This window comes from Malaclemys terrapin, chromosome 24, assembly GCF_027887155.1.
Source record: "Malaclemys terrapin pileata isolate rMalTer1 chromosome 24, rMalTer1.hap1, whole genome shotgun sequence".
Classification (NCBI taxonomy): domain Eukaryota; kingdom Metazoa; phylum Chordata; order Testudines; family Emydidae; genus Malaclemys; species Malaclemys terrapin.
This window is the reverse complement of record NC_071528.1, coordinates 11,816,023-11,885,095: the sequence shown is the minus strand read 5'-3', so window position 1 is coordinate 11,885,095 and position 69,073 is coordinate 11,816,023. Positions and strand designations below refer to the sequence as shown.

Below are 69,073 nucleotides of genomic sequence, written 5' to 3'. Positions count from 1 at the left end.
TGCCAAAGCCTGGCTTATTTACAGTCATATTGCTAGCCATGCCCACCGTCTCACTAGTGCACAGCTTTAACATGGCGACCAGACAGGCATTCCACATTATAAACACCTAAGAGATATATATGGCAGAATTGTTGCTCCATTAGCAGATTACCAAGTGAAGCCCCATGTACACATTTACAGGGTTTTAAAGTCTAAAGATCAGTTATTACTGAAAAACCTTTTGAGTTGATGAACTTATGCTCTGACAGTAACTAGACTGGCAGCAAGGAACCAGCTTAATTTTCTCTCTTTATTTTTTGCTTTATTTCAAAATGAACACAGAGAAATGAGAGAGCATCAAACCAGCTTCACATTAAAAACAGAAAATGCTCATTACAGATTAACCTTTTAAGGGAGAGTTTCCATCAGCAAGCACACTCATGCTCCCAAGGGGAGATGATGGGCTGAGAAATGGCAGCTCACAGTACTTCTGGAGTGAATGGAATGGTCCTACACATAACCACTCATCCCATCCACCATTTCCTTGACAACCTTACACTGGGGACCATCCCCAGGTGGAGAGCTCACCCTGGGGAGACTATGAACACCTGCCTCCCAACACTCCCTCAGATCAGATACTATCCTGGGACAGCGGTCCCTGCCACACCCCTAATCCCACCCCCACCCTCTTATCATGGGAAATGGTGGTACATGTCCCTAGGGAAGGGGAGTAATCATCCCAGATCTCCCTGTGTTTGGGCACATCCTACCTTGGGGTGAAAGTAAGGAACAGCCCCATATACATCTCCTGCCTGCCCCCCCCCCACCCCCGTGGGATATGCCCTAGACACACACAACAGTCCCAGCTGCAGCTCCCCCATTCTCCTCCCCCAAGATGCCAGGACCCTCACCCAAGGACCATATGTGCCATGCCCCAGGGGGGACTCCCCCTGTTCACATGTGCCCCAGACAAGCTCCCACTCCTTCAGGGTTCCTCTATTCATGCTCAGGAAGTTCCCACCTCATCTTAGCAAGGGTGGGGGGATTCCCTTAAGCTAGTGTGACTCTCATACCTGAATTCCTCACCACAGTCATTCTGTTCCCAGCCCCCGCCCCCCATACCTGCCACCACCCACAAGAGCTCCCACCACAGGAGTCCCAGTCTCCCCTCACCAGTGGGGGGCGCCCTCATCAGAGCCCTGGCCTCCTCCCCCACAAGTCTTCTTCCCCCCCACCCCAAGCAAGGTCCCCCACAAGCCTCCCTTTCCCCTGGATCCCCCCCTGCCCTTTGGGGTCTCAGTCTCCCCCCCCTTCCCTCCTACTGCAAGGTCCCCCAGGAGCCTCCCACCAGGGGGTCCCAGTCTGAGCTCCCCCTACAGGGGGTCCCCCCTCCCACTGCAGGGTCCGCCATGGGCTCCAACCAGGGGGTCCCAGTCTCCCCCCTCCACTCCCACCGTGGGGCCCCCCCTCCTACTGCGGGGTCCTACATGGGCGCCCACTATGGGGTCCCCCACAGATCTCCCCCTCCCCCAGGCGGGGTCCCAGTCTCCCCTCCACTGCGGGGTCCCCCCCCCAGCTTCAGGGTCCCCTACAGGCTCTCCCCACAGGCTCCCAGGCTCCCCCCCTCCCGGGGGTCCCAGCCCCCCCCCTCCTACGGGTCCCCCCCAGCTCTCCCCTCCCCCCGCGGGGTCCCAGCCCCCCCCCAGCTCTCCCCTCCCCCCGCGGGGTCCCAGCCCCCCCCCAGCTCTCCCCTCCCCCCGCGGGGTCCCAGCCCCCCCCCGGCTCCTACCTGCCCCGGAGGCGCCTCTCCCGGCGCACAGCAGCGCTCCCAGCAGCACCAGCCCCGTGGCCCCGGCCGCCCCCATCGCCGACGCCGCTCGCTGCTCCACCGGCCCCGCCAAGAGCCGCCCCGCGCGCGCGCCGCCGCGCCAAGTCACCTCACACCCCAGCCACGCCCCTCCGACGCCCACGGCGGCCAATCACAACGCCGAAGGGGGGGGGGAACGCCCCGCCCACTCTCCCAGGGGCGCTCCGCCCTCTGACCTTCGACAACAGCGAAGGACGGAATCCGGGAGGGGACATGTGACCGTCCGGGCAGTGTCCTGAAGGAGCAGGGAGGGGCGGGGCTGAATGAGGAGAGTCACGTGCGCCTGTAGGGACGAGGGAGAGGGCGCGGTGCAAATGGGGGGGAGGAAGGGCTGCTGCGGGGGAGGGGTCGAAGCAGGCGGGCGTGGGGGAAGGGCAAAGGGGATGGGGGAAGGGCAAAGGGGATGGGGGCAGGGGGATGAGACATGCAGGGGGTGGGGGAAGGGCAAAGGGAATGGGGGCAGGGGATGGGGGAAGGGCAAAGGGAATGGGGGCAGGGGGATGAGACATGCAGGGGATGGGGGAAGGGCAAAGGGAATGGGGGCAGGGGATGGGGGAAGGGCAAAGGGAATGGGGGCAGGGGGATGAGACATGCAGGGGATGGGGGAAGGGCAAAGGGAATGGGGGCAGGGGGTGGGGGAAGGGCAAAGGGAATGGGGGCAGGGGATGGGGGAAGGGCAAAGGGAATGGGGGCAGGGGGATGAGACATGCAGGGGATGGGGGAAGGGCAAAGGGAATGGGGGCAGGGGATGGGGGAAGGGCAAAGGGAATGGGGGCAGGGGGATGAGACATGCAGGGGGTGGGGGAAGGGCAAAGGGAATGGGGGCAGGGGATGGGGGAAGGGCAAAGGGAATGGGGGCAGGGGGATGGGGGAAGGGCAAAGGGGATGGGGGCAGGGGGATGAGACATGCAGGGGATGGGGGAAGGGCAAAGGGAATGGGGGCAGGGGGTGGGGGAAGGGCAAAGGGAATGGGGGCAGGGGATGGGGGAAGGGCAAAGGGAATGGGGGCAGGGGGATGAGACATGCAGGGGATGGGGGAAGGGCAAAGGGAATGGGGGCAGGGGATGGGGGAAGGGCAAAGGGAATGGGGGCAGGGGGATGAGACATGCAGGGGGTGGGGGAAGGGCAAAGGGAATGGGGGCAGGGGATGGGGGAAGGGCAAAGGGAATGGGGGAAGGGCAAAGGGAATGGGGGCAGGGGGATGAGACATGCAGGGGATGGGGGAAGGGCAAAGGGAATGGGGGCAGGGGATGGGGGCAGGGCAAAGGGAATGGGGGCAGGGGGATGAGACATGCAGGGGGTGGGGGAAGGGCAAAGGGAATGGGGGCAGGGGATGGGGGAAGGGCAAAGGGAATGGGGGCAGGGGGATGAGACATGCAGGGGGTGGGGGAAGGACAAAGGGAATGGGGGCAAGGGGATGGGGGAAGGGCAAAGGGAATGGGGGCAGGGGGATGAGACAGGCGGGGTGGGGGAAGGGCAAAGGGAATGGGCAGGGGATGGGGGAAGGGCAAAGGGAATGGGGTTCAGGGGGTAGGGGGTGGGGGAAGGACAAAGGGAATGGGGGCAAGGGGAGGAGACAGGCAGAGGGACCACACACTTATGTCTGGGCCTGTCTCCATCACTGCCAAGTGGCTGGTTACTTGCCCCAGGGACGGGGGGGTTAGGGTTGCCACTTTCCAATCTCACAAAACCGAATATCCTAGCCCCACCCCCTTCCCCAAGGCCCCGCCTCCACTTTCTGCATCCCCCCTCCATCACTTTCACTGGGCTGGAGGATGCGGGAGGGGACAAGGGCTCTAACTGGGGGTGCGGGGGTGCTGGTTCCTGGCCAAAGGAAGTGCAGAGCCAGTGCCCCATGGCCCCCCTGTCTAGGAGCCAGACGTGCTGTCCCCTTCTGGGACACAGCGCAGTGTCAGAACAGGTAGGGCCCAGCCTGCCCTAGCCGGGCAGCACCACTGACTGGACTTTTAACAGCCTGGTCAAAAACTGGACACCTAGTCACCCTACAGGGGCTAGTCCCTGCCCCAAGACACTTCAGCTATGTCTACACTGGCACTTGAACAACAAAACGGTTGTCTTTCAGAGGTGTCAGTCCCCTCCACCCCCGAAAGACAAAAGTTTTGCTGCAACAAGCGCCAGTGTGAACAGTGCGTTGTCGGCAGGAAAACGCAAACGCCGTTCGTTGGGGGTGAATGTTTTTTGTTGGCAGGAGCCGACAGCCACTGCACTGCAGGAGTTTTAACGGCACAGCTGTAGCTACACAGCTGTGTCACTAAAAGCTGTGTAGTGTAGACAGCCTTACAGACAGTTCAAGTCACAGCAGCAAAGCCCCCTCACCCCCATGCTTTAGAATGAGGCTGACTCAGAGCTCCCAAGGGGATAGGCCTCCAAGCAGCACAACATCTATCCCTTGCCTTGGATGAGTCCAGAGGGAACATGTGGGGAGAGGGAGAGAGTGGGGGGAAAGCAGAGACTGGGCCTTCACAGTTAGTTTCTCCCGTAGCTCACCCAGCCCACTGAGGTATCGGACTAATGGAGCAGTCCTCGAACCCATGGGAGAATCTCCCTGCCAAAGGAGCAGCTCTATGCTCCCCCGTTCTTGCAGCTCTTGGCATAGGGGGCATGAGAGGGGTGCGGCTGAGGCCGGCAGGAGTGGCCTGGATATACATTTTGTGCTTTGGCGATGGGGAGGAAGCCCATAGCTTGACCTACTAAGGCTGCCGTGAGTTAGAGCACCACTGGGAGCTATTCTAAACTTAGAGAATTTCTCACTTGACCACAGCTCAAAGAGCCGGGAAGCGATCCTGCTGCAGGTTGAATACTAGCAGCACAAACATGGCCAAAAGTCATGTTCACCACCCTCTTCTCCTCTCGGACAGCATCTTCTGTGCTGACCAGCTAACATGAGAAAGCACAGAATCTGTCCCATTGTTTTTAACATCATGTCAGAGGCAAGATTAGGCACTCAACATAGCAGATAACTGTTTCCCCTTCCAGCTGGCAATCTCATGCCACTTTGCTCACATTAAATGAACAAGGTATCCAAAACCTTCTGTGATGCTTCTGAGGCATCATGTCCCTATGTTATAGATAGGGAAACTGAGGCACGGAGCAGTTAAAAAGTTGCCTGAAGTCACACAGTAAGTCATCGGCAGAGCTGGGAGCAGACAAGAGCAAACTGCAGTTGTCCTACCTCTCCTCCTACACCTACAAAAATTGCTTAAGGCTGCAATAAAACTCAGACCCAGTACAGCACTTCGCTCCAAACCTGCTTATGGCCTGGATTGTTGGGCAGTGATTCATTTATCCAGCATATACCGCAAGTGGGCTTAAAATCCAGGATCTGTTCTCAACTCCGCCACTTACTCTCTGATCATTTCATTTTTGTACCTCCTCTTCTACAGCCCTGTTTTAATCATGGGAATGGAGACTCCCACCCACTCTTCAACATAGTTGGTTTCGAAACTCTCCACCACCAGGGTTTGAATTGTCAATGACACCAGCACTACATGAAGAAGCAAGGCCGGGTCTCTCTCCAGGAACACCCAGAGAGGCACTCCCTCTGCACCGCCTTTATATCCAGGTTGCCGCTAATTGGACCTGTTTGTCACTATGACTCAGCAGTACTTACCCTGCCTCTTTTAGCATACGAGCTTTGGCTGATTTAACAGAAGAGCTGTACATTCCTATACAGGGCCAGAGTCTGCTCGCCTTTTACGGGGGGGAACATTGCCCACCTTCATAAACTGCTTTGATACCTAGCTCGTTTCATCCAAAGGGAAGTGCAGAAAGTTCTACCAGCTGGAACATCCTCTGCACCAATGCAGTCAGGGCCGGCCTTAGGCACCAGCAAAACAAGCTGGTGCTTGGGGCGGCACATTTTTAGGGGTGGCATGGCTGGCGCCAGAATGCCGCCCCTAAAAATGTGCCCCGGCCGCCCTAGCTCACCTCCGCTGCTGCCACTCGCACGCCACGGCACGCGAAACAGCTGATTCGCGTGCCACTACTCGCCCTCCCTCCCAGGCTCTCATGGCGGCTCGGGGTCTCCCCCTCCCTCCCAGGCTCTCAAACCTGGGAGGGAGGGAGGGGGAGACTCCGAGTGGCCGCGGCACGGCGCCGCTTCTCTCCCTCCTAGACTTGAGAGCCTGGGGGGAGGAGGCAGGGCTGGGGATTTGGGGAGGGGGCGGAGTTGAGGCGGGGCCGGGGGTGGGGTAATTAAATGGGGGGGGGGTGGCCAAAATTGTTTTTGATTTGGGCGGCACAAATCCTAGAGCCGGCCCTGATGGCAGTACCTAGGGCAATAGTACCGGGTGCTATTACAGAGTCACAGAAATGTGGGGCTGGAAAAGGCCACCTAGTCGAGCCCCCCAGGTATACTTAACCCCCCAGGTATACTTAACCTGGCAGGTTTTTATTAAGCTGTTCTTAAAAGCCTTCACTGATGGGGATTCCACAGCCGCTCTTGGTAACCCATTCCAGTGCTTAACTATCCGTATAGTTAGAAAGTTTTTCCGAATATCTAACCTAAAACTCCCTTACTGCAGCTTTCATGGATTACTTCTTGTCCAACCTTCAGTGGACATGGAGAACAATTGATCGCTGTCCTCTTTGTAACAGTCCTTAACATATTTGCCGACTGTTATCGGATCCCCTCTTGGTCTTCTTTTCTCAAGAGTAAACATGCCCAGTTTTTTAACCTATCTTCACAGGTCAGGCTTTCTAAACCTTTGATCATTTTTGTCGCTCTCCTCTGGACTCTCTCCAATTTGTCCACATCTTTCCTGAAGTGGGGCAGCCAAGGCTGCCCAGCAAAGGCTGAACAATTACGTCCCGTCTCACATCCAAGACTCCTGTTAATGCTCCCCAGAACATTAGCCTTTTTTGCAACGGCATCACATTGTTGACTCGTATTCAATTTGTGAGCCACTTTAACTCCCAGGTCCTTTAGAGCAGTCTTACCACTTTGCCAGTTATTCCCCATTTTGTAGTTATGCATCTGATTTTTCCTTCCTAAGCAAAGTACTTTGCACTTGTCTTCATTGAGGCCATGTCTATCCATACAGCCATGCAGCTTAAGTGGGATTGCAAATGGGCATAAGAATCCATCCAGCTACATCCCTTTCCAGGATTGGGCCCCAATTCTGCCCTCACTTAAGGCTTGGGGTACATCTACACTACAGGGGGGAGTCGATTTAAGATACGCAAATTCAGCTACGTGAATAGCGTAGCTGAATTCGACGTATCGCAGCCGACTTACCCCGCTGTGAGGACGGCGGCAAAATCGACTTCTGCGGCTTTCTGTCGGCGGCGCTTACTCCCACCTCCGCTGGTGGAGTAAGAGCGCCGATTCGGGGATCGATTGTCAGTCCCAACGGGAAGCGATAAATCGATCCCCGAGAGGTTGATTTCTACCCGCCGATTCAGGCGGGTAGTGTAGACGTAGCCTTGGTCTACCCTGAAAACTTAAATCGGTGTAGCTACGTTTGTGTCTCTGGGTGTGAAAAGTCCACACCCCTGAGAGACGCAGCTGTACCAGTCTAACCCCCAGTGTGGACAGCACTAAGTCGACAAAAAGAATTTTTCCATTGACCCACTCCTGCCTCGTGGGGAGGTGGATTACCTATGCCCACAGGAGCACCCCTGCTGTTGGCGTAGATAGTGTCTACACTGAAGCGCTATAGCAGTGTAGCTACAGCTGTGTCATTTCAAATGTAGACAAGCACGTAGGCACCTGGAAGGCTCTGTGCATGTGGATGAGTTATCCCATAATGTTTAACGGGATGACTCATGCAGGCACAGATTCCCTCACGAGTTTAACAGCTGGCAGGATCGGGATCTGAGACTGTACATTCTTCTGGGCAAACCATTTGCTGTCAAGCTCCCAGCACATTCTTGGTGCTATGTAACAGGCAATAATCAGAGAGTGAAAACAGCGAAATCGACCAGCCTCGTCTAGTTTCAGTTGAACAAGGACAGTTGAAATGGGGCACTCGCGATTTTCAGTTTGTTCCAACCCAAGAAGTCAGCTTTGAATTAAAAGACACACAGAAGGACTTGTAAAAAGAACAGGAGTACTTGTGGCACCTTAGAGACTAACGAATTTATTTGAGCATAAGCTTTCGTGGGCTACAGCCCACTTCATCGGATGCATGCAGTGGCTTTAGCCCATGAACGCTTATGTTAGTCTCTAAGGTGCCACAAGTTCTTTATGCTGATACAGACTAACACGGCTACCACTCAGAAACCTGTCACCAAGAAGGACTTGTGTGTGGTTAAAGATTTCCAGCCCCTACGCATGTCACTTTCTAAACCGCACTAACAGCATCCACACTATTCATTGTTGCCAGTGTACTTGGAGCTGTACAAGACATGACAGACGAGACAGTCCATCGGTAGGGAGGCTTAACGTATAAGCAGATGGATAAAACAGTGAGAGCTCCAGAGACAGAATCTGCCTGATACTAACCTCATCTACTCCAGTGGACTCAGTGCCAAAAATTCCAAACGTCTTAAGCTTAGTGACAAAGCATTTCAGATGCCCCAAAGTAGCCCCACAGATTGTACATCTTGCCAGTTAGATACAAACGCCTAGGAGCAGATATATTCCCTTTGTATCCTGGATACACTAGGGATCCCTCTATCACCATTATTTTGTTCTGTTTGTAAAGATCACATGCCAACTGTCAGAGAGACCTGCCTACAGAAGTCTGGAACGCCGGGCCGCTTTAATTGCCGGCTGCTGCAGGAAAAAGCCACGTGATCCACAGGTAGTATGTTGCTTGTGGCAGGCCAGGGTGGGTTCTTATTGGGGGTTGCCTCAGCAGTGCCTGTTACCATAGAAGTCACATGGGCAGCCGCATAGCTTCTCTGGGGCTTTATGTACAAGCTTAGAGAGATATGACCTCCACTTAGGGTGACCAGATGTCCCGATTTTATAGGGACAGTCCCAATTTTGGGGTCTTTTTCTTATACAGGATCCTATTACTCCCCACCCCCTGTCCCGATTTTTCACATTTGCTGTCAGGTCCCCCTACACTGTGACAGTATCTTCTCTGCAGCAGCCAAGGCCCTCACGTGCCAGGGCTGGTTGGTGAGAGGCTGCTGTAGAAACAGCCTTAAAAACAACCCCCCCGCCCCACACACACGTAAAGCTAGATAGAGGAGATGATGCTCCATGTCACTGCACTTTGACCAGATCTGTATTTGCAGATCACTACTCTCTTCCTAAGGGCCCCCTACAGATTAGCATCCAGGCCAAATTCCAGCTCAGATCGTTACATTCTGCCCATGTAAAAATTTTCCACCGCCTCCCAGTTTTTCCATTCGTCACTGTCAGCTGAAACTGTCCTCCCCATATTGATGCTGAACATTAATTGGATAAAAAACAGCCAAAAAGGCAGAACAAAAATTATGGAAACAGCATGATGGCTCCTCTAGCATGTTGCTTTTCATCCCATCTAACCTGTGTCTGTAAGCCCCTCCGAATAGTCACACTTGTCTTTAAACACGCGGTTGTTAAGACAGGCTTGGTCTTGCTGTGAGCACTTCAATAGCTGCGGTGTTCCACCCCAGAAGTGGCTGCATTTTAGTGGGGGAAGGGAGAGATGAGATTCCTGTATATAGAAGTCTGGATCCTGCAGGTTCTAATGTTGTCAATGGGAGTGGCCCGTGCAGGACCAGGACCAGTCATGCAGGATTAAAGGCAACACTGTTGGAATACAAGTTCTGGGGAAGGCTGGTTTGCTTCTGTAGCAAAAGCCTCCCGTTAATGATTATCCCCCATTCTCCCCCCAAGTCTCATGCCTGGGGACTTTGTATCCCAGGTCAACAACAAGCCTGACTCCTTCATAGGCCACCTCCAGCCGTTTCTCTTATAGACACACATGTTAAACTTTAATTTTTATGGAAGGAACCTAGGTCAGCACCTCTTCTTGTAAAGGTTTTAAGAGATGGGTGTGACCCTGGGCAAGTTTCTCACCCACACTAAATGCTGTATCCTTTCACCTGGGGCACTTCTCTAGGTATCAGCGCCTTGCCCTTTAACCGCACTAGGCCATTTCCTCAGTGAATGGCAGCACTGAACTTTCCAATGGCGTTCGAGCACAGCCTGAACGGTGACCGCACAGGACGGGATTCAGACAGCAGAGACGGCCAGCCCTTCTCGAGAACTCTAGCCCTTCCCCTAATGCCCCGCACAGTGGAGCGTTGTTTACAGAAAGCAATTTGCAACATTCGATGTAATTGGAAGAAAGGGGAATGGAAGAAACAAGCTTAGATGAGCTAATTATACCAGTGTGATGATGTGCTCGTTAGCCAGAGGATCTAGGGGCTTCCAGCTGCAGAGAAGGATGCTTGCTTCTCAGATAGTGCCTCTCATTCCTCTACTTCCCCCATCTGCCCTTTCATTGGTCCTCCGAGCTGCTTTGGTCTTGGGCATCATCTGTCAGCCCAGGAGAGAATATTTAAACAGGAGGGGAAGCACTGGGGGGTCAGGGAAGAGAACAATGCACTGGCAGCATAACAAAGTCAAAGCCAGGGTTAAGTTGACTTCAAAGGCTAAGGCCATCCCTTGGGTTTAGGTCAACTGACATCAACCGCAGTGTTTCTCGAGCCACTAGGATCATGCCTCAAGACGAAGATGATTCGGAGGCAGAGGGCAGGATCAGGAAGGATGTGTCCACCCCTTTCAGTATGGTTATCACACCAAGCAAACGGCCAGGGGCATTATGTGAGGAGAGGCGTTGACTTTCCGCTGAAGCAGACCCCTGTTGGGGGAAGGATACATGAAGCATTGGTCTGTTCCATGGTTGCATTTCCTGAGACTCAACTCGTTGGATTTGAAAGGAGCAAGCTACAGCGTCTGCCCTATCGCCAAGTCCCACATGTTTGACCATCATGAGTCAAGACCCAATAAAATCATGAGATTTTAAAAGATAATAGAAGCTGGGTTCTTTTACTTTGCCTTCAGGCTTTGGAGTGTACTCGGGTTCTGTTTTCAGGCTTTTCTCTGCTACCATGAGGCTTAGAAACTGAAGCTGGTTTTAAAAGAAAAGAAAAGGTTGCATCCCCTGTGAAATTCTGAGATTTTGCAATATAATTTCACGCCGCATGGGGCCAGAGTAGAAGTTCTGAATTTTTCATGAAACAAAGCATTCCAGAACATTTCGCTGAGGTCAAAACATTTGTTTTGACTTATATATTTAAATTAGAAAACTAAAGGAAACATTTCAAGCTCATCAAAAGTAATGCTTTGATCATTTCCTACCAGGACTTTCAGCCACAAAAAAAATCCCAATACGTCCCCACCATGTTTTGATTTCATCCAATCAGCTTTTGCCAACAGAAACATGGTCCGCTGAAAAATCTGACCAGCTCTGTTAGAAACATACTTTCAAAAAAAAGAAAGCCAAGATTCTCACTGAGTCACATGACTCCAGGAGCTGGAACTTTAAGAAAAAACCCACCACACATCTAGTGAGACCCATGGTAAAATCATGGGAGTGAGCAACCCAGTGTCTGCAGAACTGTGTCTGAACAAGATGTGAAGAGAGAGGGAAAAAAGTAGAAATATGTCTAGAAACCTGGATATTTCCAAAGATACAGGAAAGACGTTTTAAAAAATTCCTAAGATAGTGTCTGTAAAAATAAAGCAAGAAAAAAACACCTCAGAAGAGAAAGGCATCCCAGCTTTGCTCCACAGCCCATATGATGGGCTAAGAAAGACTGACCAAGGAAGAGAAAAATAAGATAATTTTAGAGCATTTCATGGGCAGATCTCCAAGCATTTTACATCCAAACTGTTTAAGTACTTCAGTTTACCATTTATTTGCTGCTATTTTTAGTATGCTGGCTTGCTCGAAGCCCTTGTATTTCCTGCACGTTATGCTTTTGTTGCATGGCTTTCTGAACATCCCACTCGAGCATTTAGGAATAGTATTATCCATTTCTCTCCAGCCTAAAGACTCTCTGGACATGCCAGTGTCCGTCGGTCCCTATGGAATGATTCTAAAATGCTTCACAAACAATACACATGTAGCACAATGCTGAAATGCAGCCACCTCTGGGGTGGCACGCAGGAGCCAGTTGTAGAGTAGAGTCCTAGTCAAGCCCCCAGCCCTTATGAGAGGAACTGTAGGGTCTGGTGCTCCTTCAGAGCAGACAGGACCTTGCGTTTTTTAAAGGATCTTCTCTGAAAAACTAAGAGCAGGGACTGTCTTTGTGTTCTGTGCAGCCCCTAGCACAGTGGGGTGGTGGTCCATGAGCCAGGGCTCCTAGGCACTAAGATAATAGAAGCAAGCAGTCACCTTCTTGAGACGCATTTTATCTAGGGAGGCAGGCGTGGCTGAGCCGACCCAGCTGAGATTGGATCTCAGCCATGTTCCCAGGACGTCTGTTTATCCCAGAGCTGGTAGAACGCTCAGCCTAAACAACCCTCTTGGCTCAAAACACCAGAAGAGTCCAGGGTGGCAACATCTCCTTGATCTTTGTTTCTTCTATTTCTCTCTCAGCCACACACCCCTCTCAGGGCCGCTCCGTGTTGGGCCAGACGACCTAGCAGAACAGGCAAGAGGCCAGAACTGTCCCCACTGATGCAGCAACAAGTGACAATGAACAGGCCCCTTTGTGCAGGGCCATAGATGGGTTTGCTTGTGTTCTCCCTGGGAAGCATGGCTCACCCACAGCTTGCTGGCTCTCCCTCTCCATGATTAACTTGGAGGAGGTATTTTAGTTCCAGCATCAGGTTACCGACTGGGTGGAGTCCGGGACAGAGGGAGGGGAGTTTTCAGTGAGAGGATCCAGAGAAGGGAAACTCCAGACACTTCTGGTTAAGGGCCAGGACCCGACTGTGTCACTCACACACACACAGACCACACGATTAGGGCATCTAGTTTGCAGAGGAAGGGTGGGAGTTTTGTGGTTAAGGCACCGGACTGAGAGCCAGGAGACCTAGCTCCAATTCCCAGCTCTGCCAGAGCCTCCCTGTGTGAACCTTGGCAAATCACTCACTGTGCCTCAGTTTCTCCATTTGGAAAATGGCGATAATCCTGCCTTCCTCCCAGCATTTAACTGCCTTCTCTATTTAGTGTGTAAGCTATTTGTGGCATGGCCTGTCGAATGCATGTACTGGGCCTTCTACAGCAATCCCACTGCCTCCCCCCGCCCACGCTCAGTAGCTCAACGGGGCAGAGCCTGCACACATCTCAAGGCAGGCATGGGTCAGGGTAAGTGACACCTGAGCACTAGAGACAAAAATCAATTGGACCAAACTTGGAAGGAAAACCAAGCAGTGTAGACAGTGGTGAGCTGGAGCTGGTTCGCACCGGTTCGCGCAAACCGCTTTTTAAATTTTGAAGCAATTTTAGAACCAGTTGTTAACCCGCTTCCCTGTGAGGAGGTGACGCTGCGGCTTTGATGGGCTCTGGCCGGGAAGTGTGTAATTCCTCCTCCGGCCACCGGGGGCGCTGTGCTGCGGGAGCTATGTGGGCCGCCGCCTGCCCCTGGGCACGGGCCCTGTTGCTGCTGCTGCTCCCGGGAAATTACAGACGTATTGTAGCCCTATTGGTACAAAAAATACATACGATGGCACATCCCTTAAATCAGAACCTTTTATAAGAAACCCGTGGTTAAGAGTTTGGCAGCTCATCAGTGAGTGTAGACGCATTAGCCAGAGCCAAGGGGGATGGATTAGCCTAGCAAAAGGACCAAGAGCCGACAGGTTCTGCACCGTTGTTGTGCAGTTTTTGGCTGTGCTTGGGCAGGTTTCTGTTCTTGTTGAGAGACATGAAACGCTACCCTGCAGGGCAAGACATGCATGCCCTTGAGTTCTTCCTTATGCCTTGGAGGGAGAAGGAGGCAGAATCCATAACTGTGCCCACTGAGGAGGGCAGCGTGGGAGACAAGACACTGCTACAGACTTGCCACATAACCCTGGGCAAGCTACTTTCCCTCCCTGTGCCTTAGCTTAGCTCTCCGAGAGAGGGATACTAGCACATACTGTCCCAGCCGGGAGTGGGGCTGGGAGGTGTTCATTAGGGTTTGTAAAGTGTTATGAGATCCTCAGGTGGAAGGCACTAAGGCGCGGGCGGGGAGGGGGAAGGAGAGCTGCGGGTGCGATGCCTGTGGGCAGGGCAGCACGCAGCGCCACCTGGCCACACCTCCGCGTACTACATAGGAGCTGGAGGGGGGTCATGCTGGCTGCTTCCTGGGAGCCGCGCGGAGCGGGGCAAGCCCCCGACCCTGCTCCCCAGCTGGAGCGCCGGAGCGGGACAAACCCCCGACCCCACTGCCTGGCAGGAGCTGAGGGCGGGATTAAATGGTCTGACAGGCCGGATGTGGCCTGCGGGCCGTAGTTTGCCCACCCCTGCACTAAGGGATAATGCAGGAGGGCCCCATCCATTTCTAGAGCCAGCTCACTGCTAAAACAAGCACTGCCATTACCCCAAGGGGTGTCACCCTTTTGTTCAGCCAACACACTCTGGACCACACACCAAGATAGATCATAATGGCCGAGAGGAAGAAACTTCCTCCCAGCACAAGCTGATCTATCCTTCCAGCCCTTTGAGTCTCAACAGCTCAGATGCTAGAGACTGGCAACGCCTGCCACCTGCAGGACAGCACCGGATGGTTTGAGTTCTGAACTCCTGCCCCACGCTGAAGGGATGGCTGGTGCCTCTGCCATCGGAGACATGACGCTGAACCCAAACATTAAGCCAGGACTCGCATTTAATTCTCAATTCCAGCGCCTACATTTTCACGTCCAGACACTTCCCCAGCGGCTCGTGCTGCAAACACAGCCTGGGAGCCGAGAGATGTTGAAATCTTTCGGCCGATCATCTCCAGCATTGACGGGGCTGCATTCAGACCAGAGGAGGCAGTTTTGCTGGGAACTCAGCGGGCACTGTAGAATCCAGTTTGCTCCATAATCAAGCCCAGGACTCAGTTGTTTTCAGCACCCAGCAGAAGACAGTCCCAGCACCGAAGAATCCGTAACCTAAGGCCCTGCTCAGCAAATACTTCTGCACTTGCCTGGTCCCGCTGGCTAGAATTACTCAGATACAGACACGTTCATGGAATTGGAACCAAGCGAAGTTGAGGAAAGCACAGTTGAGTTCAAGTTGTTGCAGGACTCCTAGCTAGGATGATCCTTTCTTAACAGGAGGTGAAGTTTGTTTAGGTCACGGCAATCAGCGGATCTGACCCAGCCATACCGAAAACAGGGCTGAGCAGGAACAAACATATATACACCGCCTAGCCCCAATACTCCCCGTTTTAAGTTCCACAATGTAGACAGAGTCTACACTGTATCCTTCGGGTTTCATCCTGCTACCCATCAGAGCACTTTGCATGTCAAATTAATAGCAGGAGTGAAGTGGTAAAAACTATGCGTAGGGAAAGATTTCTGGGTTCTTAGGATGTATTGGCCACATGGCGAGTGGTGTGTATTCACCACAAGCGCATCATACAACCACGCGTTTGAGAGAAGCTGCTATAGAAGTGACTCAGTGCTTAGCGAATAAGCCTCACACACCCGTGCTGGAACATCTCTGATTCCTGTTTACACATAGGGAAGCAGTGGGTAGTCATGCAGAAACTTGGCAGTCAGTAATCGAACTCCAGTGACTCAACTCCCAGCCCTGTGTTTTCCAGCCAAGAACCCATCATTACAGTCACGTCAGAGCCCCAAAGCTACAAAGCAAAGATCTTAAAACCAAAAAAGGGAAGTTAAAAGAGGAACAGCAGGGCAGGGACAGCGGCAAGACCCAGAGACCTCGCTGCAAGCATCAGCGGCTGCCCTCTCAAGCCAATAATGTTGATTGTAGCTCATGGCTTGTGCTGATCGGTGTTAAGTGGGGTGTGGGGTCCCAGAAGTGGGAAGAGAAAGTGAGGAAGTGAAATGGAGGAGAGATTGAAAGGGGGAGGAGGAAGGATGGCCCAGTGGTTAGGGCACTAGATGAGGACTTGGGAGACCCAGCTTCAACTCCCTGCTCTGCCCAGTGACCGTGGGTGAGTCACTTGGCCCTTCTGTGCCTCAGTTCCCCCTCTGTACAGTGGGGACAGTCACACTGCCCTGCCTCACAGGGTAGTCGTGAGGAGAAATGTTAAAGATTTTGAGGTGCTCAGATACTAGTGTTGGGGGCCAGGTAAGTACCTAAGAGTAGAGTGACCAGATGTCCCATTTTTATAGGACATCTGGTCACTTTTATATTTTATATAGTCCTGTTTTGGGGGATTTTTTCTTATATAGGCACCTATTAACCCCCCCACCCCCTGTTCCGTTTTTCACAGTTGCTATCTGGTCACCCTACCTAAGAGAGAGTCTGAAGTGAATTTAGTCCTGGCAAAACATACCAGGCAGCCCTTCAGACACACTGCCTCCTATTTACCCGCTCAGTCCCACCAGCATTGCATCCCCCTCCTGTCGGTGGGAGGTCAGTCTAGGGCTGACTTTGTCCTTGGGCTCAGACTCCCACCCCAGGGAACCAGATGGTCCAGCTCCATTAGCCACAACTGGCACAGAGACCCAAGCCCATTCTACACCTCCCTCCCGTCTGGCTATCGCACAGCAGTGTTTAGTCACCAGTGGCATGAGCTGGATCTGAACTAGCACCACCACCAACAAAAGGACTGGCACACAGAGCCTTCACACAACTCCCTGAGCCAGATCTCAAGCCCCTTCTCCCCCTCTGTGGATTAACAGCTAGGGGCAATCAGAGAGCACATCACAGTCCCCCATGCAATGAGCTTTATCAGGCCTGTCACTCCCCCTTCTTCCCCCCTCCCTCCTCAGCACATGGAGGCCCCCAAGAATCTCCCCACACCCAGGCTGCAAATGGGAGGGGCCCCTGCCAGCCGCTCTGCTCCGTCACCGCCAGTGGGACCATCTGGAGGAGGGGGAGATGACACGCCACCTTAGAGCTTGAGGGCCCCATGCCCCTAGCGGCTAAGGCTACCCGGAGTGGTTCCCGTGGTTACCCCCTCAGCTCCTGGAAGCGTTAGTTGGTGGGAAGACAGAGGGTAGCTCGTGAATGGAACAGGACTGGCCTGACGAAGCACAGCCCTGCAGGTTCTTACCCTGGGAGCAGGCCCCCAAATCCAGATCAGCAGGTGGTGCATCTCAAGAACCATCTCCTTCTCCAGTGTAGAAATTCGACATTGACAGACTCCCCCAGCAGGAAGGTGAGATCGGCCCTGCTCCCCCGATGGCCCCAGCCACCCCCAGGCTATCCCTGATCTGAGCAGTGGCAGTGCAGGCTTCCGGCCTTCTCCCCCAGGGTACCACCTGTAGGCTGTGGGGAGAGAGGGGAAGCTCTCTGCCTCTTCTCATGAGGGCAGCAGTTGTGTCAGGCGGCCGTGGATTTTCCACAAGTGCCACGCACCGTTGGATTCAGCCGCGGAAAGTTAGCGGGTGACAAGTGAACAGCAAAGTGCAATGCAGGGAACGCTCAGTGCCTGCAGGTTCCCCGGCAGCCCAAGAGACACTTGCACACCCGTTATCTAGCCTCACTCCCCCGATGCCATAATACAGCAACCCCTCAACGGACGGACGTGGGTCCAGAAGCTGCTCCCCTGCCCAGACTATTCGTTATGTTCTAACCTGACAGAAGCAAGGATCCTCCATGGTCCCTTTCCTGCAGACCATGGCCTTCAATTGTTCTCACAGCCTGAGCCCACCAGCCATCACTTCCATGAAGAGTACGGGAGCTTTAGCCAAGCTACGGTTTCTAAGGAGTTGCTCCCAGGCCCCTGGGGAGTTAAATGAACTATCCCTTTACTCACGGCCCCCCTGTCCAGCTGCAGGTAGGAGGGAGCAGAGTCAGGTGGAGAGGCAGCAACCCCAAAAGGTGCAGGGCAGCTCAAACTCTGGCCCCAAGTATCGCGGGGAAACAAGGCAGCAGCCACCAAGCGGTTGCAGCCAGGGCTTAATTTGTAATGAAAGAGGTGCTGAGGCTCAATTTTTTTTTTTTACTTTCATAACTGACATGGCAAGTCCAGAGGTGCTGGGGCTGCGAACTGCCAAACTTAAAGGTGCCAGGGATCAACCCTGCCACAAATTAAGCACTGGTTGTATCCTTGACCATCCTGGCTGACAGCCACTGATGGACCGATCCTCCATTAACTCATTGAATTCTTTTTATACTTTTGACCTTCACAATATCCTGGCAACAAATTCCACAGGTTGACCGTGCATTGTGTGAAGGAGTGCTTCCTTGGGTTGGTTTTAAACCTGCTGACTGTTAATGTCATTCGGTGACCCCTGGCTCTTGTGTTACGTGAAGGATAAACACTTCCCTAGTCACTTTCTCAACACCACTCATGATTTTATAGATGGTATGCCCCCCCCCCCCACCCGAGTCATCTTTTTTTCTAAGCTGAACAGTCCCTGTCTTCAAATCTCTTCTCACAGGGAAGCTGTTCCATTCCCCTAAGCATTTTTGCTGCCCTTCTCTGTACCTTTTCCAATTCTAATAGATCTTTTTGGAGACCGGGCAACCAGAACTGGATGCAGTATTCAAGGCGTGGGCATACGATGAATTTATAAAGTGGCATTATCATATTCTATCCCTTTCCTAATGGCTCAGAACATTGTTAGTGTTTATGACTGTTGTTGCCTATGGAGCAGATATTTTCAGAGAACCATCCACACCAACTCCAAGATCCCTTTCTTGCACGGTAACACTAATTTAAAACTCATCGTTTTGGATATATAATTAGGATTATGTTTTCCAGCGTGCATTACTTTGCACTTATCAATAGTGAATGTTGTCTGCCATTTTGTTGCCTAATCACCCTGTTTCGTGAGATCCCTTTGTAACTCTTATGCAGGCAGCTTTGATCCTAACTGCCTTGACTAATGTTGTAGCATTTGCAAATGTTGCCGTCTCACTGTTCACCTCCCCCTTTCCAGGCCATTTAGGAAGATGTTGAACAGCAGAGATCCCAGTCACATACCTTGGGGGAACCTTCCCTTCACCTCTCTCCACTGTGAAAACTGTCCATGTATTCCTATACTTTGTTTCCCATTTTTTAACCAGTTACTGATCCATGAGAGGACCTTTCCTCTTGTCCCATGATTGCACTTAATAGCCAGAAGCTGGGAATGGGTGACAGGGGATGGATCATTTGATGATTCCCTGTTCGGTTCATTCCCTCTGGGGCACCTGGCATTGGCTGCTGTCGGCAGACAGGACACTCAGCTGGATGGACCTTTGGTTTGAGCCAGTCTGGCCGTTCTGATGTTCCTTTACGGAGGGACCCTGTCAAAGGTTTACTGAAAGCCCAGGCACCGTATCCACGCGATCCCCCCTATCCACATGCTTGTTGACACCCACACAGAATCCAAAGAGATTAGGATTTCCCTTTACAAAAAAGGAGTTGACTCTTCCCTAACGACGCGTTCCACATGGGCTGACGATTCTGTTCTTTACTGTAGTTTCAACCCATTTGCCTGGTACTGAAGTGAGACTTCCCAGCCTGTAATTGCGAGGATGGCTCCTGTAGCCCTTTTTTTAAAAAAATGAGTGTTGCGTTAGCTATCCTCCAGTTGTCTGGAGGATGATGCCCCCTGCAACGCAGCTATGCTGCCGGAAAAGGGCTTCTGCCAGCATGGCTAACATTTGTGGAAGTGGTTTTCCTACATGCTGCGTCTACACCAGGGACTATGCCGTCACAGCTGTGTCAACATCACTATGGTGGCAGAGGTTCTGTAGTGTAGACAGCCAGAGACTGCAACATCTCAGCAGAGGCTGAACTAAACCTGCAGCCTGCCTGCCTGGACAGCAGCCTGAGTGCCCTGCAGACTAGGTCCTGCTGCAGGGATGACAAAGTCCCTGGCCAGACAATCCTTGGCCCTCAAAGGGGGCCGTGGTGGGGGATACAGTTTATCACTTGCGTGTTAACAGAGTTAGTATGTAGTCATAACAGACAGCAGGAACCTATTCAACAGCTCCCACTTGTCACCCCCAACACATGGGAGCAGATGCTTATTTATTGGCCTCGCTTTGTTAGACCCTTTTCCAGTTCACTCAGGGCAGCTTGTACTGTGTACTGCAGAGATCTCTCTCCCCGCAGCCCCCCCATTGCTGTTGTAGCCTTGGAAGACTGGAGATAAATATTCAAGTCCCACAGGCAAGTCTCCAAACCTCAGAGGCAGAGCACCACACCATGCTGAGGCAGCACTCCCTAGTGGTCACATGCCACACGGCTATTCCCTGAAAGTACTTTATTAAATACTTCGCAAAAAACAGAAGCCAAAAGATTGAAAATTAACCCCCCCCACCTACCCAGTTAAGAACTAAAAACTCCCCCCACCCCAGGCTTGTCAGTGCAGCCCTGATGTTCTGCCCAGGAACACTCTTCACTTCTCCCCATCCCTGCTAGCATCACACTAGGCTCCACTGCCCAAAGCAAGGCAATTGCAAAAAGAGAGGCTCCCATGTACAGTGGCAGAAAGTAGCTAACTTACTCTCTAGGGCTTATGAGTCAAATGCTGGCTTTGCAGCCTTTTGAGCATACTGCCCTCTGATGGCCTGGCCTGGTTCTGCAGAGCCATGCCAGGATGAAAAAGCTGATGCTGGGGAGGGACCAGTTACCACGATGATCAATTCCATATTGATTCGTTCATAGACTGCAGTGAACTAGTCATAAGCACACACATTCCCCCAACCTCTCCACCTCCTGCACATAACCTTTCACCAACGCTGCAACCTCCTGGAAATCATTTCTCCTGCGCAGGATTTAAGACAAAGACACACATCCCCAAGTGCCCCACATGATTTGCCAGGTTGTCTGTCACGGTCTCCTTAGTGTAACCAGGCTTGCTAGGTTCCCAGCTCAAGGTGGATTTGTAAATGCTCCATGGATTCACCCCCCCACCCTCATGGAAGTTTATAAAACAGGGTTTTTACAAAGACAGTTGTGGTTTTTCCTTTACAGCAGAACAGTCTCCCTGTGAGGTAGAGAGTTAATTTCAGGGCTGACAGATCCTAAATTCAAGCCAGTTTGTGTGTCCTAGTTGAGGTAAAATTCAATAGTTTATGATAAGTTTTGCGATTGCCAGAAGGGCGTCAGGATTCCTCGTTGCCAGAATCATCCTCATCGCCATAGCAACTGTCTGCCTCCTCCTCCATCTCATCATCCTCGTAGTAGTCGTCGTAGAAAAGGTCTGAGCCTTCGTCCGGGGCTGGAGTCTTGGTCTTCACACAGTACTCTGCCAACGTGGTGGGGACCTTCACGCCATCCCGTTCAGCATCCACCTTGGTTCCCAGGACTTGCTTCCTGAAAGGAGCAAGGAGCAGATGAGAACAGGGCAGAGACACGGAGCAGTTACTCAATCAAGGTCCGAAGGCCAAGAGAGGTGCCAGCCCTGAAGGCTGAAGTCTTCCACAGAGCTGGACCTGCTTCCCTCGTTCTGTCCTGCCAATGAGCACTGATGCATGCCCACACCTCTAGGGATAAAAAGGCAGGCTGGTCTCCAGGGTCTACTCTGTCACACCTATCTCATGCCTGAGGCCCCTTGGTCATTCACTACTCTGTGTCAGCAGCTCTTGTCAGGCCTGAAATACTCACTATGCCTAACACATGGTTGTCATAAGCTGCATCTAAACTGTGTCTGGTAAGATATCGTTGGAAAACAAGTAGCACACTGATCATTAAGATTCTTGCATGGTGTATGTTCATGGTTCATACAAAGAGTCATGAATATGTGCTAGAATTACGTTTGGCTCAATCTGCCTTGGATAAAGGAACGTGTATTTGTTTGTCTGACCAGCCTGGCTGTCAGGCTGAGACAATAAAGGCACATTTACATAAAGGGTAAAGCCACCAACCTGGGGAGTCTAAATCTCACATAAGTAACTGAATCAACTGATTTATACTACTTGGTACATGTTGTATCCAATATTACTGTAATGTCTTATGAAAGCTAATGACACTGGCGATTAAGATCATTGTGACATCTATGAAGTAACACTATATGAGGAAATATCGATACTCAATGTTATCATGCCTTAAAATCTGACCAAAACACAAGGAGAAACAGATTCTCCCTTCCTCCACTGCCGACAGGAGGGAATAAAATAAATTAATGGAGCTATCCTATCTCCTAGAACTGGAAGGAAACTTGAAAGGTCATCGAGTCCAGCCCCCTGCCTTCACTAGCAGGACTAAGTACTGATTTTTGCCCCAGATCCCTAAGTGGCCCCCTCAAGGATTGAACTCACAACCCTGGGTTTAGCAGGCCAATGCTCAAACCACCGAGCTATCCCTCCCCCCATCTACCTGTCTCTAATGAAATGAAGCAAGGTGCGACCAAAAAAATGGAAACTTAATTTACATACAAATCAGCAGAGCGATGGGAAGTCCGACATGAGGTCATCCTGAGGACCAGGCAGTGAGTTTGGGAAAACATAAGGAGAGAAGAAGCCATTTTGCCATCCATCACTGGACAGACACAAGGGGCCAGCCCAGAGCTCTTGCGAGCTGATAAAGTGGGTCCTTCAACCAAGGGAGATGAACGCTCTGGGAACTGAATCTAAGTGAGAAACCTGCTTAGGCGAAGACTTGCTCCGGGCCCCGCACTAAGTCAACGGGGCAGAGCAGGTCCTAGAACCCAGGTTTGCAGACAAACACAACAGAGTTTTTCTCTCTAGACCACCACTTCACACCCAGCCCAGGCCCTTTGCCATAGAGTAGGATCTGCATTGAGACCTCTGCATGCTTTGTTCTCTGCAGAAATCCACGTCTTACAGTCCCCGACCTTCCTGGTAGCCGTGAGCTTTCACGATGTTAACCAACCGGGCAGTACAGGACTACAGCAACAGTGGAACAAGAATCCCTCCTGCATTCAGTCACCCCAAAGTCTATGCGGGACCATTTAGATAAACACTCCCAAGCAAGGTAGTCTAAACAAGAAGCTCCTCCCCTCTTGTTTAAATGCAAGTTATGAGAAGGCGGAGTTCAGCTTGCCACACACCTGATGATGTCGGTGTACTCCCGATCCTTCCCTTTGGTGTCCTTCCACTTCCTGTACATCACAGAGGCATCCACATTTGCGGGGGAGAAGGTGTTGGGCTCATTGAGCAGTGAGATCACACTCAGAAGGATAGTCCTGAAAAACAGTTAACGAGCGGTAAGAGCCAAGACAGGAGTTCGGCCAACCTGCACCACCCAGATCTGAGAGGGGCTGGAAATCATCTTCTCATGGCGAGGAGTTTAACAGAACCCGGTCAGTTTGCAAGAGCACCAGCCACTTACACTGCATGTCACAACCGTGACCACATCCTAACACCCACGAGCAGGCCAGACGCCATGACCTTCTTAAGCTGAAGGAGAAACCGAATGCCAATCAGAAGGCAAGCTGGTCTCTGGTGCACGAAAGACCTGAATTCCTTTGCCAGCTTACGCGGCCTTTCAACAGTGCTGACATCCAGCCTGTAAGAAACTGATTTGCTTTTGAATTTCTAAAGAAATTAAATCCAAGTATTTCCTGCAACCTCTAGGATTAGAAGGGCTTTTCCCAGCTGTTTTCTTCAGGCGCCTCCTCCAGCCTCTGCATCAGATCTGCTAAGCATCTCGCATCCAATGCGTTCCCCCCTCCCTCCTCGAGGCCTTACCGTACATTCTGGGTGGGGTTCCATCGCTCAGAAGGCAGCTCCCCGCTCTGCGGGTCATCCACCGGAGGGTGGAGAATTGAAATACAGACATCGCCAGTCTGAAAGCACACAGAGGGAGAGAGAGAGAGTCTATTTACAGAGGCGCTGATGTCCCAACTCCGGGCACTCCAAACCGCTCTACAAGGTGGTTGATTTATTGTGCCTGTTGCCCTGTTTGCTCGCCCCCCCCCTTTTGCTTCCAGGGCAGATCTGAGGAAAATGCCACCCAGTGGCTTACGAGTAACTGGGAACGGACAGCCAACCACTGTCGCCAATGCCCAGAGAAGAGCCAGGATCAGTTTAGCTGTCCTTTCTTCAGCCACATCTTGGGGAGCAAGTCCCAGGACAGGGACCTCAAGGCTCTCCTGGCCTCCCCTAAGCCAGCAGCTCAGGCAGATTTCAATTAGCCTGAAAGGCCTCACAGAGCAGGGAGTGAGGTGTCTTGCTATGACAGATCCAGCAAAGAACCTTCCCAAGCTGAACTGTACTGAGATGTGCCTATGGGCTGAGCCACTACAGATATGACGCCCTGGGGAGTCTCTTTAGGGAGAGGTTCACTCCAATCACCCCTGCAGTGACGATTTAGAGCACTGATCTAAATCACACCCACTACCCACCTGCCAGCCCTTAAGAGTACCGGAGATTGCCAGAGTTACTACAGGACAGGTAACGGATGGCAGTCAGTGACTTAGGAATGAGGAGTCATTTGCACAAGGGAGAGGGATAGATCAGCAGTTTGAGCATTGGCCTGCTAAACCCAGGGTTGTGAGTTCAATACTTGAGGGGGCCACTTAGGGATCTGGGGCAAAATCAGTACTTGGTCCTGCTAGTGAAGGCAGGGGGCTGGACTCAATGACCTTTCAGGGTCCCTTCCAGTTCTATGAGATAGGAATATCTCCATATCTCTCTGTCCTGGGACACTTGAAGAGAAGCCCTGCCTGCGTGGGCCGTATCCCCCAGTGCTCTGAATGAGGCGCAAGTACACACAGAGCACTGAGTACCCTAAATATTTTCTGCAGCCAGCCACATTGAGAGTCCCGGAAGTCGCTCGCTCAGTATCTCCCCATGGAACTTACAGGGCATGACCACATTCCAGCCAGGCGCTGTGGGCAAATACAGTAAACATGGAAGACTGCAAGACTGGACAGACAGACTAGTTCTGGAACGGATTCCAGGAAAGGAGATGAATTGTCGGAGCCCAGGACAAGCCTGGGCTGGCTGCTGTGTTTCCAATACAAACTGAGAAAGGTACAAGACACTTCCAGGAGAACCTCAACGTATTTGCTTAAAACCGTCCTCCACTACAGGACATGTCAATACAGGCTGGTGTTCGACACCGAGGTCAACACTTCAGTGCGATCCAGAGGACTTGGTGCCACTGCAGCAATTGACTAGAAACCCAGATGAGAAGACAGTCCGTGTGACGTACCTCATAGATGTTGGGGTGCCACATTTTGGTCAGGAACCGGAAGGCGGGGGGCGAATAGGGATAATCAATAGGAAACCTGAGACGAGCCTGTGAAGAAACAAAGGGTTCATTAGTGGCAGTGGTGGGGGGTCATGGCCATGCTGATGCTTCTGGGGGAGCCCCAGCTAAGTCTGTACACAAAACCAGATGAGGTGTGCAAGCATCCCCCCCCACTGGCACTCTGCACACAGGCAGGAGACAGACCCCTTCCCCTGCAGCTCCAACAAGAAGTGACCATCAAGCCTCATCCAGAGGGAGCACCAGTACCACTTCCCGTGCAGTAGCTAAGTCCAAAGCTCCCAGCTTCTCTTTACTACTGCTGAGTGGGGGAGGAAGCATGGTTGAGTGGTTAGAGCACAGGCACAGAAAATTAAGAGTACTATTCACAGCTGAGTCATAGACTGGGACCTGGTGCAAGTCACTAACCCTCTGCCTCTTTCCCTACCTGTGAAGTGAGGATGATAGCTTCCCTAGGGGTGGAAGGATATGACCACTGCTCATAATAAACACTTTCAGATCTTTAAGTAGACAGTGCTAATGAAGGGTCAGATATAAACCAGCTCAGAAGGATTTTAGGCACTTTCAACTGTCTCGGGTGTTAACAGTCCCCTGAAATCCCTCCCCTTGGAGAAGTGGAGGTCATGCCCTGCAGGTCTAGTGGAACAGCTCTGCATTGCTGGATGGAAGCCATGTAATCCCATACCCAAGCCTTATCCCCTAGGAAGGGGAGTGCCTTGCTACTCAGCAATACTGGCTGATGAAAGAGGCATCCCTATAATGTTGAGGCTTCCAGGAAGATATTGACAAGAACACTGGGGGTCTGAGCTTTGGCAAAGATTCAGAGCGGAGGACAGGGAGCCCTCCCAGGTGGATTTATGGCACTTTTGGGAGGGGACTTTCAAGAGATCATGGCAGTCTTGCCTCCTTATCAAACCTGCTTCCTTGTATTCCCCATCCCACCACCAAGCCTCCCCTTCCCTCTTCAGGAGACCCAGCCGAGTGCCAGGTCTCTACCATTTCCCCAGAGTAGATGATTCCCTCCCAGGTGAGGGATGAGTCACTGCTCAAGAGGCCAGCCAGGTATGGGAGAAAACAAAACAAACCACGAGACTCTTGTGGCAACAGGAGGAAATACTAAGATGGTACCAGAAAATTACCCTCCGGACAGTCCTTGTCATACAGGCATTAGGGCACTGCCCGTGGATCAAATTCTTTTCTCCTCAGATCCATGGAGGGGCATCTTCAGACAGCCATGCAGCCTGGTAATTAGGTCAGGTTTGCTGGCAGTCACTATGTTTACCAGAGAGACAGAGTGAGACAAACTTTGTTCCTGTGATATAATAATAGCTCTTAAGGCAAGAACTTCAGGCTTTCTGCCTAACAAGTTCTTCAGGGTTAATTCCTTTAGAGACAGGAAATAGCTAAAATGGGTTGAGCCTCTCCCCTGTATCTAAAAAGATGGAATCCACCATCCTAGATCAAGGCAGCGCCTCAAAAACCCTGTTGAAGTCTGGATGAGAATTTGCAGCTCTGGGTCTTCTTGTTCCACACTCTGAAGTGAAACCAGATCAGCACTCAGACTCAGGGCTTTTTCTTAGTTGACAGGAACACAGAAGTCTGGATTTAATGAGTTGTTTTGTTTCAAAAGAGAAATTCAGTTTGGGGCCTGGACACAGATCTAGTCAGGACTGGATAACATTTAAAGGCACACCATAAACCTAGACTCGGTCTAGAACTTTCAACTGCTATAGCTACAAGAGTTTTGTTTACCCTTTACAGAACTTCCAGAAACATTCATCGATCAAGCACTTTGCTCTTCTAGAGCAGTTTCACGTTAGGACCTTAAAAGCTCTTTACAAAGATTAAGCCTCAGGTCAGGCAGGTAAGTTTCACCATTCTACAGATGGAACAATCAAGGCACGGACAGGTTAAATAACTTGCCAAGTTAGTGGGGCTGTGACAGAGTCAGGCATATAACTGAGGACTCCTGATCCCAGTCATGGTCTCCAACCACATCCCTTCCCAAATGCCAGTAACAGCATAAAGAAAAGAGCTGACAGTGTTATAGACCTGGTCCACACTAACCCCCCACTTCGGACTAAGATACGCAAATTCAGCCACGTTAATAATGTAGCTGAATTCGAAGTACCTTAGTCCGAACTTACCGCGGGTCCAGACGCGGCAGGGAGGCTCCCCCGTCGATGCCGCGTACTCCTCTCGCCGAGCTGGAGTACCGGCATCGACGGCGAGCACTTCCGGGATCGATTTATCGTGTCTAGACCAGACGCGATAAATCAATCCCAGAACATCGATTGCCTGCCACTGGACCCGGAGGTAAGTGTAGACGAGGTAAGTGTAGACGTACCCATAGGGTGGGGAGGAGTTTTGTTGAAAAGGATCAGCAGTTTATTCAGCAGCAGTCTTTGAGGATCGATGCAGAAGCCAAGGAGCCAGACAGGTTAGGAGCTGCCATGAAATAAGATCTTAGCCTGATCCAATTCCATGAATATTGGCCCATCCTGGGACAGACATGCTGTGTCAGTCCCAGGATATTAGAGGGACCAGGTGGTATCTTTTATTGGACCAACTTCTGTTGTAAGAGGGAGAAGCTTTGAGCTTCAACAGAGCTTTGCTTCAGGTCTGGGAAACTTACGCAGACTGTCACAGCTACATAAAAGATGGAACGGATAGTTTAGCATAAGTTAACACGTTCCAAGGGACCACTCAAAGTGAAGTGGCCCATTAACATCCCTAATAATAGGGAGAAAGGAAGGGGGAAAGCAGCTGGGGTGGGGGGGTTGTTAGTGGTTACAGATTGTTATTCCACGTTCCTTGCATTTGCCACCCCCCCTGCCCCCATTCCCCAAAAAGGGAATTGCAGAGAGACAATAGATACGTGAAACATGATGCTGGTCTCAGACACCGCTCTACACCTGAACACAATCAGCTAAATCTCACAGGACATTCTGAAATGAAGGCTCCTGCTCCCAGTCCAATTTATTAACGAGAAATAAAGAAAACAGCCTCACTCCCACTGTGGCAGTGCGCAGACAAAAATAGCTCGAAGGACTAAAGCCAAGTGAGCAGCTAGCGCATGTCTGCACAAAACCACCACCTCACACAGAAGCTGGTTTTGAGACCCAACCATCTGTTCGGCCTATTGGTCAAAGCTGCAGCTAGAAGAGCTGAGGTTAAGCATTAACCGTCAGACTTCCTATGTGACTTTAAGCAACTGGCTCAACTTCTGTGCCTCAGTCCCCTGATCTGCAGAATGGGAACAGTACCTTCCTCCAGTACGGCTTAGCGGTCAGTAAGCTACCTGCAAATCTCAGCTCTTGTGGGGAATTGAAGCTTGGTGATTAATGCAAGTTGATTTAATCCCTAAGAATAGCTGGTCCCCGTTGAGAAAGACCAAGCAAAAACTGGCAGGGGTGCATACTTTAGATGCTAAAAATAAACCCCTATGAATTTTGCACATCAGTCCAGCTCTCCAGCAAACTGAGCCATTGCAATGGGGTCCTCTTGCAGGCAGTAGCAACAGGGAATCCAAGGATTAAAGCAGGCCATGGAGACAGACTTTCACTCAGCCTTCTGAGTCAGGGATGAAATCACATGCAGGGTGGTGTGTGGGAAGCCAGCAACATCCCTGCCAAGTGCTGTACCCTTCCCTGTAGAGCCAGGACTCCAGTCTGTTGGCACACAGACTTTCCATGGACATTAGAGCCATACAAAAAGACGTGCAGCTTCAGCGATGTCACTAGGTAACCTAGGGGTGATGCACCATCCCTGTGGGGATTTCCAGAGACAGATAGAGGAGTGCCAGCAGTAGGCTGCACACAGCAACAAAGCATTCAGCTCTCAGAAAGGACAGCACGATCCCTGACAGATGAAATGGCAAGATTAAGGTTTAAAATGTGTTGTAACTTTCTGAAGTGCTTTACAGCCGAGTCCCTGGGGTCCTGTACGTGAGAGTTGAAAGGTAAAGCCTGTTAAGGAACAGTGCCACCTAAAAATACTTCTGGCTCAGTAACATTCCTGCAACACTGGATGGCATATTCTCACCTCACCCCATCTCTGTGGTCCCAGCCCCACCATCCCAACACAGGCGCCATTCAGGAAGGTAATCACAGACAAGGTTTAGGACACTTTTGTAATTCCAACCTGAACAGCACAGGATGTTGTCTTACTTCACCGGGCCATCGGGTAACAGACATTAATAGATTAGTGTAAAACGCAGAGACATATGCTTTGTCACACTGGATTCAGACAGCTTTCGTTGTCCCACCCGCCCCCAAATGGGCCTGAATTCGATCCACAGTTGAATGGGCTTCCTCCTCCACTCCCCATCACTTTTCCCTGCCAAACTCAATCCTCAGTCGCAAGTTAGATCTTGGGTCAAAGAACTCTGCACAACTGTGAGGAGGAAGGGGGGTTATTACTGGGTCTACTGTCTCTTTAAATATGTTACCATCTTGCCTTCAATCGCAGTCCTTTGTTTGACTATTCTGTTCTCCGGGACAGAGAAAGAGGGGTGAAAAGAAGGAGTTGGGACTTAGAAACAAGATTTTTTGCATAGCTTCATATTGTTCAGGCTCCCCCGTCCCCCCCTCCCCACATGGACAAGGCCGTGCTGTGAGCTCTGGTCAGAAACAGCAGAAGTTCTCGGAATAATCCCCTTTGTTGCGCTAGCAAGGATCAGAACAAAACCTTCCAGAGGCAGAGAGTTCCCAAGAAAGGGATCCTTGAAAACAACAGCACTTTGCTATGAACTGTGCATGCGGACATTAACACAAGTTCAAGGAGAAGTCCGCCCCCCCATGCAGGGAGCTCAGTCTATTGTCCATGGATCAATGTATTGGATAAGAAGACAGGTATAAAGGGGAAGGCAAGAGCTGTTGAGGGGGTATGTGTAAGCATTCAGGGATTCCAAGGGGAGCCATCGTAGCCTCACAGAGAGCCTAGATAGGGCCAGGCAACTCCCAGCCCAGCCTGAAAGATGGGGCCAGGCAGGAGACTCATCTACAGTTTAGATGGCAAACCAGGTATTGCCGTCTGCCTGCCCAGGCCCAGGGAAGAGGCACCTCTCAGATTCTTGGACCCAGCTGACTCACTCCCTGGGCTCATTTCCACTCAGTCATCCCCAGGGTTGAGAGGAAGGGGAAGGAAGGAGACTGAGCAACTTCCCGGATTGCACAGACTCAATATTTACATACACACCTCCTCTATATGTCACCCAACAGACACACACACAGACACCCCCAACCATATCTCCAGAGGCCTTCATTAAAACAATACCCCCACCCCCTTGCTCAGAAGAAGGACCTACATTCTATCACCAAGAAACAGCTCACTAGGCCTGAACTTCTCTTCTCCACATACAGGGCCTCAGTCCTTTGTCTCCATCTTGGCGTAGGGTATGAGGAGCTGTGACAACGCTAGGAGACCCTCACAACCCCCCCCCCCCCCCCCCCCAGGACAACAGCAGCCCTCCACATGGCAGGCAGAGGGGAAGCAGCTCCTAGAGGATATGAAAAGGGTTTCCTCTAATGGTCTCTCCTCTACCTATGGACCAGGTGGGGAGCAGGTCCCCAAAACTACTGGGAATTAAGCCCCCTCCTGGGGGAGAAATTACCAGGAAAAGCAATCCCCACCCAAACTGGATCCCTCAGCCCCCTCCAGCTCTCAGGGCAAGTCCCTCACCTTGGAGGGAGAGCTCCCCTACCAACAGCCACCTCAATACCTCCCCCCAAAAGAACCAAAGACCCCCCCCCCAGCATCGCTCTCATTAGAAAAGCCCCTCAAGCTTCTCTGACATCCTTTGATGTCACCCCGCTAAGGGGCAGAGGGCAGGAACCCTCTCAGTCACTGCTCACTGGGGTCCTCTCCAGCTCCGCCCATCCGCACAGGACCTGCCCCAAACCCCACGGGACGAACCCCCCCTCCCATCATGGGACACCACCCCTAGGCCAGGCCCCTCGCCACGGGACCCCCGAATCCCCACGGGACCCCCCCCCCAACAAGCCAGGCCCCTCGCCACGGGACCCCCCCCCCACAAGCCAGGCCCCACGCCACGGGACCCTCCCCCCCCACAAGCCAGGCCCCTCGCCACGGGACCCTCCCCCCCCTCACAAGCCAGGCCCCTCGCCACGGGACCCCCCCCCCAACAAGCCAGGCCCCTCGCCACGGGACCCCCCCCCCCAACAAGCCAGGCCCCTCGCCACGGGACCCCCCCCCCCAACAAGCCAGGCCCCACGCCACGGGACCCCCCCCCCCACAAGCCAGGCCCCTCGCCACGGGACCCTCCCCCCCCCCCACAAGCCAGGCCCCACGCCACGGGACCCTCCCCCCCCACAAGCCAGGCCCCACGCCACGGGACCCCCCCCCCACAAGCCAGGCCCCTCGCCACGGGACCCTCCCCCCCCCACAAGCCAGGCCCCTCGCCACGGGACCCCGCACCCGGCCAGGCCCCACGCCACGGGACCCCCCCCCCAACAAGCCAGGCCCCTCGCCACGGGACCCCCCCCCCACAAGCCAGGCCCCACGCCACGGGACCCCCCCCCCCCACAAGCCAGGCCCCTCGCCACGGGACCCCCCCCACAAGCCAGGCCCCTCGCCACGGGACCCCCCCCCACAAGCCAGGCCCCTCGCCACGGGACCCTCCCCCCCCCACAAGCCAGGCCCCTCGCCACGGGACCCCGCACCCGGCCAGGCGCCCCCCTCACCTTGAAGTACCCGCCCTCGTAGTGGGTGTTGGGGGGCCCGAAGATCGCCACCTCCCAGTTGTACAGGTCGCCCTCGTCCACCAGGGTGACCCGGAACCCCTCCACGGGCTCCTCCTGCAGCCCCTTCAGCTCCAGCAGCAGCGCCTTCTGCGAGCTGGGCACCAGCGGCCGGGCCATGCCGACAACCGAGGTAGGCCGCGGAGAAGCCGGGGACTCGCCTGAGCGCGGCGGCCGGGCGAGCGGGATGGCGCCTTCCGAACCGCTTCCTCCTGCGGCTGCCGGACTGAGCCGCTCTCGCGCGCGCGGGGCACGACGGGACCTGTAGTTCACTGAGTGGGGTGAGGGGGGGGAGCGACCCCGCCCACCGCGCTCGCGCCAACCTATGGGAGGCTCAGGCTCTGGGCGCGGGGGCGGGGCCGGGCGCGGAGGGACTCCAGCTCCCAGCAGCTTTTGCGAGGGAGGCGGGGGATTTGTGACTTCACGGAGGGCGGGGGTAGAGGAGGGGATACCGCCCCCTAGGGGAGGCGGGGAGACAGACGCTGGGGAGAGAGGCGTAGGGAGGGGCAGTGTGGGGATTTGGGCCCGGGAGGGGGGCAGGGAGAAGGGGAATTAGAGCAAGAACAGGATGGGGGCGGGGAGGAAGAAGGGGACAGGAGCAGGGGGAGCTGTGGGGGATTTAGAGGGGCAGGGGCGGAGATGGGGTTGGGCTGGGGTTCTGTTTCCACTGGAAAGTAGGGGACAGCTGATGCGTAAACAGGAAACGCTGAAGCAATGGGCTTTGCTGAGACTGCAACAGTGCTGAGCAGCTTGGCAAAACACATTAGCCCTGCACATGTTCTAGGAAAGAATCACGCTGTATTTCCTAGCATGATTTGGCGTTGGGATTTGAGCTGGATAATATTACGTACATCACATGCCCCCCAGCAACAAGACTGCACGTTTACTCCTGTCACAGCCACATAGGGTGACCAGATGTCCCGATTTTATAGGGACAGTCCCAATTTTGGGGTCTTTTTCTTATATAGGCTCCTATTACCCCCCCCCCCCCCCCCCACACACACACACACCCTGTCCCGATTTTTCTCATTTGCTGTCTGGTCACCCTACATCCACAGCTGGGCAGCAGAGAACAAAGGAAAGGGGCCCTATACAGCCACTGAGTCGGCTTCCATCAGAATAGCCTACAAAGGAAATGTTCTTGAAACCTCTCAACCTCCTTGCCCAGGAAGGGAAGGCAAGGAAGCTGCTGTAAATTAGTTGGGAATGACCTCAGCTGCCATGTGATCTGTTATACAGGAGGTCAGACTAGATGATCACAGTGGTCCTTTCTCTCACCTTAGAATCTATGAATTAGCTGCTTAGAGCACAGAACCGTGAGCCAGGAGCCCGGGTTGTATTCCCTGCTCTGCCTCACTCACTAAAGCAGGGCAAGAAAGGTGGCTTCTAATGTTGGGTGACCAAATTCTAACCTCAGGGACCTGATTGGCAGAGCTGCTGTTAGAGGTGTGGGTCCTTAGCATCTCTGAAAAAAATGAAGCCCTAGCATAGGTACTGGAACGAAGGCTGCTGGGGGTACTTCCTTACCCCCCTGGCTTGAAGCGGTTTCCATTAGATACAGGCTTTACAGTTTGGTTCCATGGCTCTCAGCACCTCTACTATAAAAACTGTTCCAGCCCCCCTGAGCCCTAGATGTTAAACAATGGGCAGCCCAAATCAGAGGCCTCTTTTCAAAGTCTCCTCCTCTATTTCTCCCTCTGCTGCCCCTTTCTACAAAATGGGGATGTTTCTTAAATTCACAGGGGGCTGCCAGTGCTTTGAAATCCTCATAGAAAGTGTGCTATAAAATGCAGCATTGCTGAGAATAAAGGCTACCATGCAATTAAGAAAGATGTTTACAGCCAAACTAAAAGTTTAAACAGTTTAATGTCCTCTAAAACAAATCATTGCATTGCATGAATAATCATAGATCTAAACTCACAAATAAATAAGGTCTGGTCCAACCAGCATCGCCAGTTGAAGTAAACATCGCAAGGGAATTAGAACTTATCCTGTTTTTGCTTCATTGTCAGGTGTTTAAATTCCAAATTTACTAGCAAATCTTTAATATACCACAGTTTTGCTTTATAGATGACCAGTCACGTATGATCTCTGCTTTTTAGGGTCCAGATTACAGGATGCAGTTTAGTAATTTGCAATATGATGAAACACTCAGAATAGTTTAATGCTAATATAGGGTTCTGAAATTCAGCCACTGGCCAATCAAAACTAGCCTCTGCTTTTGATGAAATCTCATTTCTTGCCAGATATTTGTCATCTTACCTATTTAATAAAATCACATCCCTTAATTAATACACTTAAATAACACTTCAGATCCTCCAAGTGCTGCATTTACTTGTTATGCCTCACCACAACCCTCTGAGGAAGGTATTACCCCCATTTTATAAACAGGAAAAACAGAACCTAAGTGACTTGCCCAAAGTTACAAAATATATCCGTGGCAGAGCAGGACCGCAGCTCAGAAGTCCTTAACGCCCAGTCCTGTGCTCAGGCCACACATTTTTAGTTTCTAGCACTGCCCTGGAATTCCTGGGCTTCCCTGGATGTTCCCCAAGCTATAAGCAGAGGTTTACAATACCAATTGAAAATAAACAGGTTTCAGAGTAGCAGCCGTGTTAGTCTGTATCCGCAAAAAGAACAGGAGTACTTGTGGCACCTTAGAGACTAACAAATTTATTAGAGCATAAGCTTTCGTGGGCTACTGCCCACTTCTTCGGCTGCAGTAGCCCACGAAAGCTTATGCTCTAATAAATTTGTTAGTCTCTAAGGTGCCACAAGTACTCCTGTTCTTTTTGTGAAAATAAACAGCCATTTTAAAAAGGGAGATTCTCAGTTGTGGATATACAAGCCAGCAGATCAAATGCTACAGGTGGCTGGCATTTAAGGTGTTCAGGATGGGATTAGGAGGTGAATAGGAAATTTAAGACAAGCATTCTCTAGTCAAGTAGATCCAGAGGTCTTCAGGCAAGGACAGGAACTGGCAGGCCCACCTTGCTCCCCCTATGGCCTACTATGGCCACCTGAAGTCCCAGGATTTGATGTTTCCCCAGAATAATCTGCTCCATTTGAAGCGCTAGCAGAACACAGGGAGTGTTGTCCCCATTGGAGAGTGTCAGTCAATGGGCTTTACTTTTGCAATGAATAGGGCTGTGGCTTTCTTTAGAAACTCTTCCCTGTTCATGGAGGAACAAATCTTCCTCTCTAGCAATGCTTTGTCCATGGCCAAAGCCAAACAGTCTGGTCCCAGCTTGGAGCCGGCCTCCAAGTAACGGATGGGCACAGAGAAGTCGCTGGCTCCCAGAGCATCTTCCAGAGTTCCCAGGACCGCCTGGCAAACCCTTTTATCCGCCATGCCAGAACCATCATCAAGTACGTCGTACAAAGTATCTGCCTTGGCCACAAACTCGAGCAGCACAACGCAGCTGAGCACCCCATAGCGGAAGACATCAAAAGGCACCGCCTCATGGTCCCGGCACTGGATCTTCGTCAGCAAAGAAGAAACAACCTCTTCGGGGGCTTCCCCATCTTGGCAGATCTTCCTGAGCAACTCACTGTAGATTCTCCCATTGACACCTGGCTTCTTCCTCCTGCCTCTGGCACTCAGGCACTCGTAAGCCATGCTGACGTTGTTGTGAAAGGCAGTCCTGCCACGACACACAATCAAATAATTTGTTAGCACCCCAGGGTTGACGCTGGTGGGGAGGGGGAAATTCCAAGTTATAGATCCACGGCTAAAGGAACTGCGACCAAAACACAACTGGGTGAAGCTTGCAACAGTCCTGTCCACCTACAGTTCTGGACACATTTTCCTGCCATGCAAGATGAATTATACTGAAGAATATTGAGCCCCACACCCACTAGCTGCCAACGCTCCATCCTCGTTAATCCAGTGCTCTGGACAGCAAAGCAGGGCACACGGATTCGCTTACTCCTCAGAGTGGGTGAGATGAATAGCACTTAAGCGGATCTGGGCCCAGGGGTAGTTTCCGCTCACACCTGATTTGCAGAGCAACAGTCCCCTGCCCCACACCTGCTGTGCAAGGCTGTGGCACGAAGGACAGAGTAGTCAAGGATGAGCAGGCTAAAGACACTGCAAACCCCCATGGCCCCGCTCTCTCAGCAGACTGTAGGGACTACCACCCCTGGCATGAGCAGACCCCCTCAACTAACAAGACAGCAGGAAAAGCCCAGTATTAATACAGCCATGAAGACTCCAAGTCCCATCCTGTATTGCTTACCCGTCAAAGCGGCAGCCTCACAAAGACTACAACTCCCAGAATGCTCTACTCGCCGGGCCAGAGAAAGTTAAATCGGGTCTGGCTTGAGGCAGGCCGGGAGTTGTAGTCCCGCGTCGCACCCCCTTCACCCAGCTCACGCTCCGCACCTGTGTGAATGGTGGGCCAGGCGCACGTACCACAGGGCCCGGACGAGGCGCTGCTGCTGCCTGTGCCGGTCCGCGGCAGCACCGCCCTGGGGGCCGCTCAGCACCAGCTTTTCGAAGTAACTGGCCAGGAAGGAGACGGGCTCCTCGGGCCGGGCCTCCAGCACCTTCAGCAGCGCCTCCCGCACCATGGACGTCACCCCGGCTTGGAGCAGGAACTCGGCCTCGCTCTCCGGCTCCCGGCCTCCAACTCCTGCCCGAACCGGCTCCACGAGCCCGCTCCCCGTCGCCGGGGCCGGGGCTGAGCGCCGCTTCTCGCAGGCCGCCATCTTGATTGTGGGCAGTGAGGCCACTCTGCCGCCATCTTGACTGCGGGCTACCCATCGCTGGGTAAGGAACAGTCTGCCCGCCATATTACTTGCTGTCAGCCAATCAGTGGGTGAAGAAGACCGTTGGTCGCCATCTTGCACCCAATCAACCGGCGAGGGAAGCTGGTGGCCGCCATCTTGCTCCAGTCTAAGCCAATCAGAGAACGCGCTGGGGGTTGCCATCTTGACTGTGGGCAATGAAGCGTGGTCGCCTCCATCTTAGTCCTGGTACCTTCAGTCCCTATGGCCCTGGGACTGCGGTGCCCCGCCCCCCCCCGGTGTCTACATCCGGCCACACCCCGGAAGAACCTCGGCTCCCATAGTTAGTGTGGGCAAATGCCCCGCGCCTAGCAACCGGTACCCAAGGACGCTGACCTCTGACCTGGGTTTCTATATCCGGTGCCCTTTGACCTCTTTCCTCACTAAGGAAGTGGGGCGGGGGACGGGGTGTGCCGAGGAGCCGAGCGCCAGGTAAAGGCAGGAGCTCCGTAGTGCCTCTCCTGCCCCGGGCCTGGGGGCTGCAGGTAATGCGGGTCCGGTGTTCTGGGGGAGCGGGAGCCTGCCCGTGGTATGACCCCCCCGTGCTCTGGGCGGGGGCTGGAGGTTCTAGGGTCCCCTTCCCCCCCCCGTTTCGGGTGTGTGTGTAACAGGCCTGGGTTCCCCCTTGGGCGGGGGCTGTGGGAGAGGGGGCTGGGCTAGTGGGGGGGCTGGATCCCTCTAATCATGGCGTGCCGGGGGGCGCTGGGGGCGCCTGGGGGAGGGGAGATGTAAGGGGAGGATCCCTCCCGCCCCCTGCCATGTGGCTCGCCTAGAAGAAGCCCTTCCCCCAGGTGGGGCGCGTCACGAGGCGTGGGGGAGTCGGGGCCCTGCACCCCCCACTTCCTGCGGTTCACTGGGACTCTCAGCCAGCCAGTAAAACCGGTTTATTAGGCGGCAGGAACGCAGTCCAAGCAGAGCTTGTAAGTACAGAAAACAGGACCCCCCCTCGGGCAGTACAGCTTGGGGGTGGGGAGCCCAGACCCCGGTGCTGGGCCTCCCTCCATTTCCCCGCCTAGCTCCAGACTGAGACTCCCTCCAGCCCCTCCCCTGCCCTTTGTCTCTTTCCCGGGCCAGGAGGCCACCTGATCTCTTTGTTCTCCAGAGCCTTCAGTTGGCACCTTGTGGGGGAGGGGCCCAAGCTATCAGTTGCTAGGAGACAGGCTGACGACCATTCACCTGCCTAGGGCTCTGCAACAATCGCACACCTTTATCGCACCACCTAGATACTTAAGAAATGCATAGGGGAAACTGAGGCACCCACACAGTATTCAGAGAAAACATTAAGAACATTCCCACTTTGTCACAGGCTGTGCCTAGTGGGTAGAGCAAGTAAGGGAAGCAGGAGTCCTGAGTTGTTTTTCCCCGCTGTTACTGTCTGACTGACATTTCTCTTCCTCCCTTGCCCCAGGTGTATAATGGGGTAATCTGACCTATCTAACTGGTGTGGTGAGAGGGAAGGGTACTAGAGAAAGGGCAGTGTGTGGTTAATAATAAAGCACGTGCTCACACTTCCTCCTCCCTCTTGTCTGCATCCTCTTTCCCAGCTGTTCCTTTTTTTCCTCCCGCTCTCCCCTTCTTTCATGATGCCTCCCGCTTTCAAAGCTGCTTCTGTCGTTAAATCTCTAGCACTAATCACTGGAGTTTTCAACAGCCTGAAATGATGCCCCATAAGTGCCTGTGTGAGACTGGAAGGTCCTCAAGGTGGGAACCTTGCCTTCTTTCATGCTTTGTAAAGTGCAAAGCAAGCACATACAGTGTTATATAAATCCTTGCTTTGCCAGGTGTGATCTCCAACCTCATGGAAGCAGGGAAAAGCCCTTCAAAGTCCCCAGTCAGGAGAAAGCGGAGGCGATCTCAGCGGCTCCTCAGCCGTGCGGCTGTTCCCCTGGAGTTCTACCGCTGCGACATCTGCAAGAAGGACATCAAGCACCTCTCCAACTTCCAGGAGCACCAGCGCATCCACACGGGCGAGCGGCCCTACCACTGTGAGACCTGCCAGAAGAACTTCATCCGCTGTGCTGACCTCATTAAACATCGCCTGGTCCACTCGGACAATCGGCCCCACTGCTGCGATGCCTGTGGCAAGCACTTCAAGCTGGCTGGGGACCTAGCCAAGCACAGCAAGGTCCATTCGGACGAGGCGCCCTTCAAGTGCGACGTGTGCGCCAAGCGCTTCAAGCGCACGTCCTGCCTCATCAAGCATCTCCGCATCCACACTGAGGAGAAGCCTTTCAAGTGCTCCCAGTGCAGCAAGAGGTTCAAATGGGAAGCCTCAGTCAAGGAGCATCAGCGCATCCATACAGGCGAGAGGCCTTTCAAGTGCGAGCACTGCCCCAAGAGCTTCACCCACTTCTCCACCTTCCTGCAGCACAAGAGAACTCACCAGGACCAGAAGCAGTTCCGCTGCAAATGCTGCTCCAAGTCCTTTAACCACAAATCCAACCTACTGAAGCACCAGCGCACGGTACATGACTAGGAGCGAGCGAGTTCCCGGTTCCTGCTTCCATGCAGCTGTGATCAGTCTAACTTGCTTAGGCTGCCCCAGTCTTGGAGTCTGCCCATTCTCTGCCGGAGGCTGCGAATGTGCTGAAACCCAGTACAGAAGCTGGGCCTTAAGGAAGGGAAGCAGAACCTTGAGTATGTGTGATAAGGAGACTGGGGTTTGGAGTAGCTCAAGTGCCATGCCAGTTATAATGCTTCCCGTTGAATAGGAAGCTGTGGGCAGTGGCTGTGCACAGATACTGGTGCAGGAGCTGCTATCAGATGGCTGGACTCTGGTTTACAGTCTAACCAAAGGTTCCCTTGTGATCTCGCTTCTTAAACATCCTTCAGGATGGTGACACTTGTCAATTTAATCCAGGACAGAGATCTTCTGTGTTCCAAGCTCAGACATGAGCAGAGCGCTGCTAAGCGATGCTGCCGTCTGTCCCACAGATGCAGTCGGTCTTTCATACACTACACTACAAACTGCAGTGGGTGTCTTTGCTTCTGCTGCCTCTGTTTAGCCTCCCTTTTCCCTCATCTTGGTTTCAATGCTGTAGGAATATGCCTAGTATATCTGAGGTCTGGGTGAAGGGAAAAAGGGCTGCTAGGGCCCGGCATTCCACCTCCAGGGGGTGGCTTGTTTTTGACCTGATGCAGCCGTATTATCATTGTTCCAGGCACTCTTCAGACCGATTCCAAACAGAATGGTTTGCAGGAAGCAGCTGCATAGTCTGTTTGATGGAAAGAGTGTTCCTGTGGCCACTTAGTTACCGTAAACGCTGCCTGCGGCTGCTTTAAATCACGAGCCTGTCAATGTCGTGTTTTTTATCACGCACCTACCTCAATGTGGCCGTAGCGCCTTCTGGGTGGAATTCTGTACCATGTCCCTTAGGGGCTTTCGCTGTAATCTGATTGCCACTGTAGTTCAGTTAAGCTCATCCACTTTACTGTGTTCTGCACTGATGGGCAGACCTTGCAAGCAAAGAAGGTCCCCACCTCCAAGAATCTTTGATCTAATGCTTTATGCTCCAGGGTGTGGGTGTTGGACCTCTACTTCCTGACAGAAGAAGGGTTGGGGAGCAAATTTGAGAGGGGAGGAGTGTATGTGAACCGCTGGAGATTTTCCCTCTTTTCCCCTAATACACACAGCTCCCAAGGAGGGATGGCTCCAGCCCAATGACAGGGTTTAACTTGAAAGTCTTTGAGTATTTTCCCCTGGTCACTAATAAACTCATAACATTAATTCTACAGAACTGGGCCAGCATAACTCATTCTGCCCGCAAATCGTCAGGGACGTGAGGGCCACTCAAGGGGGTTTTAAACAAAAGCATCAAAGGAGGAAAGGATTGCTTGATTCCTACCCCAAGCTAGAGCAAGGTGGGGGTCTGAGGTCAGCTACAATACAGCCCCACTGTGCTAGCACAGGGGCCTGACTTGTAAGCACAGATGTGCATTTAGATGCCAGAGTTAGGACTTGGTCCACTCTTCTGGAACCAAAAGCACTGCTCTGAACCAAATTGCATCAGTGCAGAGACAAAGGGGCTTTTTGGCTTCACCAAAAGGTCAGGGAAGGAAACTCCCCCATGGGAGCAGCGTACGCCCCAATTGGATTGCCCTTCCAGTGGTGTAGCCATCCCTCCATTAATCATGGTAGAAACGTGGGGTGTGACCTCTTTAAACTCTGAAGTTTGTAGCTTTGGTTTAAACAGTCTTCAGTCTGGCAGTGGGTTCCCAGAAGGCATGGGACATTTCAGCCACAGTCAGGATTGACAGAACACTGGCCTTTCAGCTCAGCTGCTCAGGGCAACAGTGCCAGTCATAACTGTGCAGTAGTCCTAGTCCAGTTCCAAATGGATCACCCAGAGACTGCCCCACAACATGCCATGGGTTGAGTGAGCTGCCCTCTGCCTGTGAGAAGTGGAGCTGGGAGGCTGGTGGAAGCTTTCCTGCTACCTGTTCTCTGAATAAAGGTTTCATTGTTCAGCGCTGGTCACTTGAAACAGCAGCACAGCACCCATCTCTGATCAGTCTCCCTCCCAGCAGGCAGGGATCAAAAGTCTCCTCGTATCTAAAGAAAACTTAAATGGAGCAGCTGGCAACTGGATGGTGTTGCCCTTGAATCTGCTCTGTGACAGCAGAATGGGTAAGTGGCAGTGCCCATGAGACCCGCCTGCAGCAGACGGGCTGTGCTTTAACAAGAAGCCTGTTACCTAACTTGACGCTGTCCTTGGTTGCGGCTTTAAAACAGCGTTTTCTGCAGGAGCCGGAGGAGGGGCCCTTTGTACGTGCAGGGATTTGTTTTGGTTTTTAAATAAAGTGGGTTTTTTTTTTGGCTCATACATTCTGAACTCAAAGCAACAAACCTTGGCTGCTAATAACGGGGAACATAGCAGTAGCCTGCAGTCTTTCCAACTTAGCTAGGACTTCATCTGCTCTCATGCTACGCAGGCCTGGGCCAGGGCAGTGTTTGGAGGGGGAGACCTTTAGGTAACACGCAGGAACTGGTGTTGATTTTAGGAGGTAAGAGCACTTCCCCGCTGTACCCCACTGCGGCGTTGGAGTGCACTGCGCTGCTACAGCTCACAATCAGAGGGACTACAGATCGGTAGGGATTTTTTTTTTTTAACTGCACCCATTCTGGTTGCTGAGTACACAAGCTGTGAGGCCTTTGTTAACCCCAGTATTCTAGCTTTCATTCCAACAGGGATAACTGTATTCTGTTGCATTAATATCCCCTTCCAGCTGGAGATGCAGGAGATCTCCTTTTCGTTAAATGGGGGTGGTGGTGGTGGTGGGGGGGTGGTTGCTGCAGGTGGCAGGTTCCTGAGCAGTGCTGAGTCTGGTATTTGTTCAGTGGAGCAGGGAGGTCAGAGAGTGGAAGGAGACTCCACCCGCCCTCGCTGGGACATTAACTTCTGACACACACGGAGAAGTTGCCCCAGAGCAATGGTAGTTTTCCAAGAGCTGGGGCCAGAGACAGGAGTTCTCTGCACAAGGAACAGAGGCAGGAATTGAGTGCTTAATTCCAGACACGCAAGGCCCAAGCTGTCACTTTTCCTGTACTATGGGGAACTTGCATTGAGATGGGCTGTAGCCGAGTTCTTCGCAAAGGGATCTTGTCCTTTTCTCCCGTGTCCCCAACCTGCACCGAACCTTGCCAGGGATGGGAGCAGCTTTCTGCAGTTCTGGCCCCAGCCGCCACATGTCTGGCAGGCAGCCTGAGAATGACAGCTCTGAGTGCTGCAGCTGCAAGGAGAAACAGGACCAACTCTGCCATGGCCAATGACCCAGCTGGGCTTTCTGTGCTCTCCCTGCTTCCCCAAGGTGACCTACTGGGCTTCATACAACACCACAGCTTTCCCTGCAGGGAGAAGGCCAGACTCACTTCCTCACTTGGCAGCTGCTTCGGCCACAGTCCTCCCCGGCTGAGCACAAACACTAGGCCACCTGCAGGAGTACGAAGGTGGGAGGACTGACCCTACTAGGCCCAGGGCTGTTTCACCCCGCTGGGCAGGAGGGGGGGCGTGCTTTGCTAAAGCACCTATTGACTAAATGGGCTGGTTCCTGATTGCTCCTTTATCTCTGCCCTTGCTAAAGGTGGCATTGCTTCCCGTGCCCTGACCAGGCTTGAGTTCAGGAAGCAGGATCCCCCATGCAGAACAGCAGCGTTTGCTCTGGGAAGTTTCCCCAGAGGCCACAAATGGCAGCCCAGGTGCCAGCTGTGGGGATTTCCTTGCCGAGCTGGTTACATGTGAACTAGTGTCGAGAGACCTGTTGCTGTGTCAGAAGGAACTGAGACCAACGGCTAATGGGAGAGGCCGGGAGTGGGTGGAGCACGGGTGGCGTAGTTCTGGTTTTTGGACTCTGGGAGAGATGGTTTTTCTCGGTAAGGTATTTCTGGGATTCCTATCTCTCTGGGATCAAGGGAGGCATGCCTCTGCTTCAGCCACGAGAACCAGGTATTCTGTTTTAGAGCCCTCAAGTCAGCATCTAATCAGCAAGTTGCAATTCGGGGCCTCTTGCAAATTCTGATGGCACCATTATACCTGGCTGTAGTCAAAATGCCCCCAGGAATATACTGAGTGGGGCTATTCTGCGAGAAGCTAGGTGCCCTCCCTGCCCCCATCTGCCTGCTGTGTGGAATACAAGCATACCCATGGCCCTGCTGCTGCAGGCAAACGGTAGGGCCAGGGTATAGAGAAGTGATACTTGCCAAGGAAACCACTGCAGGGAATATGTAAAAACAACTCTTTATTAGAGCAGCAGTTCTCACTATACAACAGAAACTCAGTATGCACCGCAGGTCTACTGCGTTCTCAACATTCAATACAGGTTATTTACAAGCAGCCTGGTTTGATAGATTACAGCAGTTGGGAGGGGTTTCTTAGGATGTTTTAAATACAGAGATGAACTGACTTGAGTTTCCATCCCATCTCTGGGATGGGGCTGGTGCATGTACGATCTAGCGTGGAAGGAAACCAGGCAGCTGCCCCACAGTCCTCTCCAGAAGGGGTTGCAACCCTGTCTCCGAGGGAGAGGGTGTGGGACAGCAGAGTATCAGCGCAAAGAAACCCAGGGCCTGGAGATGGCGCTGTATGAGCAGTACAGAGCGTCACATTGATAGTTCGTCACTGTTATGCATTTGCTTAAAGTCTCCACTCAGTTCCAAGGGGCTAAGGCTGAACATAGTCTCACCTAGTCCCTCCCTAACCAACCCTCAATGCACCTGGAATTCCACCCCCTACTCCCTCCCGCCCGCCCATCTTCTCTTCCCCACCCCCACTGGAAATACCCAACATACTTGAACAAAAACAGGAGCAACCATGAAAAGAAACGTGGCAAATCCAGAAAGGATCAGGGATTTCAAACCAATCCTACAGGCAATATTACTGGCATCTCCTCGGCCGGAAGCCTCAAGCAAGGAGAGAGTTTTCAATATACTGTGAAGGAAAAATCCATTGGTCTGTTTTAGAAACTGCCGTACCCTGACACCTGTGACCTGTTCATCTCTTGTCTGAGTCCCACAGGTGTGTCTGTAGGATCCAAGTCTCAGCACCTGCCTGGACTTCGGAGCAAAATGCTCCCACTGCACTTGAAACCAGAGGAAACCATGATGCTAAGGAGTGAAGTGGAGGAAAGGAAAGAGACTGGTCAACCCAAAGGTCTGCTCAGCTCTGCTGGGCAGCTTCCAACTTGACCATTTACCCAGCTCTCCCAGCAGCGGCCCAAGCATCGGGCAGCTCCTCCACTCCCGTCTCTGGCCGGGTGCAGGCCGAGGGGCCTGGCTGACTCGAATACCAAGCTTTCCAGAACAACGGGCAAGCTGGTCAGTGGAAAGAGGATGAATGTTCAAAACGAGTCACGACGGGGCCACAGGCACCTAAACGCTGTTCCCCTTAGAGCTCTTCACGCCGGGTGGGTGGAGTCGTCGCCACAGGCGACGTGACGCAAATGCTGTCACTATCAGGCCCAGGAGAGAGCTTGCCGTCCCGACCAGGATGGCGGAGTCAGTGCTGAAGATGTCTGCAAAGAAGAGACACGAGAAATTGTCAGTTGCTGTGGTTGAGCCCTTAGCAGGGCTTGGTCTCAACAATCGGCAAGTATAAATATGCCAGCCTGGGTCCCGGTGTCTTAAGAGTCCTTTGACCCCAGCGGGTGGTTCTCCAGCCAGCCACCAACAGCTGCATCATCACATCCCACGGGCCCCCAGGGCCAGTGGCACTGATCAGCAGCCTCGGCAGAGAGGGTTTAATGGGCTGTATAGGCTAACAACAGGCTCCTGCCTAGAGATTGATCCCTCCAGCCCCGAGTTAAGGCACATGAGCAGGGAAGCTTGCACTGGTGTTGGACTGGTACATGTGGATGGAATTTCAGGGCTGTCAACCCAGCAACTTTCCCCGGCCGTTATTCACTGTAGCGTTCAACAACCAAGAAAAGCGTGTGGCTAAGACCCATGCGTGATGCTTGGCCCTTGAACACATGTACTCTGCCTCTCCCCATCCCACTGGTTTTGGTTGGAGGGTTATGCTGACCATAAACTGTAGTTTCTGTTCTGTTGTTACCTTTGGGAGTACAGATCGGGGGAGGAAACAAACATGATCACTGGGACGCCGCCTCCTCCCCAGGCTGGCTTACTCCTCCCCACAGGGACCAACCCCTCCTGAATGCAAAGCCCTTGGCAGCCACTCACCAGCAGACACAGCGATGTGGAGTCTCGCCACCTGGAGTCTCCTGCTCAGCATAAAGCACTCATAGATCCCTTGGTGGTCGAGACCTACACGGTCAACAGTCAGGGTGGATTTGCCCTCAGACGCCTCCTCCTGGTACTGAGAGAGCACCACAGGGGTTTTCAGCCACCTGATGGTAACATTCTCACCGCACTCTGCCTCGCATATGATCTTCAGGGCTTCCCCGGTGGTCCCTTTAGGAGGGACAGGCCTGATCTGAAGGTTGCAGACAGACTCTGTTCTGCGGCTCCTGTCACCAGTGGCTTTCTTGGTCAGAGGGTTCTCTGTGCTAGCCACATCCCCTGTGGTGGGGTTCTCTGTAGCAGAACTCGAGGCACTGCTGGGGCTCCAGTCTGCACTGGGGTGCTGTGAGGCAGCCCTGGACTCGGTGGCGAGGGTCTCTGTGGTCACCAGCCAGTGGACAGAGGTGGCTTTGGCACTGGGCTTGTGCGATGTAACAATGAACTCTGTGGTGGGGCTCTCTGCAGAAGTCAGTTCTGTGGTGGGGTTCCCTGTAGTAGCCCCAAGCCCAGTTGTGGGGCTGCGGTCAGTAGCAGGGGGGTTCCCTGTAGTAGCCCCAAGCCCAGTTGTGGGGCTGCGGTCAGTAGCAGGGGGGTTCCCTGTAGTAGCCGGAGACTCAGTTCTGGGATTCTCTTGGCCAGTGACTGACTCAGTTGTGGGCTGTTCTGCTACAGCTGTCAACAGAAGATTTTGATTAGTCTCTTGACGCTTGGCTACACGTACTCCGTGTCCTTGTCCTTAAGGAGCTGCGACCATGCAAGCCAGGTAGGTGGCCCTCTGGCCACGGCTGTCATCGAATGATCCTCCATCCCCTGGGAGGTTGCTGGCTCCCTCCACCCCTCTGAACCCAGCTCCAGAGAGATGGCTGTGTCAGAAACCTCAAGTCCTATCCCCTGCTTTGCTCTCCCCTTCATGTATGCATCAGACCCCACACAGGCACCTTTCATGCCAGCTGTGTGTGGGCTGAGGCAGGATCCTTGGGATTAGGGCCCTAGACAGGGAAGAGGATTAGCACACATAGGGCCTTCCCTTGATCCCTAACTTCACAGCATGGGCTAGCAAGAGGACTCCGGAGAAGAGTAGCTGGGGCGAGGAGGAAGGATGCATGGGGTGGGATAACAGAATGAATCAAGGAGATCTGGTGGGGTACAGGGGAAGTGCCAGGAGCTGAGAGGAAGCTGCATCTCTCCTGGAGAACCGGAAGGGTTTAGCAGAAGGTCCTCAGGTGGGTGGATTCAGGCCCATTCAGCTTGACGTTACCCTGGTTCCCATGCTGCATAGGTATTACAGACCACACAGAGTTCATATAAGCAGATTTTTTCACCCCTGGCAGACAAGTATTGCAAGCGACATGGGGAAATGGCTTTGGCAGGAGAAGTTGCACACCCACTGTGCTAAGATTCCTAGCTCAGATCTCCAAGACTTACCTTTTGTGCTCACAGTCACCGCTGTGGCCCGGTGGAAACTCCTGTCTGATGGCAGCAGCAGCTCCACCTCACACCTGAACTCCATGCCCTCTGTCACCTTCTCCCCTGGGACCTCCAGCTCAGAGTCATAACTGAACAGCTCCTCGTCATCAGCCACTTCTTCAGCGTCTGGGCTCTCCAATCTCTGGTCCCCCCGATACCAGCTCAGAGTCAAGGAGCCGGGTGGGTACACCTTGCTAATAGAGCAGTGGAGATGGGCTGGCTGCCCAGCCACCAGCTCCTTGGGCTGGGTTTCCAGCTGCAATGTATCTGGAAGAGCTGAGAAAAGAATGGCATGTGAGGAACGGCCGGCTTCCTAGCTACATCACCTACCATGGGACAGGGTGCCCAGGGGACCAGGGCCGGGAGTGGCCAATGGAGCCATTAGGTGGGATTTTCAAAAGCACCGATGTGAGTTAGATGCACAAAGTCCCTTTGAAACTCGGCAGGATTTGTGCTTGTAAGTCACTTGCCCCTTCTGGGGATCCCACCCGCTGACTCCAGGTGTGAAGAGCACGTGCTGTCAGTTGTGGCATATGCAGAGGGGAGTCAATGGGATGCAATCTATTCCTGCCCTCTTCCCCTGAGGATTCATCACTGAGATCAGCCTGGGAACAGTGGCCAATTTCTGATCCACTCCAGGAGCCACAAAACTACATTCCTGGCCGGTTTACACCATGGCCACGTCTGCCAGAGGAGGTCCAGGTGTTGGAGAGAGCCTTTCAAGTCAGCCCTTAAACCCCAGGGCCTGATGTTCAGAGAGGCTGGGTACCAGCCGCTCCCACTGCCTCCAGGGGCTGCTGCAGGTGCCCCTCACCTCTGAGAACCAGGCCTCCTGATCTTAACTGCTCTCTTGCCCTGGTTTGTGGCCATCCTCCACCCCAGAAGGGGCTGCATTTTAGTGATCAATCCTCATGCTTCTGGACATAAACTGATCATCAGCTGGGCTAGGAAGAATCCTAAGGTACAGGATGGCATAATGCGTCGTGTTATGAAGGCTTGATACCTTCCTCTAAACATTCTGCTTTGGTCAGTGTCAGGATACCCGCTGAGATGGAACATTGGGCTGTTCTAGTGTGGCAGTTCCAAGGTTAGCTGGATTCTGTGAAGCAGGGAGGGTGGGAGATTGCAGCTGATATAGGATCAGGCCCCCAAATGGACACAGTCATTCAAGTGCCCCTTATCTGAGGTTTGTTGTGAGTAGCTCCGGAGGCAGCACTAACAAAGGGATGAGCGGGGAAGTGATTTTCTTTCATTCTGAAGTCTTTGTGATTTGGCAGCACTTTTTGTGCAGGGTCAGCTTGCCTGGTTCCCCAGCACGGTCGGTCAGTCCCTCCTGTTTGTCTGGGTCAGAAAAACACCAGGCCACTGTGACGGTAAAACCTCTAGTTTCAATCTGACTGTGTCCCCTTTGGGCTACAATGTGTTTGGAGTCTAGACCGTCATGCAGCTAGTGGGTAACTGCATCAACCTAGGGCACTTACAGTACACTTGCAGGTTGGTCGACCCCTGGTGGGACTTCCCTTGGCAGTTCCCCACGCAGAACTTCGTGCCCTCCATGGCTACGGTAGCATTGGTGATGAGCAGGAGGCTATAGGTGGGGGTGGAGATGATGTTCCCCAGGTTGGTGTCCAGCCCCTTCCACTGGGGCGTCCCATCCGGACAGTCCAAGGAGCAGTTCAACTGAATGGATCCTCCAATCTGGACTAGCGCTTCCTGGGGCAGCACGGTCAGCCGGCCTGGGTGGAGTGGAGGGAAGGGGGAAAAGCAGCAAGTGGAGAAAACAAGGGTCATTCAGAGAAGAGCAGTAAATACCGAGCGTTAGCTAAAGCAGCTGTTCCCAATGGAAAGGGCAGCACAGACAGGGTGAGATTTTGGGTTCAGTGCTCTGGTTTCTGAGCCGCTAGGGTGCACTCAGGTCACCTCCACAATCAAGAGGGCTAGCAACTTTTTTTGTTTTGTTTTTAAAGCTGAGATGCTCCCATAATCACAGGACTCCTAGAGCTGGGGCTTTTTAAAAAACACCAAATATCACATGACTTGCAATAAAATGGGAGGGGTTGGTAACACTGCAGATGTAACATAGGTGAAATTCTGACCCCGGTGAAGTTAAGGGTAATTTGAAGATCATGGCAAAAAGAGGCAGGGTTTCTCCCTTTCACTCCACTTCCCCTCAAACTTCCCCTCTTTGGGTCGTGACCTCAAAAACAAAACTGCACGCAAACATTCAAACATTCCCTGAGACTTTCCAGAAGAGCGAGTGTTTGTTCCTGGGTTGTTGGCTCGGATTCCCCCTCCCCACAACTGTCATGCAATGCAGTGGAAGGTTTCTTCCACTTCAGAGGTGGCAGCATTTCAGTGCTGGGAGGAAAGGTGCCGCTACTGTGGAAGGAATGCTATTTAACTGCAGACATTTCCATGGGATGAGATTCTCCCTGCAACACAGCCTTGGTTTAACTTAATCCGAGTCTCTACTTCCCACAAAGATTTTACAAGTGGTTATTAAAAAATAAGCCCGAACACCCGTCATCCTCCACTGGTTAACCCCCCGCTGCTGCTGGCGCTGCTCTCCTGGGAGCCAGGCAGCCAGCAGAAAGTAGGAACAGGCTGCCAATCACACAAATCCCACATTCTGGTTGCTGTGTTTAAAGACAAAGCACTAAATACTTGATTTTAATTCAATCCAGATTATTTTAGCTTTGGTTTGTCAAAGTAAGAAAATGACACATGCATTTAAAATGGTTTTTGTTACAAAACCACTGCAAATAGGAAAGGCGAGAAGGCAGCGGTATACCTACAGAAACAGAAGCTTGCATGAGTGACTTGGATTGAATTTGTACATCTCACTAGAGACTTTCATCTCCAGGTGCCCTGCCAACAACATTGCTGAAATGCAGCCACCTCTGGGGTGCACAGCAAACAGCGTGGAAATTTTGACAACGGACAAACCTCGACCGTTCTGAAAACGACCCAAAGATCTGGAGTGGCCCAGTGAACAAAGCAAAATAGTTTCCCATTTTTCCCAGCACGCTATCAACTCTTGTACTAGCTGGGCCAGACCCTCAGCTGGAGTAAATTGAGCCAACTCATTGAAGCCAATGGAGCGACAGTGATTTACAGCCATTGAGGATCTGGCTTTAACTAACTCTCTGCAAAGGCAGTTCCCAAATTGCTTTCCGTGCAGGACTGGGACTCTGCAGAGCACTTGCTGCTGATTATGTGGGTCTGCTTTCCAGCTGCTAGATGGCATCACAAGTCAGCTAAAATACCCCCAAGGGCATGATGGTCAGAGGTGCTGAGAGCCGGCAGCTCCCCAACTTCAGTTGAAGGGGGTGGGTACTCAGCACCCTAAGTCAGCTCCTAAATGCTTTCCTAACATTCACTTTCGATGCAGGTAATTGTGCAGTGTCCCTGTGCCAACTAGATGAAGAACAGGGAGGAGGCAGGACCGCAGGTGATCATGAATGGGAGGGGCGGTGCGGGCAATGGCACATGGAAAGGAAGAGGGTCCATGAGACCGGCTGTCTATTACAATGTGGTCCACCCTATGAAAATATGAGCACCCCTGCTCTGCAGCACTCTGGGATGCTGTTTGGATGAAGGATTGTCTCCAAAGTAAAGCTGTGCAATAGAGCCATCTCATTCCATCTTTCTAAAAGTACGCCAGCACTAGCCCCGAATGTGGCAGTGACACTCTTGTAGCCGTTGGCACCGTTACGAGAGTATTTCTTTTCGAGAGCGCTTGGCAGCCCAGTATGCTCACGTGTCATGCCACTGATGCTGCGTAGACCTGTCTATGGGCCTATACACATCTGCGGGTGTAAAAATTAGGCTCTGAGCTATTTGTATTGTTCTAAAAGCTAAAATAAATGTTCTCTGAGATTCAGATGTCGACATTTTATAATCCTATTAATTTCATTCAAGATGGAGCCAAAAGTCCGGGGGACAAAGTGATGTGTTTTTTCCCCTCCCTTTCTGAACCAGTTTTAACAATGTTTAAGTCACCGATTTATTTTTCTCCAAGCTCAAAGATCCACGCGCAGTGGAGATTCGCAGAGAGGGTGCGTCAGAAAGAAAGTGGGATTATTGTTTATATTACCAGTGCCCAGGACCCCAGTCACAAACCAGGACCCCACTGTGCCAGGCACTGTATAACCACAGAACAAAACACAGACCCATGTGTACCCAAGGATGGAGACAGCTCTGTTAACAGAGTCCCCTCCTGAGCACCCCGAGGCTAGCACAGCCAATCCAAACCGGGCACAGAGCATCGCTGGGAGCCCTGGCCACACAGATCACATCTGGACGGAGCCGCAGCTGCTCACCCCGAAGCACCAGGCGGCAGAGCAGTTGTGTAGCGTACAGCGAAGAGGGAAAACTTCAAAGCAGCACCCAGGACCAGCGCGGAGAAATAGCTGAAAAGAATAGTTCAGCCCTGCGCGAAGGCCGGGAACCCCCAATCCCTCCAGCCCAGAGAGAACCTCTGATCTGCGGTGGTCTCCAGGGAACTTACCGCTGCAAGTCCAGCCCAGACCGAGGAGCAGGAGGAGAGGAGTTGGCTCCATTGCTGTGGCTACAGGGAAATGTTTTCACTCCAGCTAATCTCTTCTCTGTGACAGAGATCTGCAGGTAGCGGATTCTTTCCCACCAGCCAGCTGGATTGACTCTGCCTGGGGCCGATCTCTTTCTGCCTAGAAGTCCCATCCTCACGCACCTTTTTAAGACTTAACTAGGAACCGCCCCCTGATAGTAAGCACCAGCCCTCGGATAGTAGGCTCTTGACCCTGCTGGTCAGCTGGGAATTTCCAGCGGGGAATTTTAGCCTTATGGTAAAAGTGGCTTTAACCCCTGAATATCTGACTCTCCAGGCTAAGGATTCTGTTATAGGCACCCCCAAAATCACAACTGCCTCCTATAGGGAAACAAATGCGAACCTGCCTGGGTTGGACGGGTGAATTACAGGACATGGGAAGATGCCTCGTCTCTCCCAAATAAGCACCCAGACCCTATCACCATCTCTATACAAAATCTGTCACTGAACCCCATCTGTGCCATCCACCCCTCCCACTCTACAGAACAACTGTTACTCCCCTCCCCATTCAATACACCGAGTAGATGCCTACACATGTTGCACCCCACTCCCTAACACACCGTCCTATATGCTGTCTTCCACCCCCTCCTGCCACATAGCCATTTTCACCCCTGAATACAGAGACCTGGGCATACACGGAGGGGATGAAAATCCTGGCCAGGCAGTGGACTGGGCACTGCACTGGGAGTCAGGAGACCTAGGGCCTATACCCTGCTTTGCCAGTGACCGTGGGTGAGTCACGGCCCCTCACTGTGCCTCAGTTTCTCCATCTGTAAAATGGGGACAATGGTAAAGCACTTTGTGATCTATAGATGAAAAGCCCACAGAATTATTAATAAACTCTCTGATCTGAAATGCAGTCCCCTTTCCCCCACCTACCTCAATTTCACAAGAGCACTGGGATCTTCATGACTTCACTGACACTGAAGTGTACCTATAATAAATAAATAATAATAATAATCAGACATTTATAGAAACCCAGCCACCCAAAGAGTCACGGGCGCTCATAAATGGGTTATAGAGTGTACACCCAGGCATTGCTTTGCCCAGCCCTGAAATGCAGTTACCTCTGGGGAAGAATACATCAGTGCTGCATAAAACAGTTATGGACAGATAGTAGAGAACACGTCCAGCTCATTACAAATCAATGGAATAAGGGGTGATCCCTTAAAATAGGGGACAGCGGGTCACCCATAAGCTCCTTCTGCAGGAGGTGTTTGGGGAGGCAGGATGTAGGAATTCAACCCAAGACCCTGGGGGATGAAACCCCTTTGTCTCAGTATCTGGAAGCCATGTTCACGGTTGCTCCCAGTTCTGAGCTATTGAACATGGGGCATTATCAGCCCAGGCGATGTGTCTGGAGAGAGATTCTCCAAGGACTCAGAAGCAAGCAGTCAGACATGCTGCACCCCCATTGTTCCTGGAGCGCCAGGGGACAGCAGGAAACAGACTGGCTGCTTTTCAGGTTTCCAATTCATTCTCAGCAACATAAGGAAGGGAGACCCAGAATCTCCCCTAGCCAAGCCTATCCCCCCAGTAAAGAGATGGAAGGGAGAGCCCAGGGATGGAATCCTGGCCCCACTGAAGTCAATAGGGGGTTTGCCATGGCCTTCACTGGGGACAGAATTTCTCACTAGGCGAAACGAGTGAAATCGGGGGGCTTCAGAGAACGGGTATTGGCCAGGAAGGGAAGAAGAGCCAGATATGCTTGGGAAGACGTACAAGGCCATGTCTTAACTCTTTACAAGAAGAGCGCGTGCATTTTAAGTGGCACTCAAAAAGCATTTGCCAGTAACAAGCTGGGATTTGAGTCCTGTGGCACAGCAAGGGTTAAAGCTGCAAGGCAAAGAGCAGTTCAATCCGTGGGAGTTTACACAGCTACCCTCCCTATGTTCTCCAGAGTTAACTTGTACCAGCTTGTCCCAGACACTGGGAAGAATGTGATCCGCAAAGTCTTCCAAATAACCTCCCGGTTCCCAGCAAATGGTTCCTTGTCAGTTTCACAGAGCAGGTTCTAAGACTGCCTAAGGCCCGGCAACCGCTATAATTTTATATAAAAACAAAAATGAGGGGCAGAGATAAGGTTCCACGAAAGTAACCTGCTTGTTGCAGCCTTAAATGATGGAGCTGCTCTCAGCACCTTCAGACGGTCACACCTCCCGCAATGCAAACAGCCCTTTCTGCTCCTTGCGGCCACCTAAATCCGGACAGAGAAGCTACCAGCACAGAATAGCAGTGAGTTGAATTAAATAACAGTTCTTATGGGGGCAAGTCCTGTGGCGAGGGCACAAGGGTAGGAGCTAGGACACCTAATTTTCATTCCCAGCTCTTTCATGGATGTGCTGTGTGAACGTAGGCCAATCACGTTCCCTTTCCCATGCCTGTGTTTCCCCATCTGTCAAATAATGAACTGGCCTTTGTGACCTACAGAAGAACTCTAAACACACAGGAAGGATTATTGTTTGTAGGGAGGCTGTACCGTCCAACCGGTGGAGACATCATGAAGCGAACCTGAAGATTCACTCCGTCAGAGCAAGATTGGGGCACAGGGGCCTACAGGCCCGATTCAGAAAGATCTCTTCCTCTTAGGCTGAAAACAAGAGTCCAAAGGTCTGGTAGGCCCCATCAAGTCCACCCCCCTGGCCAACACATGATTGCACCCTGCTTTCTATCTTTCACTATCTTTGCTCATTCTAGTTTTAAATGGGCCCAGAACTGGAAGCAGGGGTGGAGTCACAAGATTCATCGGATGCACCTTAAAGGTCCCCCAGACCTTCCGAAGTGGAAGTTGTTTTCAGCCAATCTATTGGCCCAGGGTTGCCAACTCTCATGGGTTTAAGCACAAGTCTTGCACTATTTGGCTTTTTATGTAAAGCCCCAATTCCTGGAATCACCATAGGATCTGAGCCGTCATTAAAAAATAGTGGAGTTTCTAGATCTCAGGGGTTGTGGACAAAAGCTTGACTTGAGTGTGACCTAAAAGGCTCAGAAACTAGAGGGCACATAAAAATACCCTAACATTTATTTTTGAAGCTAGTCATGATTTTAGTTCCAGACTCACGATTTTTTAATATCTGCAGCCAGCGATAATGTAATCCCGTCAACAAAGTCTTCATTTACAGCCAGGAAATGATAGTAATGCTGCAGGGCGCTCTTCATCAGGAGTCTTTTAACCAAGGTCCTCATTGCTTGTGGTCACTGGCACTTTACAAGGGTGGTGCGGGCACTGTTGGTGTAGGACTCCTTACCGCTTTGCCGGGAAGAAAGATACACCCCCACAGCATCATGAAAACTACCTCAAGCACCCAGACATTTCTGGGAGCCTGCCCCTGGAAGAATTCACCTACCCTGGGGAGCCCTTACAAGAACACGGTACAGGAGGTGGCACAGCACAGACACATGCTAACTCATTACACTCCCATCTCCATGTGCAACAGCGCCTATTATTCACAAGAGGACTGCCAGAGGTGGCGTCTGTAGCATTAGTGACAGGAAGAGATCTTCTTGAGTAGATGTCCCAGCCAGTTCAGAGTTGGGGGGGAAAGCATTGCTCGGAACATAGAAATGCAGGGCTGGAAGGGACCTCAGGAGGTAATCTAGTCCAGCGCACTGCGCTGAGGCAGGACCAAGTAACCCTAGAACCATCCCCGACAGGTTTGTCCAACCTGCTCTTAATCACCTCCAATGACGGGGATTCCACAGCCTCTCCTGAACACCTATTCCAGAGCTTAACTGTCCTTATAGTTAGAAAGTTTTTCCGAATATCTAACCCATCTCTCCCTTACTGTACATTAAGCCCATTGCTTCTTGCCCTACTTTCAGTGGACATGGAGAACTGAGCCCCGTCCTTCTTATAAACAGTCCTTAGCACATCTGAAAACGTATCTGGTTCCCCCCTCAGTCTTTTTTTCTCAAGACTAAACATGCCCAGTTTTTGACCTTTTCCTCATAGGTCAGGTTTTGGAAAACTTTTTGTTACTCTCCTGTGGACTCTCTCCAATCTGTCCTAACGTGTGGCCCTCAGAACTGGACACAGTGCCCCAGCTGAGGTCTCACCAATGCGAAGTAAAGTGGGACTGTGAGACAGAGGCCCATTGAGGATTCACTATGCTGTGTCAGGAACTCGTCAGGCCTGATATGCTCATTACACCTAACACCTGTTGTCATAATCCATCTCTAAAAGGTGTCACGTAAGGCATCAGATACAAACTGGTAAAACGCTAGCCCCCAAACCGTTGTGTGGTGTATGTACAGGGTGCGTGCCGAGGATTAGAAATATGTGCTAGAATTATGTTCAGCAAGCAATGCATAACATTGCTTTAGGCAAAGGAATGTGTATTTGTTTGTCTGACCAGCCTGGTCCTCAGGCAGAGACAAATGAAGGCATGTTTACATAAAAGGAAATATGGATACTTAGTGGTGGTATGTTTTGAAGTCTGTGACCAAACACAAGGCCATTATCTACTTGTCTCCAAAGTAAATTAAGCACTATGGAATCAAAACACTGGAAGCTCCATTTACACACGAATCAGCAGGGGGATGGGAAGTCAACAGGAAGGGAAGGAAGGAGAATGACCTTTGGGAAGGCACGATAATACAATCCCTTACTGGTCTATGTTGAACCCCATAACGTCACAGGGACCATTACCTCTGTAGGAGGTTGTGGTCTCCTCTCCCCATCAGTCTCAGAGGGAGGCCACGCGCCCTTGCTCTCATGCCCCTATCAAGGCAATGGTTGCTGGGGAATTAGCAATCTCTGAGGCCGAGGCCCTGGCCCTCTAGGCAGGGTCAAGCAGCCCATAGTCTGGAGCCCTGGCCCCGGGCAGGGCAGAGCACCACACAGTTTATCGCCTCACATCTTAACTCAGGCAGACAGCAGACAAACATAGGCCTCTTGGCCTAAAGTGTGGGGGGTGCCACCCCAGGGGCAGGGCAGCTTCAGGGGATAGGGGGATCCGGGCCCACCCTACTCCACTGGGTCCCAGCCCAGGGGTGGATGGTTCCACCACTGGGTCAGACTCAGCAGGGAACCAGCCAAAACATGCTGACTGGAATTCTGGCCACACAACAGGACTACTGTCTGGTGTCCCTGGGCTACTTACGTCTGACTACCACTTTGCAGTCTCCCCGGGGTAGACGCCCAAGGGCAGACCCAGTAGACCTTCAGTGTCCTCATCAGTTGGCAGTCCTAGCAGTCCCCTCGAGTCCTCAGCGCTGCAGAGGTCCCCTTTGGGCTCCAGCAACAGGTGGGAGTCATCTGTCTCCTTTGCTGGCTCCAGGCCAACTGAGTTGCAGGGCCCGCCTTTTATACTTCCAGTCCTGCCCCTGTGCTTCTGGCATGGCAGGTGTGGCTTGCCTGGCTCTGCCCACCCAGGGATGGGTTAGGTTTCCTCCCCATCCATCTCAGAGGGAAGCCACGCCCCCTTGCTATACCTCTAGGGCCTTACATACAAGGTTAATGCACCCCAGAATATTAGTCTTTTTCACAACTGCATCACATTGTAGATTATATTCAATTTGTGATTCACTATAATGCCAGATCCTTTTCAGGAGTACTTCTGCCAGCTCTTACTGCGTAGCAGGTTAATCTCCTTTTTGTAGTTGTGCATCTGATTTTTCCTTCCTAAGTGAAGTACTTTCCAGTTGTCTTTATTGAATTTCACCTTGTTGATTTCTCCAATTTGTCAAGACTGTTTCGAATTCCAATCCTGTCCTCCAAAGTGCTCGTGAGCCCTTCCTGTTTGGTGTCATCTCCAAATTTTATAAGCACAATCTCCACTCCATTATCCAAGTCATTAATGAAACTATTGCAGGGATCAGCAACCTTTGGCCCGCGGCCCACCAGGGAAAGCCGCTGGCGGGCCAGGCCGGTTTGTTCTGGGCTGAGGGATGTGCTGGTTGCCCCTTCCCGCAGCCCCCATTGGCCTGGCACAGCAAACTGCGGCCAGTGGGAGCTGTGATTGGCCAAACCTGCAGACACGGCAGGTAAACAAACCGTCCCGGCCTGCCAGCAGCTTTCCCTGATCCCTGAACTATTGAATAGTACCAGACCAAGGACAGATCCTTGCAGGATCCGAATAGATGCATTCCCCCCAGTTTGACAGTGAACCATTGAGAACTAATCTTTGAATACAGTCTTTCAACTAGTTTTGCACCCGCCTTATAGGAATTTTATCTAGACCACATTTCCCTAGTTCGCTTATGAGAATGGCATGTGGGACTGTGTCAAAAGCCTGACTAAAATAAGGTTATATCATGTCTACAGTCCCATCCTCGTGTCCCCCCCCCATCAACTAAGCCAGTAGCCTTGTCAAAAAAGGAAATTAGGTTGGTTTGGCATGATTTGTTCTTGATATATCTATGTTGGCTATTCCTTGTAACCCTATTGTCCTTTAGGTGCTTACAAATTAATAATTTGTTCCAGTATAATTCCAGGTATTCACGTTAGGCTGACTGGCCTATAATTCCCCGAGTCCTCTTTGTTCTCCTTTTTACAGACAGTGACGATGTCTGTTTTTCCTCCAGTCCTCTGGGACCGAACCCATCCTCCAAAGATAATCGCTAATGGTTCAGACATTGCTTCAACTAATTCCTTAAGTACCATAGGGTGAATTTCATCAGGCCCGGCGAACTTGAATACTTCTAACTTATCTAAATATTATTTAAAATGGTCTTTCTCCATGTTGGCTTGTGTTCCTTTCCCCTTGTTGTTAATATTAATTGTGTTAAGTATCTGGTCGCCATTTATCTTCTAAAACTGAAGCAAAATAGGCATCAAATATCTCAGCATTCTTGATGTTGTCCATTATTAGGTCTCCATCCTTGCTAAGCAGAGGACCTACACTTTCCTTGGTCTTTCTTGTGCAGCTACTGTATTTAAAGATCTTCTTCTTGTTACCTTTTATGTCCCTTGCTCGGTGTAACTCATTTTGTACCTTAGCCTTTCTGATTTTGTTCCTACATGTGTGTGCTATTCTTTTGTCTTCCTCCTTAGCAATTCATCCATATTTCCACTTTTTGTAGGATTCCTTTTTGATTTGCAGGTTATTAAAGAGCTCCTGATGGAGACAGATTAGTCTTTTACTATTCTTATCTTTCCTTTGCATCGGGATAGGTTGCTCTTGCACTTTTAATATTGTCTCTTTGAGAAACTGCAAGCTCTCCTGACTTCCTTTATCCCTTAGGTAGAACCCATGGGAAGAAAATGTACCAGTGCTGAGTTTATTAATGCCTGCTTTTCTGACGTCTATTGTTTTTATTCTGCTGCTCTCGCTCCTTCCTCTCTTTAGAATTGAGTAATCAATCATTTCATGATCACATTCACCCAAATTGCTTCTGACCTTCAGATTAACAAATTCCTCCATGAGAATCAAGTTTAAAATTGCTGTCCCCCAGTTCCTTCCTCTACCTTCTGAAAGAAGAAGTTATTGGAGATTTTGTGTTTTGCTCTACAGGGGACATTAACCACCCAGACAGCTGTTGTGGTTAATGTCCCCCATTACTACCAGGTTTTGGGGTTTGGGATATTTTTTATTCCAGAAATGCCTCATCCACCTCCACTCTCCTGATTTGGTGGTTTATAATAGATCCCCCCCATCATAAGATCCTCCGTTTCTTTCCCCTTTGATCTTCACCCAGAGATGTGGAATGGATAGTCAAGGGAGAACACCCTTTGCTCCATCACTCTTGGTACATGAGGTTTCTTCAAGGAGTTGCTCGTGGCTAGATAAGGCTGAATGGGGCCTGAGTCCACTAAACGTCCAGCTCCTCAAATTTAGTTCCCTGACAGATATCTCAGGGCCCTTCAGGGGGGTTCAGCTCACCAGCAATCCCTTAGCTCTACTATTTATGCTGTCCAAGCTCACCTTCATTGGAAGGGCATTCAGTGGTTTGGGCATTAGCACAGGCTTTGGGAGACCTTCTCTGCCACAGTCTTGTTGGGTGAGTTACCTCCTCTCTCTCTGTGCCTCAGTTCCCCCTCTGTAAAATCCCCAATCCCACAGGGTTGGTGGGAAGATAAATACATGACAGATGTGAGACTAGGCTGATCAGGACCCTGTGTAGGTGAGATAAATAGTTATCTAACATGATAAAAGTGCAATTCCAAGCTATGGCCATTGGGGGGCTGAGAGCGCTTTCGGCAGATGGCCTTCAAGATCCCTCCTGTAAGATCCTAGCTGGCTGTCAGGGGCTGCCCGGTATTCCCCACTCTTGCCTCCTTGCTGACCCCTGGACCGTGACTGAAATTCTACCCTCCTTCCATAATCCAACAGGAACTTGGCTCCGTTTACAGCACAGGAACTTCAAAAGAAGCCTGTGGACGCATTTACCAAAGACGCAATCGTCTCTGGAGGAAAATAGTCTCCTTTAGACAATGGCCTTCAATCTCACGACAAACCCAGTTCTGTTTAGATGGCGCAAGGCGGATTACGGACCCCACCCTGAGTGTCCTCTGCCCGGGAGAGGCAGCCCAATGGATCTGGCATTGATTAGCGGCGACAATGCAGCTTTAATCACAAAGCGCTTCCAGAAAGGAGAGGCGGGAAACAAAGAATGCAGCAGAGCACATGGCCAGAGATCAAAAACAGAGCCAGAGGTACTTTCCAGCAAGTGCACTCCTGTCTATCGCCCCTTCAGAGCAACTTACAGATATGACCTGAAGGCTTGGGGGGAGTAAGTCACACTGATCAAAGCTCACTTTTATCCCATTGCATGCACACTCAGGATTTGGACCAGGTTACAAGATTACCTAAAGCTCACAGAGCCCATCCCAAAATCCTAAATGACCATCACAGCTAGGCAGAGGAGGAAGCTAAACTGAGTCAGAGGTTCCAGGCCTTGGCACCTGTTGTGACGCTCTCTCGGGGCACCCAGAACCATAAGCCATTGCGTTAGTCCTCGGCAAGAGGGAGCATTGCTGGAGCTTGAACTGAGTCAGCTCCCTGCCACGCTAATCTGTCAGCCTAACCAGAAAATGCCTTGAGACTCTACCAGTCTAACCCTTGCCTTGCAGGTAACCTTCAGTCAGCACCGGTCCCACAACCCCCTGGAAGAGCATTCCTCTGCAGCCGTCAGCCCCTAGCACTGGACCCATTCTGAAATTACCAACTTCATGGTCTCCAAAGAGACAGAACGCATACCAGCTTGTTGATTCAACTGAGGACACCCACCTGCCTTTAGTAGAACAGCACAGAGGAATTTATAATAAAACAAGAATAAATCGGCGAATAAAAACAGATTTAAGCGATGCGACGCAGAGATAACAGAAACAGAAAATGGTTACAAATCAAACAAGTATAACTGCAATTTCTAGTGGTGACAGTTTAGATCTAGCGAGCTGCGATCTTTGCCTACACAGCTTTCTCACCTACATCTCCAGCCCCGCAGGCAGGCAGGTTCTCCCGTTCTCAGAATCGGAGGGCGCGGACCCTTTTGTCCCCTGAGTGATGGATGCCAAAATGGCTTTTTGCTTCTCCTTGTATTTCCCCAAACTCATTGTTTCGTCCCCGGAGTCAGGATGACCCTCTGGGAACTCAGACTCTGACCCTGCTGTTTGTTTTCTACCATCCTGGGGTCTTCTTCCGGATTGCTCTGTTTACCTTACATGCAAATGTACTTTCACTGTCTTTTGTCTGTAATCAACCCAGGCTGTTTTGCCCTTTGTCTGTTAGAGTGGTCAAGCGGTTTACCACAGATGCCCATGTGTGATCCACAATCTCTGGTTTACAAAACTTGACCCCTGCAGAGTAGCCAATATACATTGCTTTGTCTAGGAGAAAGCTGGTTATTAGCTCTACATAGATTACTTGGTCTAAACATATTTTAGGAACATTTTCAGCACGCCTACATAACTCTTTAGACGCTAACCATGCATACATCCCCCAAGAATATCAATGACAAGAGGTCACCAACTTTCATATGATACCTTACAGGACACTCTTTGGATAAACATTATCAACAGCATGTTAGGTGTAGTGAGTTTGTCCGGCCCGGTAACAATTGTAGTTACAGCCAGTAACTACAGCGGGATTCAGAGGGTACACCTATGTGCCTACAACAGTCCCAGGAGGGAAATGATCACCCCCATTATCAGCCCCTCAAAAGGATCCTCTTCCTGACGCTGAAGAATTAAAGAGGATGATGGGGAAGTTCCTGGTACCCATTTAGCAGAAAGAAAAGACCAGGATCCTTTAGTGAATTTCTCCAAGGAAAGGAACAGCAAAGGGAAGCCTGCAGCTCATGTCAAGCAGAGGTGGGTACTTTCCAGGCCAGGGTTGGACTTAGTTGACACAGATCAGAATGACAAGGCAGGGGAGGGAATATCTTTTATTGGACCCACTTCTGTTGGTGAGACAAGCTTTTGAGCTCACTCCGAGCTTCTGGAGACGAACTCTGTGCACCCTTGAAAACTTGTCTTTTTCACCCACAGGACGTATTACCTCCCCCACCTTGTGTCTCTAATATTCTGAGACCAACACGGCTCCACCACCACGGCATACAGATCAGGATGAACAGGGAGACTGTTACCTGTTAGCTCTGTGTTCTTGGCGAACCAGGGCGCAGTACCCAGCCTGACTCACGAAAGACCTCCCCCCCCATCCCCCAGCCTTTGCTTGAACCAAAACCGATCAGAAGCCAGACTTACAAAAAGCAATGAAAAGGCCGTGGGAGTAGGGTTACCATATTGGAGTGCCTGAAAAAGAGGACACTCCCGCCCCCGGCCCTGCCCCAACTCCGCCCCTTCCCTGCCCAACTCCACCCCTTCCCCAAAGTCCCCACCCCAACTCTGCCCCCTCCCCTGAACGCTCCGTCCCCCTGCTCCTCCCCCTCCCCTGCTTCCCGCGAATCAAATGTTCGCGGGAAACCTGAAACAGGCAGGCAGCAGGTAATCTGGAGTTTGGGGGGGTGCGAGGAGACGCAGCCCAGTCCGGCCCCCCCAGCCGAGCGGCTCCCTCCGGCGGCTGGCCAAGAGGCTCTGGCCCTGGCGGCTCCGGCCCTGGCGGCTCCGGCCTGGCTCAGGCCCTGGGGTGCCGGCTGAGCACCCCCAGCCCCACCTTGGGCCCCGGTTCCGGCCACCAGCCAGCGGCCGAGCACCCCTGGCCCCAGTTGCTCCGGCCGAGCGGCTCCAGCCCGGCGCCGGCATCCCAGCTCGCAGCCGCCTCCTCCCGGGCTCCGGCTACTGCTGCACTGGTGAGAGTGGTGGGAGCCGGGAAAGTTGAACCTCGGGGAGGAGGCGGTCCCCTTACCATGCCTCCCTATTTTCCCCGGACATGTTCGGCTTTTTGGAAATTCCTCCCGGACGGGGATTTGAGGACCAAAAAGCCGGACATGTCCAGGAAAATCCAGACGTATGGTAACCCAATGTGGGAGACACACCTAAACCCCTGGGACAAGGATGACAGGATTAAGGGAACTCCCCTAACCTCATTTGCATCGAAGATGGGACAGGGAGGCATCCCCATGAGCATACAAAATGGAGAACAGAGGTTCCAAGGCAAGAACCGCACGGAACTCTGGGACCAGAAAAGCAGGGAAGCACGGCATGATGGGGGATCTCTGCTGCAGATGTCAATAAACCCACACCTGCGCACACCCAGCTCAGTAGTTATCAGACCAATCCTAGTAATAAATCCGTTATTGGGATCCAAAATAGTGACGTTCCCTAATTGCATTGTGAGCTCCCTAGAAGGAACACCGCCCATAGCCCGGAATGATCCGTTCCTATTGTCTAGCCTGAACAAAACAACTTTGGGATACTCCCTTGAGTCATCAGTTTACCCATAAACAAATCTAGTGTTCTCCCTTGAACCATGGTTTCCCTACAAAAACCCCTACCCATGCTCAAGTAAGTGAATCCAACATCTGTATCTGTTCCATTGGGACTTCATCTTCTCCTGACTGATCGTGTTGGGGGCTCTGCCTGTCTCCAGCACTCCGGACCCTCAGCTACCACCATCACCTGGGACCTCCAATTGATTCATGCTTCACGGAGAGAACCCCGCTATCTCACTCTAGGTGTAGCCTTCTGACCCTGACTTGTGTGATCCGTTATACTTTTCTAAATCCTGCCTTTTATAATCCAATTTAAGTTAGATTGAATATAACAACTGTTTGGTTTGTTTGGCTCCCCTTGTATGGTTATTACCTGGTAATAACTTTCATGGTTCAGCTGGTTGCTTCTCTCTCCCACCCCCCAGGTGGGTGGTTTTTTTTTGGCTTCCCCATTCGCTCTGCAGCAACTCTCCTTGTACCTAAGTTAAAGATCCCTGCAGCACCCAAAAATCCTGTGGGGTTTGCTCATCAAGTGGGTTACTACCAGAACAATCGTAATGTGAAAGTGGGGATAGAGACGCGCTGAACCTGGGACACATGAGGGTGGCAGCTTGGAAGTGCTGCATAACCTGCTCCTCTCAGCCGCACTTGGTTAACGTGTGTGTGTGTGTTCAGCTGATTCTGCGGCTGGAAGAACACAGCCCTGGGGACCGTGGATAGCTCGAGTGGGAGGGAACGATTTGGGCTGGAGCACATGACTTATGAGGAGAGGCTGAGGGAACTGGGATTGTTTAGTCTGCAGAAGACAAGAATGAGGGGGGATTTGATAGCTGCTTTCAACTACCTGAAGGGGGGTTCCAAAGAGGATGGATCTAGACTGTTCTCAGTGGTGGCAGATGACAGAACAAGGAGCAATGGTCTCAAGTTGCAGTGAGGGAGGTCTAGGTTGGATATTTGGAAAAACTTTTTCACTAGGAGGGTGGTGAAGCACTGGAATGGGTTCCCTAGGGAGGTGGTGGAATCTCCTTCCTTAGAGGTTTTTAGGTCAGGCTTGACAAAGCCCTGGCTGGGATGATTTAGTTGGGAATTGGTCCAGCTTTGAGCAGGGGGTTGGACTAGATGACCTCCTGAGGTCCCTTCCAACCCTGATAGTCTATGATTCTATGAACTTGCAGCAGGGAGAAGTAGAGCTCCATATGAGAACACAAGTGACAAGCAGTACATTGATAGAAGTACAGACCCTCTCCCTCCCCCCCAGGAAGAGTAACCCTAATACATGAGCATACCCCAAAGTAACAGGCAAATCTGGTAACAAGACTCCATTCCAGCCCAGGAAGTGGTTCCATTTAGGGAAATGGTTCTCAACCTGCGGCCCAGTTATGGCCCAATCAGCACACAGTTGTGGCCCATGTGACATCTTCAGGGCCATACAGGCAGTGTATAGATGTAGGGATGTGGCCCACACAACACAGAGAGCGGCATATGCAGCCCACAATGGTAAATAGGTTAAGAACCACTGATCTAGGGTCTGACTTTCCTGGTGAGCTGCGAGAGGAAAGCCTTACCAACACAGAGACACTCTCCTGGCCCCTGCCAAAGATGACTGTTGCATCCCACTCTGGCGAGGGCAAGGAGGGGACTTTGGTGGAGCAATAGAGAGAAAGCCCAGGACTGAATGAAAGTGAGAGGTACCAGCTGAAACATCTGTCAATGCATCTCACAAGCAAACCAATGCGGGTTTCTTCCCTGAGCGCTCAGTTCCTGTACCTCCAAGAGTCCGGCTGTAGAAAGGAGCAGGAGTTAAGGAACTTGGAGGTGACCTCCCCGTTACAGAGGCTAAGTGGCGGCCATGGGCCGTACAGGAAGAACTGGTCTTGTCAGTCAAGGATGCAACTCTCCAGAAGTGCTGAGGTTGCAAAGATACATTATTAAGGCAGGAAGGGAAGCGACCCAGAACAGGATGCCAGATCCCCTTGCGTAAGGAATCCGTGTTTACACACAGGACAGTAGCTGCTCATGGACAAAGGAGGGGTTAGCCGATGGCGCTTTCTGTGAAGGGGTGGGTGTCTCTTGCAATGGTGTCGGTAACGTTATGAAGAATTTCTCCTGACATCCTCTCTCTCACGCATGCCACAGAGATAGTTCCTAGCCTCAGTGCTGGTGCTTGGTCTTGTGACTGCTATATATTCTCCGCTCCTGCTTCTACTTTAATGATCTGCCTCTCCAGGGAGACACGGGGGATCACTGCTGCCTACATCCCACTCAGGTGGGTCTGCTTCACCCACTGTGGGACCTGGGCTATCTGGGAATTGCAGCAGCTTCAGGAAGCAACAGGCATCAGCTGGTTTGGCTCTCCATGGAGGCCTCTCCAGTTTCCCATCACCAAGCTCTACAGAGGAGGACTCCTGGCTCTTGGATGTTCTTACAGAGACTGGAGAGGTCTGTAGAGCAAGTGACTTCCCAGCAGAGCACTCGATGCAGGGGGCTGCTGGTTGATGGCGTATTCTTTTCCCTGGACGCCTAGATAATTAATGGATCTTTGATGGCTTACTTTCTCCTGATGGCAAAGGAAGTCCTACGTAAACATCCTGGAATTGGATTGTGTGAGAACAGCCCAAGTCAGAATGATTTATGGCTTTTGGGGTTTTTTAGTTCCCTTCCATCCTGTGTTAGCAAATCCATTTCCCGACTCTCCACCGTTACTTCTGGGAGATGCATGGACAGATTCCTATTTGTTTTGTTAACCACAAAGCGGTCAGGTTTGTCCACTGCCTCCCCGTAGCCTCTCTCACACAGGAAGCTACCCGGCGCTTTGGAATGCTGATCGCTGTCACCTAGGGCATTTCCTCCACAGCACTGGTCATGGATGAGACTCTCTCTTTATAGGAAACTCATGCCTGTAATCTCAAGGTCATTTCCGACTGCTCTCCTTCTCTTGCTCAGCACATCTCAGCTTTGTCGCTGCCTTTCCTTCCGTCACGTTCGTGAGGCCCGGTTTTAATTTTCAGTCTAGATGGCCAAAAAACTCACCCAAGCCCCATATTGTCTCCTGCCTATTACCGTAAGCACCTCTTCCTTAGCCTGACATCCACTTCACCCTTCTCCAGTCCATGCAAAACATATGCTAAGATCATCGTCCATAGAGCGCTGTGGCAGCCTCGCTGCCCCCCCTTTGAATACCTCCACCGGCTCCCCTTCATATCCAAGCCGCTTGCCCTCATCTTCAAGGCCCTTCATACCTCTGCTCCTTTCTGCTCATCCATTCATCAGGTCACCCCCTGTGCTTAGATGACATCAGTATAGTTCACTAGTTTATCAGCCTTCTTCACGTCATCCATGCTGCCCCTTGGGTGAGAGAAACTCTCCCTGAACTGCCATCTTCAAACCACTCCCAAAGTCTCACTTCTACTGGACTCCTGTAAAAAAAATCAGCCAATTACGGCCAGGCAGAGGGACAACTGGGGATCTCAATCAGCGTACATAGCATGGGCACCTATTTCAATCTCTCCTTTCTACAACCCTTCCTATGTTTGTCATCTTAACTGCACATGGTTCAGGGGATGAGCTACCTCTTCCTCTGTGTTTGTAGCACAATGTGGCCCTGAACCTCACTGAGCAGTCTTGGTGCTATGAAACTATAAATAAATAACTTGTTTGAACAGCTGCAAGTCTTGGTTAGAGAGAGCAGTTTCACAGCAAGAAGCACACTGGGCATTTTCATTCTCCTGCTCTGTGGCTTCAGGTTTCATGCACAGATGGAATTCACAACAGAGGATGCTCAAGCTACAACTCACTCCAGGGCAGTCTTTGTTGATTACCAGCCACAAGACCAGGAGAAACAACAGTCTGTCAGCGCGCAGCTCAGTGCCTCAGCTGGCCTGTGCTCTGTATGTGAAGTCCCAAAACGCCAGAGAAACCCAGCCAACTAAACCTGAAACTCCAATTAGCTGAAACGACAGGTTGAGCGCAAATCAAAGTAAAGCAAGATGAAAAAAAAAAAACCCTAACACAGAGATGGTATTTTTAACTTCTAATCATCACTTCAGGGAAGATTAATGACAAGCAGAAGCGCAAACGTTTAATGGTATCTTCTCTCTGATCTGGGATTTACATTGTAGTTGAAATGAAGGATAACCGATGCCAGGAAACCTGGAATGTGAAACTACATTCTAGATTCCCTTAAAGGGCAGGGAGGGGAAGTTAGATGGAGCTGGAATTACCAGAAGGAACTAGGGAATTGCCAACTCCAGAATTACGGGCTGGAATCACTGCCTCTAGAACGAGGCAGGAGCAGCAGCAAAGAGATGAAGTGATTTGTCCAAGCTCGCAGAGCCATTAAGAGGCCCCCTCTCGACACTGATCTGTGCGCTGTAGCCTGACCTCCCTATCCCCTCGTCCATGCTAGCCCACAGGGTGGGGTGGGGTGAGAGGTTATTTAACCCTGCTGCTTGTATCGGTCCCTTTCTCCACTCCGGTATCTTAGCGCTCAGGGCTACGCAATGCTGTTGGACCGTTGCCTCTATGCCACTTGCCCAGATGCCAAAGTCTTAAATTTACCCTCCCCTCTGCTGCACATGTGTCTCATTTTTGTCATTTCTCTTCCAATGCAGGAGCCCTGGGTCACCCTTTGGCACGATGCTCCTTCCCAAAGCTCCCTCCTGCAGAGATATTATGCAATTATGGCCCTGTGTGTCAGCTGTTGAGCTAAATGCAGAGCATCCCACAGAAGCAAGCAGAGTTGCTTGTGCTCTTCAGGGCCGCCGAGAGCGGGTTCGGGCCCCCCAGCAAGGGCGGACCGGCTAAACAGGGCCGACGAAGCCGGGCTCCGGGGCCCCTTCCAGACCGCCGGGCCCCGGTAATTTCTACCGGCTTCCCCCCATCTCGTCAGCCCTGGTGCTCTTGCAAACTAATTGATGCTCTCCCCTGGATTAGAGATCTCCATGCCACAAAGGGTAGAGTGTGGGTATCAGGGGAGCAGAAGAGGGCACAGAGGAGAAAGAGGGAACTTACAAGGCGGGTGACTGGGTCAGGAAGGAGGGTCAGGCGCTACCGAAACAACCTCCAAGGAGAAAGAGACTCTTTGGGTTAGAACCAAGGGAGTGGCCATTTAAAAAAAAAAAAAAAAAAATTCTATTCAAAGCTTGTTTTCTGGAAACTGAGAACACTCTTCTTCCCAGCGGTCCAGAGCAGAAGGGCTCTCGCTGGAAAGAAAACTCAAGGCAATCCAGACAGGAAGACGCAGGGCTGGCTCCAGCGTTTTTGCCGCCCCAAGTGGCGAAAAAAAAAAAGCCATGATTGCAATCGGCGGCAAGTCCTTCCCTCCGAGAGGGACTAAGGGACCCGCCGCTGAATTGCCGCCGAAGAGCCGGACGTGCCGCCCCTTTCCATTGGCCGCCCCAAGCAACTGCTTGCTGTGCTGGTGCCGGCCCTGGGAAGACAGGCAAATCCACACAGCGAAAAGATGGTTAGATTGCAGTCCGGGATGCTCAGAAGCCACTGGGGTCTGGAACGCTAGCAGGACTGTGACTGCCTCTTTGTGACAGTTTGCATGGAAAAGGGTGTCATGATTCCCACGCAGCCCCTTAATAACGAGGAGGAGCCAGACTGGGTACATACGAGTTGTGGGGAGCAGCAGCTCAAGATCCTTTGCCTGGAAACCGAAATGGGGCTGAGGTTGCTCATATGCCAGTGGATGCAGTTTTGTTTTGTTGGGGTTCTCACATCCCTTTCTTTGCATTCAGGTCATACGGTGTTTATTGCCCCCAACGTGCCCACCACCATTTGGCTTGTTGTTTCCCCCAGCAACCTAAAACCTAGAAAGTCGACAGTGGAAGTGGCCACGTGGTATCTGGATTCAGTGGAAGCCACCTACTGGCCCAGCTTATCCCAACCGATCAACCCGGGCTGAGCATCCAAACCTGTGTTGCCAATTGCTCGGGGAACTATTTGCACAGCTGGAGGTGGGGAGGTGAACGGCTGTT

General features: G+C 51.9%; 5 protein-coding genes across 7 annotated transcripts in view; 1 reads left to right on the top strand and 4 right to left on the bottom strand.

The window, feature by feature from the left end:
- Positions 1-1,884, bottom strand: part of BSG (basigin (Ok blood group)) — a 22,072-nt gene extending 20,188 nt beyond the window's left edge. The window contains exon 1 of the mRNA XM_054013382.1: positions 1,769-1,884. Within this exon, the coding sequence (XP_053869357.1) occupies positions 1,769-1,844 (76 nt within the window). The 5' untranslated portion in view covers positions 1,845-1,884. The remainder of the gene's footprint in view (positions 1-1,768) is intronic.
- Positions 1,885-20,049: 18,165 nt separating this feature from the next.
- Positions 20,050-32,001, bottom strand: CDC34 (cell division cycle 34, ubiqiutin conjugating enzyme). The gene is made up of 5 exons (XM_054013796.1): positions 31,687-32,001; positions 24,926-25,012; positions 23,458-23,555; positions 22,818-22,952; positions 20,050-21,121 (listed from the first exon to the last, which is right to left on the bottom strand). The coding sequence occupies exons 1-5, from the start codon at positions 31,861-31,863 to the stop codon at positions 20,911-20,913; spliced, it is 708 nt and encodes a 235-aa protein (XP_053869771.1). The 5' UTR covers positions 31,864-32,001; the 3' UTR covers positions 20,050-20,910.
- A 2,460-nt stretch (positions 32,002-34,461) lies between these two features.
- TPGS1 (tubulin polyglutamylase complex subunit 1) lies at positions 34,462-36,613 on the bottom strand. 2 transcript variants are annotated; one of them, XM_054013629.1, is made up of 2 exons: positions 36,128-36,613; positions 34,462-35,387 (listed from the first exon to the last, which is right to left on the bottom strand). In XM_054013629.1, the coding sequence occupies exons 1-2, from the start codon at positions 36,535-36,537 to the stop codon at positions 34,856-34,858; spliced, it is 942 nt and encodes a 313-aa protein (XP_053869604.1). In that variant the 5' UTR covers positions 36,538-36,613; the 3' UTR covers positions 34,462-34,855. The 2 variants fall into 2 exon arrangements, with proteins under 2 accessions (XP_053869604.1, XP_053869605.1); XM_054013630.1 differs by having other exon boundaries at positions 36,158-36,613.
- Positions 36,614-36,922: 309 nt separating this feature from the next.
- On the top strand, positions 36,923-41,354 carry LOC128828798 (putative zinc finger protein 286B). Its single transcript, XM_054013748.1, has 2 exons — positions 36,923-37,016; positions 38,313-41,354. Exon 2 carries the CDS (start codon positions 38,330-38,332, stop codon positions 39,005-39,007), a length of 678 nt encoding a protein of 225 aa, XP_053869723.1. The 5' UTR covers positions 36,923-37,016; positions 38,313-38,329; the 3' UTR covers positions 39,008-41,354.
- A 2,437-nt stretch (positions 41,355-43,791) lies between these two features.
- Positions 43,792-52,229, bottom strand: MADCAM1 (mucosal vascular addressin cell adhesion molecule 1). Of its 2 annotated transcripts, XM_054013747.1 has the most exons (5): positions 51,243-52,229; positions 48,214-48,468; positions 46,691-47,008; positions 45,206-45,937; positions 43,792-44,538 (listed from the first exon to the last, which is right to left on the bottom strand). In XM_054013747.1, the coding sequence occupies exons 1-5, from the start codon at positions 51,292-51,294 to the stop codon at positions 44,396-44,398; spliced, it is 1,500 nt and encodes a 499-aa protein (XP_053869722.1). In that variant the 5' UTR covers positions 51,295-52,229; the 3' UTR covers positions 43,792-44,395. The 2 variants fall into 2 exon arrangements, with proteins under 2 accessions (XP_053869722.1, XP_053869721.1); XM_054013746.1 differs by lacking the exon at positions 51,243-52,229 and having other exon boundaries at positions 48,214-49,575.
- Positions 52,230-69,073: the final 16,844 nt, after the last annotated feature.

Bases quoted from the DNA above. Each gene is read 5' to 3' on its own strand.
- TPGS1 (XM_054013629.1), bottom strand. From the start codon at position 36,537: ATGGCGGGCAGACTGTTCCTTACCCAGCGATGGGTAGCCCGCAGTCAA. The intron at 35,388-36,127 runs GTGCGGAGCGTG...GTGTCGTGGCAG, and splicing joins CTGGCCCACCATTCACACAG to GACTGCCTTTCACAACAACG.
- LOC128828798 (XM_054013748.1), top strand. From the start codon at position 38,330: ATGGAAGCAGGGAAAAGCCCTTCAAAGTCCCCAGTCAGGAGAAAGCGG.
- CDC34 (XM_054013796.1), bottom strand. From the start codon at position 31,863: ATGGCCCGGCCGCTGGTGCCCAGCTCGCAGAAGGCGCTGCTGCTGGAG. The intron at 25,013-31,686 runs GTGAGGGGGGCG...GTTTCTTCACAG, and splicing joins ACGAGGGCGGGTACTTCAAG to GCTCGTCTCAGGTTTCCTAT. The intron at 23,556-24,925 runs GTACGTCACACG...GTGTGCTTTCAG, and splicing joins GGCACCCCAACATCTATGAG to ACTGGCGATGTCTGTATTTC.
- MADCAM1 (XM_054013746.1), bottom strand. From the start codon at position 48,523: ATGACCCTTGTTTTCTCCACTTGCTGCTTTTCCCCCTTCCCTCCACTC. The intron at 47,009-48,213 runs GTAAGTGCCCTA...TTCTTTTCTCAG, and splicing joins GACCAACCTGCAAGTGTACT to CTCTTCCAGATACATTGCAG. The intron at 45,938-46,690 runs GTAAGTCTTGGA...TTCTGTTGACAG, and splicing joins GGTGACTGTGAGCACAAAAG to CTGTAGCAGAACAGCCCACA.